Source organism: Castanea sativa, chromosome 2 (assembly GCF_040712315.1).
Source record: "Castanea sativa cultivar Marrone di Chiusa Pesio chromosome 2, ASM4071231v1".
Taxonomy (NCBI): Eukaryota; Viridiplantae; Streptophyta; class Magnoliopsida; order Fagales; family Fagaceae; genus Castanea; species Castanea sativa.
Window position 1 is genome coordinate 13,977,696 of NC_134014.1, and position 60,948 is coordinate 14,038,643.

Consider the following 60,948-nt stretch of genomic DNA (forward strand, 5'->3'; position numbering starts at 1 on the left):
TGCGTGTAACCTGCAAAAGAGAACCAAATTAAGCTCATTTGCTTGTTTCTTTGGTTCTCTTTTGCAGGTTACACGCATGGATGGGGCCCTTGAGCATTTGCGTCAGTTTGGATTTTGTGATCAATTGGTTAGAGAAACTGTCAAAGAGCTCCTGAAAGGGGGTTTTTATTTATCTGTTTTTTGTTTTTGCTAAAGCAAGGACATTCATGGGATTTAGGTCTAAGAACCATATGTATAGTGTAAGATCTATGATCGGCATACCCCTTTTAAATAACATGTTGGCATGCCGATTCCTTCGGTTCCTTCTCGTGAAGATGGGATACGCGGTACTCAATCTCCATAAAAGCAGTCTTAGGCTAAAACCAGCGTGAGTTTGGGAGTACGCGATGCCTCTTAAAAAGAAGCAAAGGAGTCGCCACTTGGTTATTACACTCAGATGAAGTTTGGCTATAAATTTGGTTGTAGTTAATGACTACAACTCACATTAAAAAACTTAACATGAAACCATATTTTGTTTTACTAATCACTGATTGCATGTTCTTGTTATCTTTAACACGCATGATAATTTTCGTGTCAATTGGATGTTATTTAGAATTTGATCCAGTAGTTTATTTTTTATGTATAATTTTTAGACAACGAAAATTTGAAATTTAAACATTTAATTTGAAATTTAAACATTTAAAATTTGCACGTTCCCGCTATTTTTGTATGATTTGTTTTGTTTTCTCACAAATTAAAATAAATAAAATAAAGGGGTATCAAAATTAATATGAACGTTTATTTCGCGTCTACCAAAAAATGTTATGGAAGGAGCCTTCTTATCTCGCTTATTCTGAAGGCCCATAACAAAAGGAAGAAAAAAGAAGAAGAAGTAGAACTCGAGCCTTTGAAACTCAAGTTCTACAAAGCAAGTTTTAAAAACTCGAGATAGTACTCGAGGACTACATCTTGGAGATTGGTCAGGCAGAAAGCATGCTCTGTTTTTAGATCATTCACACTAAGTGGAACTCGAGTGTCTAAAACTCGAGTTCCTTAAAAGCAAGTTTTACAAACTCGAGATCTTTTGTATTCTCAAAATGCTCAGTGGAACTCGAGTCTATGAAACTCAAGTTTCACTAGGAAATTTTTTTTTTCTGGACATTCAGGCTAACTAAAAATTTATGCACCTGCTAAGAAGTTGAGAAACAGAGATAGAGAAGCTGAGAATGTAAACCACAAACACTCATTGAGATGCAGAGAAGCTGAGAATGTAAATGCACTTAAATTACATCAAAAGGCGTTCTCAATAGGCACCAAACTACAGAAACTGTTACGCTCTCTACAAAAACATAGCTTTACAATGTAAATGCACTTAAATTACAGCAAAAGGCATTCTCAATATATCAACATTCTAAGCATGTCCAACCAGGCTTAATTTGCAGATCTAATCGTACTACTCAAATCACAAAGTTCCATCAGGTACATTGGATAGAGAATTACAAGTACATTCAGCAAAAACCAAAAAGTTAATTATACCAATACAACGTAGTCAATTTTCCTAAAATCGGCAGTCAACGCAACAAAAACGTCGTCTAGGAAAGCATGCCTGAAAAACGTCAACTAATCACATTAGGAGACAAGATAGTAAACATTAGGTAAACATAGAATGAACAACAATTATTTAACCGATCCAGAACTTTTTGCCATCTTTCACCTACCTAGTTTGGAACATGACCGCTTGTAGAAGTGCCACGGGATTGGGGACATTTTCTATGGTTATGCCCGGAAGCATGACACAGTCCACATGTCTGCTTGGGTTGACTCTCTATCAAATCTGTGTCTTCCCTCCGCATTCTCGGTTCTCGATCCTTATTCCTCACTCCATCTATCTCATTCCTTATTCTTGACTTCACTGGTCAACCTTTGGCCTACTACAATACTAGATTAGGCAACAATTTTGGCCTTATGGGATCCCTCCACAATGACTCCGACTTAGGAACTGCAAATGCATGTGAGTAAGTGTTAAGGACATAATCCAAACTATAACATAGGTGAATATATGTGGTCGAATCAATCTTTAGCGCATCACATGCTTTAATTGCATGTGAACACAGGATCTGAATGTTTTGCCATTTCCCACAACTGCATGTTCTTTCTAGTAACCGAACTTCATAACTGTGGTTTCCCCCTTCAGTGCTACACATGTTGAGTGAAGTAACTACTTGATATATCATATGTTCATTGCTAAATGCCCTGAGATAGTATTTCTCAGATTTACGTCTATTTTCTGACCACGTGGAGAAGGCATATGTACTCCATTTCTGACTCTCCAACAAATCATGAGTAATTTCTTTGTGCCGATTGTGGAAATATTCAACAAGTTTAGACCAAGTGAACTCAACCATTGCGGCAATAGGAAGGCCTCATGCACCTTTTAGTACACCATTAAAGCACTCTGATATATTGGTTGTCATTGCCCTAAAACGTCTCCCACCATCATGTGATTGGGTCCACATATCCACAAACTCACTCATTAGGTATGTGTATGAAAGAAAATGCTTTTCCTTGCCATCCTTCCTTGTCACCTTCTTCTTATTCCTAATGGCCTCAATTTCCACTTGCTTAATGGACTCCATTATGGTATTAAATTAAACCGTTTGAGTAGCATATCCCGCTTTCAACGCCGCTGACTTTAGAGTCGAGTTTTGAAAATGTGTATTGAAGTTGCTAGCAACATGTCGAAGGCAATATCTATGAAATACCCATGTTCTTCCATCATCCCCTCTAGGCCAATGTGCAATGGCGTTTTTGATACCTCTATGTCGGTCAAAAATTATGCAAATGCCTTCGTCAGGTATCACATCGCCAATCGTATCTCTAAGGCATTGTAAAAACCACCTCCAATTGGACCCTAACTCACAATTCACAACAACTAAGGCAAAAGGGAATACCTTGTTGTTAGCGTCGGTTGCCATTGCGACCAACAACTTTCCTTGATATTTACCATACAGATGGGTTCCATCAATACTGATAACCAACTTGCAATATTTGAATCCATCAATGCATGGACCGAAAGACCAAAACACATAATGCAAAAATACGGTGTCATCTTCACTAGTGGGTGTGGTACGATAGAACACCTGGGTATTCGGATCCTGATCAATATACGTCATCAGCAACTTTTGCAACCTTTGGTAAGACTCTTCCCAATTCCCAAATACCTTCCTAATCACCTTTTGTTTCGCATCTCATACCTTGTAGTAAGAAGGCTTATGGACATTATATTTTGACTCTATCATAGATCTGAGATGCTTAATTGGGGTAGTGTGATCCTCACATAACTTCTTAAGAATGTCGAATGTAATAAAATTACAATTCATCATTTACCATTATTTCGCACCCCAATCGGTATACACGTGTAAGGACCCACATACACGGTGACCATCCATAGTCCATGGAGATTGGGCTTCTTGACTGGGCAAACGTACCACTTGCATGACTCATCCACGCATTTCGTACAAAGTTTGACCCTCGTCGACCTACTGATCATAAAATGTTTGTTTTCCTTGAGGGCACAAATTGTTAATGCGCGCTTCACCTCCACTTTATTGGCAAAAGTCAACCTTTTGCACAAATTCATCCCCTCTCTCCAAGTAGACACAAATGGTATCTCAATATTTAAAGGATCAACCATATTTTCCCAAGTATTTGTAGAAATGACAAGGTAGGAGGTGCGTAGGTAAGGATTGTGTTTGTAATGTTTTGGACATTAATAACATTGTCTGCATCAGGTTCACTACCATCCAATGTCTCATCATCATCAATGTCTCTCTCAAAGTCCCCTCCCCTCGTTCAATCCTCTCTTCATACTCATCTCTATCAACAAAATCTTTACCGTTAATGGCAGTCTCATCAACATAGTCATCATCATCATCATCGTCATCATCATCATCATCGGCATGAACATCATCATCCTCTACATGTGTAGAATACTTATATTAAGCATCCAGAACTGTAACCTGTAAACTTGTGGTTGTTTGTTGAATTTCCTCGATACCAACTTCTACACACAGCTCCAACTGTATGTACAACTCAATGCCATTTACTTCAAGTATTCTCTCCAACTTGTTAAACATGATCTTTACATGTTTGTCTGCTTCTATCACCATATACTTGTAATTAATCTGGTGCTTCAGGACTTCATATGGCATACGATAAGTAATTTGTATATTGTGCACAACAGGATTCACACACAATTCTTCCATAGCTATCATCTTCAATTCATCAAGGGTCTTCAACCTACGATCAATTTGGGTATAATAGCACCTTATACCCGGCCCTTCAAATGGCAATCCCTTGTTCGCATTGACATTCTTAAGTGGACCACCGTGGTATAGGATTATATCAATTATAGTCATTGTGAACTTGTTAGAGTCAAGTTACTATGTTAGTTAAAAAACATTTTATCTAGTCAAACTACACAAAGTACAAATTCCAATTCATTTAAAGGGTATGAATTTCATTACACATTCGTTACACATTTCATACCAAAATCGTTTTTCCGTCATGCTAAGACTACCCATTTCATACCCAATACCAAAACAAAAAAAAAACTCAAAATCCTTGTAAAAGTATACAACATTTTATCTAATTATATACCCATAGCATTTACATACCCAATACAAAAAAAGTCATTTCATTACACATTCAAAGGAAATGAATTACATACCCATTTCATTACAATTCATTCGAAGGGAGTAAGTCACTCATTTCATTACATACCCATTCAAAGAGCGTGAATTACATTCCCATTCATTACAATTCATTCACTACTCATTTCATACTCAAAACAATGAATAAAGTCAAAAACCTTGTAAGATCATGATAAAAATGAGAGCCTAGAAATGATAAATAAAATTTTGATAACAAAAAAAATGCAAATAAATACTCAAAAAATTAACACTAACAAAACAAAGTTCTATAATTCACAATATTGGTATCTTAACTAAGTTATGTTAACTATCTATAAAATAAATAGTCAAACTCTTTAACCCACACCCAACAACTAATAATATCCAACTACAATGACAATCAAATCAAAAAACCCTTACCTGAGATATGAATTTGTTGAAAGGGAGGAGTAGTGAGAGAGGCAATGTGGTGAGTGAGAGTGAGAGGCAATGTGGTGAGAGTTATGGGTGAGTGAGGCAGTGAGTTAGTGAGGAGTGTGGGGCTGAGTGTTATGGGTGAGAGAGTGAGAGCTGAGTTAGTGATTGATGCGTTGTGTTTATAAAATTTTTGCCCAGCAAAACTCGAGTCTATAAGACTTGAGATCTATGTGTTGTAAAACGTTTTTCCCAAAGCAAATTGAGTCTTAAAGACTCGGTTTTTGCTTTATAGAAATTGAGTCTTTAAGACTCGAGATCTATGTGGCACAATAGTGGACAACTCATCAAGTGCAAAGCAAGTCTTTAAGGCTCGAGTTTTATATAGATCTCGAGTTTCTAAAACTCGAGATGCTAGTTTGCTATTATGTTTGAAACGTGGGTTAACTTACTATATAGAACCTGCTTGCTATGCTAGTCCCCAAATTCCCTCATTGACTAATTGCTTATTGCTGCTCTAAATCTTTGTTTGTAATTGGACATGTGGGTCAATGAAAAAAAAATGAAAATGGAAATTAAAAAGCTGTGAATATATATATATATATATATATATGTGTGTGTGTGTGTGTGTGTGTGTGTGTGTGTGTGTGTGTGTGTGTGTGTGTGTGTGAATTATAAGTATGTGTCAAAAATGAGGGACACGAGTGAAGCTCTACGCCAAGTAGTTCTTGTCATGACTATTCCATGATATGCTCGAATACTGCTCTATTTGGTTGACTGAGACTACATATTCTGATCAAGAATTAGGAACACCTTGTGCCTAGAGTAGAACATAGCCAGTACCACATAGGTCCAAAAATAAATAAATAAATAATAAATCTCGTAGTTTTTTTTTTTTGGTAAAATGCAGGTCTAAAACTTTTCAAAATGAACTTACTTTGTATTTTACTCTATTTTTAAGACATATAACTTAATATCCGGTACAAACACAAAAGGATCTAACCTTTGTATGCATAGCGCAATGTGTTAAACCAATTTATTGCTAACTACCCGAGCGATGTGGGACAAACATATTCTTTTTCTTTTTTTTTAGAAGGTTTGTACCACAAGGAAGGTGCGGAAAAGACGCGATGGTTATTAGTTTGTTATAAACAAGGCCTTAAACAAGTCAAACTGAATAAGTTATTTACATTTGTTCATTTAAGTTATTTTGAACATAATTCTTAAAATAAAAGAATAAAAAATAAATTAAAAAAAGGTATTTTGAACACAATCAAGCTCGAACATATCACTAATTTCTATTACATGTTCAAGCTTATTTTATTTTCTTATTAAATAAGTTCAAACTTGTTCACAAGTTACATGATTATATATATATATACACACACACACACACACACACACACACACACATATATATATATATATAAAACAAATCACAACTAAAATTTGTTACTTGTTCACAAATCCATGCTAATAATTAATAACTATATTATAGTTAAAATTATATTATTTGATTTAATCAACTGTAGCGGTTTTTGGTTTATCAACTTATGAAACTTAGATTCATCAACTTTGTATTGTTAAATATTGTACACAAGTTTGACTATGAAATTGATTATTTATATTATCAATAAATTACAAATAATAATTTGAAACCTTATAAGCTTAGTTGCAAATTTACACAATCCAATTTCAAGTTTATATAAGTATATTTTTATTAATTCATACATATAAACACAATGTTATATATATACTCAAAACAAGCTCCATGCCTATAAATTTGTTTACACATACATTATTATGTTTGAGCCTAACTCATTTTCTAAATAAATGAACATAAACAAGTTTTTTTCTTGAGTTGAACTCGAGTTATTAATAAAAAACTTAGTTCATTTATATCCCTAAGTATAAACACAAGTGATGTATGGCCATTTAGAACCTCAATGGTTTTGCCTTCAATATCTCATAAGATCTATAAGATAATAAGTTCAAGTTTCTGATGGTTGAATAAGTCTACATCAAAAATCGATTGGTGTCTTAGTCTGATTATAATACAATCATTAGGAGTAGACGTCATAGATTGAAACTCTATCAAAAAGTCTCCTAATCAATATTTTAGGGTTATCATATGGAGTTTTCTTAACTATTAATTAATGTGCGTAACACAAAGAACAATACCTACCTAGAATAATAGTTAAATAGTCCAAGAGATAGGTAAGAAAAAAAATTCAATTATTTGGAATCTCTTTACAAGGATTATATATCCTATAAGAAACACGCAATTACTCATGAGGTTACTTGAATTTTTTTTATAAGGTTACCTAAGTATTAAATTCATTGGTTTGGGACGTGATGATCTCAAATTCAATCTTTTACATTATTAGTTTATGGAATTTTCAAAATGTCTTAATAAAATTTGGTTAATAACTGTAATTAATTTTCTTTCTCAAAAATAAAAACTGTAATTAATATAAATTTGGACCTAATTCTCGCTATTTATAGTATTTCATAATATTTTTTTTTTAATTTTCACACAAATTTTTTTATCCATGCTAATCCTCTGCCATTCATATGTTGATCAATTATTATAAAATTTTATTTGTCCATAGTGGAAGTGGTGTTCTTGAGTACAACAAAAAAGAAAAACTATCCAATGCCCAAATTTTGACTAAGGGACTCTAAGGGTCCGTTTGGTTAGAGGAGTGAAAAGTGGGAGGATGAAAAATTGTGGGAGAATGGAAAATATTTAGTTTTCCCTCTTGTGTGTTTGGTTAGAGGAGTGGAAAAGTGGGAGGGTAGAAAACTCTTTTGTTTGGTTGGAGAGAAAAAGGAAAGGATGACAAATGTAATTTATATAAATTGACTATTATACCCTTGTTAAATAATATGTAAGAAATAGATTTATTTGTACTCATTACATAATATAAAATTTATCATATCATATATATAAATTTATATTATTATAATGTAAAAATTATAATAGTGTACATATAAATTTAATTGGTCAAAGGATTTTGTAACCAGCAAAAAGGTGGTTACCAAATCAGGTCACGTTGAAAAAAAATAAATCAGGTCACGTTGAAAAAAAAAAAAGAAAAAAAAAGAGAGAAGAGAATGTTGAAAAAAAATAGATCAGGTCATGTTGAAAAAAAAAAAGAGAGAGAGAGAGAAGAGAACGTTGAAAAAAAAAATAGATCAGGTCACGTTGAAAAAAAATGTGAGAAGAGAGTATTTTTGTAAAAGTGTTACTATAGCACTTTTCTCCCCAGATTTTCCTCCCGATTTGGGAGGAAAATAATGTAGACCTGGAGAGAAAACTTTCTCCTAGGTTTTCTTTCCTTCCTATTTTTCTTCTCCAACTGAACAATGGAAAACAACATTTTCCACCCTATTTTCCTCTCTCCATTTTCCATCCTCTCTATTTTCACCCCAAACTAACGGACCCTAAAAGTCTGGACTCTAAAGCACTGAGTACACCTAAAGGTCCCACACTAACCGAAAATGATGTTGACTGACGCCCAAACTAATAGGAACAAGGGGGCTCACCTTTGAAAAAAAAGGCTAACCAAAGTCTAGAGTAGTACTGTAAACTTTTTTTTTTTTTTAAGTTTGGCCCCCAAAGAGGAAGTCTACTGCTTAGAGGTTGAAGTTTGAATAGACTATGCCGGCCCTCAAAACAGGCCGAACTCTATTCATAGTTTTTTATATTGGTTACCTACCCATCATCATGCATGCACAATGGCTTCATTTGGTGGATATATCAAAATCATAAAGATGTCGTTTTGGTCCTCGTTTCAGTAGTTAAATTGATATGAATATTGTCTAAGAGTTCTATAACTCAATTGGTACTTTTGGTTTTTTTTTTTTTTTTTGTTAAAGATGATTCCTTGAAAGAAAACTAAGGAGCTACAGCAATTTAGGACACAACGTGTTAAAGTACATACCATTGAGGTTTTGCTCAAAAACATTAGAAACATCCATAAGCGGACTATCAAAGAAAATAAAATCTAGGTCCTAATCAGATCCCATTTTAGTGAGCACATTTGCACACGGATTCACTCCCTGATAGGAATGGTTAAACTGAATCCGATGAAACTGGGAAACTAGCAGCCTGCAATCATCCCGAATTTACATAGTCTGATCTACATAAGACATCCACAATAGCTTTGGCATCAAGTTCAACAACAAGAGATAGAATATTAAGGTTGCAACAAAGCATTAACCCGTCCCTGAGGCCCCATAGTTCGGCCACAAAACTGTTAGTTGTCTCGATATGCCTGGAAGATCCTGAAATCCACCTGCCATGATTATCTCTCACAATGCCCCCACAACCAGCTAGACTCGGATTGCCAGCAGAAGATCCATCAGCGTTTAGCTTCATCCAACCTTCTTGAGGTTTCACCCAACGAATTCTTTTGACCATCATACTGACTGGGCTTCTTGGGGAGTGCATGCAATGTATGAATCCAAACGTTTGGTTAACTATTTCATCAACCAAGTTTACATTTTGAGCTTTCCTAGAGAACATGGCATGGTTCCTGCTTTTCCAAATAACCCAAATAGCAAAAGGAAAGAGCATTTTCCATAGGGGTTTACCAGGGAGATAACTACTACTAACTCTACCATTCATATCCAGCCACTGCTGAAGGTTGCTCCTTCAAAAGGTTTGATTTGTCTCCTTAATTTCCAGCTGCATCCACACAGGCTTAACCCGAGGGCAGTCTCACAAAGCATGTAGGACTTATTTCGAACCTCCATGGTAGATGGGGCAAGCATCCTCATCCACAACTCCCCTCCTTGCAAGGCAGACCTTCACTCCAATACTGTTAAGCACACACCTCCAAAGAAAAGTTTTCATTCTAGGCAACGTCACCACTTTCCATATCCAGCCAGCAGAGAAATGAGTGGTTGAAATGGTGTCCACAGCAATTTTGTAGGCACTCTTTACATCAAAGCTACCTCTCGAGTTGCCCACCCAAGCTAGCCTGTCACTTCCTCTGCTTGTGATTGAAAGAGGAGTAGCTTGGATTATTGACTTAATTTCAGTGGGAAAGTCAAAGGGAAAACGACCCTAATCCAAACCAGAATCTAGCATTATGTCTTTTACCTTCCAATGGGTTGCTTCTTGGGTTAGGGGGCCATGAATTGGATGACTAATAGGGCCCTTATTTGTCCAATTACCACACCAAAAATTTAAATTACTATCCCTTCCTACCAACCACATGCTGCCCTTGTTGAAGACTTCCCTATCTTTTTTAATTCATGCCCAAATCTAAGAACACGAGCCTATCAGCATTGTTGGCGTTAATTCTTCTGTTGTTGCAGTATTTTAGTCTTAGGACTTTGGCCCATGGCACTTCTTACTCTGTATGGAGCCTCCAGTTAAGCTTAGCAAGAAGAGCCATATTTCTACCCTTTGCTGTTTACAACCCAAGACCACCTTCCTTCTTAGATTTAGTCATCTTTTGCCATCCAACCCAATGGATTCTTTTTTGAGTTTCTGAAGTACCCCATAGGAAATTTCAATTCACTTGATCTATACCATCTAGAATTCTCCCTAGAACATAAGCACATTGCATAACATAAGAAGGGATTGCCGCTGAGGAAGCTTGGATAAGAATAGAGCGACTTGCCAATGAGAGCATATTAGCTTTCCATCCTGCTAATTTTTGTTTCACTCTATCTAGAATAAAGTTATAATCTTGGGACGACACACAGGCTGTTTAATAGGAATACCCAAATATTTACCAAGGAACGAAGTGGAAGCAAACCCAAGGATGTCACAAAAAGATTCCCTAGTATCCCTATCCATATTAGGAGAGAAATACACTCTAGATTTTGCTTCACTACCTGTTTGCCTCGACATTTTGCAAGACTCATCCAGAACATCTTTGATGGTGCCACAATTAACATAGTCTGCTCTAGCAAAAAAGACCAGGTCATCCGCAAAGGGCAAGTGGGAAAAGGCAGGCCCACTTTGAGAGGCCTTAACTGGATTCCAAAGATTAGCATAGCATTTTTCCTCTATGAGCTGGCCAAGGAAATCCATGCAAAGGATGAACAAATATGGGGATAGGGGATCCCCTTGTCTTATCCCTCTAGAAGGATATATCTGGTTCAGGGCTTCTCCATTAAACACAACAGAAGTAGAAACTATAGTCACACAACTCATAATGATATCAATAAAATCCACTGGCAGATTTTCTCTGATTAGCATATCTCTAACAAAACTCCACTCTAGCTTATCATACACCTTCTCCAAATCAATTTTTAATGCCATATACCCCCCCCCCCTCTTCTTACTGGGGTGTGGATGATTTCCTGCATTATTATAGCATTATCAATGCTCTTCCTTCCCAAAACAAAAGCTGTTTGGAGGGGAGAGATAAGCTTATCAAGATTCAACCTCAATCTAGCTACTACAATCTTTGTCAAAATTTTGTAGACTGTGTTACACAAGCTAATGGGTCTATAATTACCTAGCGCCTTAAGGCCTTGGATCTTGGGAATAAGGACAAAAATATCCAAGGAGATATTTTTGGTGTTTTCAATGAAGATATTTGGTATTCAAAACTCCTTTTCCTCATTGTAACTATTAAAATATCCACACACACAAAAAAAGATACGAATATGAGCATATATATCTCTTCGTAAACTCAATTTAATTTCATAAAAATGCATCATTATACAAAAATATATCCACACAAAACTCATTGCAAGCCTGAGGTATACCAAAATAACTTTATTGTTTTGCAAATTCCATTAAACAAAACTAATAGTTGGTACCGACCAAAACTAAAACCCATCAATACATGAAATTCTCCAAAACCACTATAACAAACTGAAACTCTTTGGAATTTTTAATGGAACATTTTCCATCATTCCATGGGGAATTATGGGCCAAAATGTAAAAAATGCCAATTTTGGGAAAACAATTTAGCAAAATGCCCATGTTTTGAAACTATCTAGCAAAATTTCCTAGATTTTGAAACTCGATTTTAACAAAATCAAATTACAGGTGTAACTCTATATTAGCAATGTTAACTTCTACACACTTGAATTTGTTTGAAAATTTAAGTGGAACTCAATAGTGCTAATGTCGAGTTTTACTTAAAAAAACACATAGAACTCGATTTTGAGGATATCGAGTTTTACATAGAACTCAATTTTGTTAAAATCAAGTTCCAAAAGAAGGGCATTTTGCTAAATAGTTTGAAAAGAGAGACAAATTGCTAAATTGTTTTCTAAAAAGCGGGCACTTACCCATTTTGGCCAAGGATTATGTGCACCAGTTTGATAATAGGTATACTATATTTCCGCCAAATTATTGAAATTGTTTTGTATTTACAATGTTGGGATATAGCACTATTTGGTAGAGTTGTTTAACAACTCATTTTCAGTTTTTAAACAACATTACACTTTTTTCCACACACTTTTTCACCCACATCCTTGTTTTTGTACACATTTAACCAAATGATTGAAGGGCAGTGATAAGAGTGCTGAGAGAGGCACATGTGTTTTGAGGATCTTACTAGAATATGTATAAAAAAAAATTGGGTAAATTTCACAAACCTACCTTGAGGTTTGTGATAATACCAACTAGGTCCAAAACATTCTAAAATCTAGGGCTATCCACGGGTCGAGCCGGGTTGGTTTTCGACCCAACCCGGACCCGACCCGCGCGATGTCGGGTGGAGGGCGGAGTAACCCAAAACCGACCACTGGAAAAATCAGTCGGTTCGGTTTCGGGTGATGGTTAGCGTCGGTCGGGTGGGTCGGTTGCCGGAATTAAAAAAGGCATCGAAATCTGGAAACAAAAAAATAGTTGCCGGAAATTGGAAACTATCGCTGGAAACTGGAAAAATCACGCCGAAAACTGGATTATTATTTTGGTGTAAATGCACTTTTTAGTCCCTACATTTTAGGATTTTTTCTATTTTGGTCCCTATATTTTATTTTTACCACTTTTAGTCCCTAAACAAATTAACGCGTGACATTTAAGTCCTTACCGTCACCCAACTAACCAAAAATGCTGACGTGACTAACGGCACAGTAAAATAATAATTAAAAAAATCTATTTTGGCATTAAAAAATTGCCACGTCAATGTTTAAATTAATTTTAATTAAATAAAAAAAATTAAAAACAAAAAATTGAACATGAACATGAACAACAACAAATCCAGAATCAAGAACATGAACATCAAACTCAGAATCAAGAAGATGAACATCAAAGAACAACAAACCCAGAATTAAGAACATGAACATCAAACCCAGAATCAAGAACATGAACATCAACAACAATAAAATAGATCAGACCGAACCACACCAAACCAACAACAACAAACCACACCCAAACCAACAACAACAAACCCACACCGATCAAACCAACAACAACAACAAACCTTGCAATCCCAACCAACGAACCCAATCGAACCCAGCACCCACCAACAAGCTCCCTTCCACCGAGACGGAACCGGACCGAGATTCCTATCGAAAAAGCTACGTTGCTCTCTCTCTTCACTTCGCTTTGCTTTCTCCGATCCCAAACACAAGAGATTTGACCACTTAAGCTGATTCAACCACATTCACAAAAAAAAAATTAAGACCCACATGCAAAAAAAGAAAAGAAAAGAAAAGTACTAATTTTTAGATTTAGACAAACTGAATTATTTTATTTTAAGAAAAAAAAAAAAAGAGGAGAAAGCGGCGTACCTATACTAAACTCAAAGACCACAACAACAGTAAGAATAGCCCAGACAGAGTATCGGCTAAGGTCTTTGATCAGTTCTTTCAAAAAAATCAGCAGCGAAATGAGAGTCAAAGCCAAACCCATTTTTGCTGAGAACACAATCTTTCTTGGGTCGGTCCTACCCATCTTCCAAGCTTTGTAACCCATATCTTTCAACAAATCACAGTTTGTGAAAAGAAACTTGAAAATTATAGACCAATCATGTATAGTTGTAGAGTAAAGTTGGGTTTTTTTTTTGCTTTTTGTTAAAGACGATATTCGAGAACTTTGATTTGGGCACGAAATTCGAGAGCACAAGTTTTTTTTTTTTTTTGAGAAACAAAGCACAAGATTAATTTTGTTTTTAATTTTTTTTATTTAAAATTAATTTAAACGCTGACGTGGCAATTTTTTAATGTCAAAATAGATTTTTTAATTATTATTTTACTGTGCCGTTAGCCACGTCAGCATTTTCTGTTAGTTAAGTGACAGTAAGGACTTAAATGTCACGTGTTAATTGGTTTAGGGACTAAAAGTGGTAAAAATAAAATGTAGGGACCAAAATAGAAAGAGCCCTAAAATGTATGGACTAAAAGTACATTTACGCCTTTTTTTTTTTTTCTTTTTCTGAAATCTGCATTTTTTTGGCTAGAAATTGCTGGAATTTGGCCGGATCTGGCTAAATCCCACCAAATCTAGCCAGATCTAGTTGAGATCTCGCTGGATCTAGCTTGTTTTTGCAGGATTTGGACGAATTTTTTTGTAGCTTCGGTTGGGTTCGGGTTGCTCAGGTTTTGGAGATGCAAACCCGCCACTCGACCTGCCGGTGTTGATCTTTGAGAACGGAAACCCGCCGCCGACCAACTGGACCTTCGGGTCGGCGTCGGGCGGTTTGGCCGGGTTGTCGGGCTCCGGTCGGGTCTAGACAGCCCGACTAAAATCCACCCATTTGGTCCTCAAAAGACAACTTTGTCCCTGACAACTAAACACCATTAATTTCATTTTTCTCATTTTCCTCTTTTTTTTTCTTTTTTTTTTTTGTCTTGTTCCTTTCCCCTTCTTCTCTCTCTGTTATCTGAGTTCTCTTCCACAAAACTCTCTCTAACTGAATCTTAGCCCTGGTGAAACTCATGGCTTGGTCACCGATATCAGCAACACCACCATGCAAGGATCTTCTCGATTCCCACCGCAATCAACGCCGTCAACGAACTCTCATCCCTCTCTCTAAGATCGAAACCTACGTAGTAGTGGTGGTGGTGCTTTGATCTAGATCTTGCCTTCAACTGACTCTCGCAGTGGCGTTGTGGATCGCGGCATGGCCGATCTTCTGATATGGTGCGTTTTTTCTAGTTTCTCTTATGAAGATGGTTGGGATTGTGCTGGTTTTCTATGTTGTTTAGCTGGGATTTTTGTTGGTTTTTTTTGGGATTTTGTTGGGATTTTTAGGAGATTTCATTAGGAATTTACAAAGGTATTTGTGTGTTGTTTGGCTTGGATTTTTGCTAGGTTTTTTTGGGTTTCTATTGGTTTTGAAAGACATTTTTTGTGCTTTTTTTTAGAGATTTTTTATTTTTTTTCGTAGAGATTTTGATGTTGTTTTTTATGGCTTCAGAGATTTTGGTATTGTTACTATGCTGATCTTTCTGGTACTTTGGGATTATTTGTAAAGGGTATTATGAAAGTAACGGTGTTTGGCTGTTAGGGATTATAACCACCCAAATAAAATTGATTTATGGCAAGATTTGCTAAACAATTAGCCTGAGGTTAGAGAGAGCTTTTGAGAAAGAGAACTCAGAGAATAGAGGGAGAATAAGGGGAAAGGAACAAGATAGAAAAGAAGAGGAAGAAGAGAAAATGAAAGTCACGGTGTTTGGCTGATAGGGACAAAGTTGTCTTTTGAGAACCAAAGTGATGGGTTTTAAAATGTTTTAAATCTAGTTGGTATTATCACAAACCTCAGAGTAGGTTTATGAAATTTACCCCCAAAAATTTAAATATAAATAGACTCATTGATAAAGACCTGACTCGTCAATCAAACTCATTTCACTAATAAGCTATGACTAAACTTTTATTAGAAGTTTCATAATAGAGTATTTACCAGCGAGTAATTTATTCAAAAAAATGAAGATTCGGTCATAACTTTTGAATGAGAAAGAGAGAAGTTAATAAACAACTCGGAGAGCAAAAGGCAAAGACTAGGCCTGGTGGCTAGTGACGGTGCACACATACGCAAAAGGCAAAGATCAGATCTAATGGTGCACATATGCATGTTAGCGATGTAAACAAGCTCAACCGAGTATAAAAAATTCAGATTTGGTCATTTAATTTTATTTTGAACATGAATCGATCTCAAACTTACTATCAAACAAAATTGCATGTTTAAGCTTGATTCATTTTCTTGCATAACAGGCTCAAATTTGTTCACGAGCTACTAGATTTTTTTTCCATATATAGAAAAATCATGACTAAAATACTTTAGTCCTTCACAAATCTATGAATTTTTACTACAAATGAATTGTTTATATTATCAATAAACTACAATCAACAATTTGATATCATATAAACCTAAGTATATTTAGACAAGATACCATCCAATTTCAAGAATATATTAATATTCCCTTAGACAAATATACATATAAAAATATAATATTAATATAGTTAAATCAGACGTTATGTCCGTAAGTTTTTCACAAACATATTATTATATTGGGTAAATTACAGTAGCCTACCTTAAGGTTTAGGGTAATCCCAAGCACATCCAAAAGTTTTAAAAAATGACCAACGTGGTCCTTGAATACCAACAGCATGTAATGCCGTTTGTTCATTTTCTTCCAAACAATTTTTTTTAGTTCATTTTGTATTCTTCATTCTCTCCTCTTTGCTTATAACATAAACGCCTCTCTCTCACTCACTCTCAAGCTCAAATCAATATCCAAAGGATCTACAGTCTATAGACAACCATGTATTTAAGCAAAATTCAAAAGAAAATCTCATTAAACCAATATCCACTTTCCAAAATCATACACAGTTTCACTTGGGGAAAAAATTGCAGAACATTCAAAGAAAAAAAAAAACAAAATCCTCACTACATCAATGATCAAACCAAGATCAACCCAATTGGATCCAGCATCACACAAGACAATCAAACATGGATCAACTCAACCATCCAACATCAAACCTCAAACACACCCAAATAAAAAAACATTTCAAAACATAACCTAGACCCATAACAAAGACCATTGTGTGACCCAGAAACTGCCGTCCACCACGGCACCACCTATCACTATCCACTCATTCTCCTCAAACCCAAACAATTCCAACTATCCAACATCATATGATTCACACCCAAACCCAAACAAACCCAAATCAAAATTAAAAATTTAAACTCATACTCATGGCAGCGAGCTCCACCAGACTGTGATCTTGCAACTGCCGACCACCACTCATTGCTACCTAGCAATCGTAGTCCACCATCCTTCTAGATAGTGGTCGAACCACCCAACTTTAAACGAAAGCGTATGGTGTGAGATTTATGGGTAAATCGACTCCGAAACCATTCTGGTGGCAGAGTTTGTTGGTGCTTTGCTGAGTCTAAAACCTTATGGCTTGGCTTGAGAGAGAGAGAGAGAGAGAGAGAGAGATTTTCTGGTGTGGAGAAGAAAGAGCAAAGCGACAGAGCAAAGGAAAGAAAAAACGTAAAAGATGAAATAGAATGAATTAATAGATGGTGCACAAACGGTGTTAGTGTTTAAGGACCAAATTGGTCATTTTTAAAAATTCTTGGGTGCGTTTGGTACTACCCCAAACCTCAAGGTAGGTTATTGTAATTTACCCTATTATATTTTGAACTTGGCTTATTTGCTAAACAAATGAATATAAACAAGCCTTTTTCATGACCGAGCTAGAGCTATTCATAAACAACTTGTTCATTACAGCCTACAATGCAATATGAAGATCAAAGCCTCAAGAAGTGCAAATATTGGAACTTGATGTTCCATGAAAACCTTGAAAAGGAAACACTCCCATCTTGGCCAAATCTTATTTGCTTAAAACTGTACAGTCAAAAAGTGGCTTCAAGCAAATAACCTAACTTTTTCAAGTTAGTCAGCTTATTTACTTAAAATCACTGTTGTCTATGCTAAGTCAAATACATGGATGTTTGTCAAGTGGAAATGAATTGAGTAGGCTTAGAGAAAGATACAAGCAGCATCACCATCCAAAACATGAAAACAAGTCAGAAATATGCACCATGAGTAGTAATAATCAATACCTTTCTTGGCCTTTTGGCTAAGATCAAGAGTAAAAATAATCAAAGCAATAGCATTTCACAAAGAATATCTTCTATTTTTCTTTCCAGGTGAGAATAAAGAAAAGTCAATTTATGAATCCAATAAAAAAACAAGCCTCATTACTTTTCACAACAAGAGGGACAAGAACCCAGCCAGAGGCAACAACTTAAACTGAAAAGTTTATACAACAGAAGTAAAAAAAATCTAATTTTTGACAAATACAACCAGTCAATTGAACAGCATTGCTTGCAATAAGAATTTTATGTACAGTAGCTAGGCAGATGGAATCCACATCTTAATGACAAGATAATATTGTGCTCCTAAATGCATGTGCCGAGAACCACAATGGGAGTGTACTGCCATTCTTCACAGAGTACATTTCTTTCCACACTCGATTCTTTCGCTGATACACCAATACCTGCTTATGAGTTGCTAGAAAAACATATTCACTTGTCTGACTTATTGGGAAAATCCCCGGCACAAGTCCTCTTATACATCTAAGACTCACCCTATCAGCCAAATCCCATTCTTCTCTCACATAATCTTTCAAAACCCATATATTCATCCACGAATCTGATATCTCAATCAAGGACAAGCAACTATCCAATTCCAACATATAAATCCTATTCCCAGAACCATGGCCCAATTTGTCAGGCAATGACATCTTCCTCCATATGTCACAATCCAAATCAAGCACAAGAATACATGAACTACCCGTCAACCAATGCAATGAGCCATTGACAAATACAACCTGATTTCTATTCATATGCGTAAAATGATAATCTTGAATAGACATAAACTTTCTCCATTTATTCGACTCCGAATCAAACACAAAACATATAAAAGTTCCATCCGACCTATGACCAAAAGATCGATGATAACCCGCTAACACAACATTAAACTTCTGAGTCCACAAATTGCATGCCAAACCAACCAGTGAGGCCTCACCATCAGGGTAAAACCTTGTCACAGGCCTCTCTCTACTCTTTGGAAGCAACCTAAACTCCCTAGTCATAGGATTGCATACATAGTACACACCCTTATCAGGGATGCTAGAGCAACACAACAATCCATTACAAGAGGCTCTAATCTTAACCCTATCATTCAAGAAATCTAACGAAATTTCAGACACACCCCTCAAATTATCAACACAGATCAAACTAGATTTCGATTCTGATACCTCAGAAACCTCAACCAGTACCATTGGGTTCCTAACAGACACTTCATTATAGAGCTGAATGAAGTACTTGTCAGAGGACAATCTGAACCAAAGTTTACACACAGTTTTGGTTCTGAATAGAGACTTCACAGGCAGTCTTGCAAGGATTTGAAAAATAACTTCGTCCGGGAAAAACCCATCTTTTACCGAATTCATCACAATTCATCAATTTTTATACAGAAAACAAAGTACAATTTGAGACACCCAGATGGGAAAATCAATAGAAAAAGTCTGAGATTCGCTTACCAGATGAAAATTTCGAGATGGGTATTCCGTGAAATCTCATTTTGAAGCAAGTGAATCCAAAAGTGGGGCATTCACTTTTGGCCTTTTGTTCTTCTTCGACAGTTTTAATGTTTTATTTATATAGTATTTTTTTTCCTTGATCAATGAGTTCTGAGAGAGATTGAGAGGCTCTTTTTTCCTTGATCAATGAGTTCTGAGAGAGACCGAGAGGCTCGGTGTTGTTTAAGAAAATTGGATTTGGGTGTAGAGAGAGAGAGAGACACAGACAGACAGAGAGGATGTGAAGAGAGAATATGCGAGTGTAAAATGAATATATTAGTATTGATTTTATGACCGATTTTTTTTTTTTTTTTTTGAGAAACTATGACCGAATTGATTGACGGTTGTGAATTAATTTGAGAGGACAAATGGGCTTATAGGCCCTCATCACGTTGGCTAATGGGCCACAAACTGTGATGAGGTAAGGCATCAAGAGTTGAATATCAAAGGAATATATGGCCAATGGGCTCAATAGATTTCATCCCATTTGCTCGAATAAAATAAAAGGTCCTGTTATCAGTGGGTTGTAGAATTCCCAATGAAGTCATTCACTCTTTTTTGCTAGGCAGTTGAATTTTGGTATAAAAGTCTATTGAAGGTTCTTTTTATGTTTCTTGTACCTTAGACACGTGTCTTGATATTATTGAACAATACTTAGTCTAAGCTTTTTCTAAGAAGAAAGTTGGGTCTGGCGCTTCGCGGAATGGGATCCAAAGTACTATTCTGTTGCTGTCAGTTTGTGCGCAAACATTGAGTCTAAAGTCTAAGGGAAGACGCTACAAAGTGAGCTTATCCTCTGATTTTGCTGTAGAATGAACTTTTCTCTAGTTTCTGCCACAAGACCGACTTTTCTACTGTGCAGTAAAACTTTCTGCTATGTAGTAAAACTTTCTGCTGTGCAATAAAACATTCTATTGCGCAATAAAACTTTCTGCAGTGCAATAAAGCTTCCTACTGTGCAGTAAAACCTTCTGCTGCGCAGTAAAGTTTTCTACTATGCAGTAAAACCTTCTGTTGTGCAGTAAAACTGTTTGCACTTTTCTGCAACGTGAATGATTACTCTTCATTTTTTACTGCATAAATACTTTTCTATTTCCTGCACATAAACAAATCTAAAATCCAAAAAAAATACCAATTAAGCAAATGTTAGTTTACATGGGTTAGCATATTCTCAAATATATGCATACATATATTCGTAAATACACTTATATGTATTCACATATACATATATAAAATATATTTTTGCAGAACATGAGAAACAATGTATATGCATATATGCTTACGGTAGGATAATGATTAGTGTGTCAAAAGTAAAACACGTAATAACAAAAAAATAAGAAAGCTTCAGCAGAAAAGGTTTAGCTAGTATAATAGCTAACACGGTAAATATAATAAAAATGTGCTACAACATAATAACTAGTACAGCAAGTAAAGCTACCACAACAAGACAATTGATGCAGCAAACATGATAAAAATGTGCTACAGCAAAATGACTAAATACAGAAGATATAAGTTCTAATGAGTGAAATCATATATATTTACAATCAAAATCAAATATTGAATCTTCCCATAGAATAAGTAAACCAAGAAGGAACCCAAACTCCAACTTGAACAACCTTGTCATAGGCTTTTGCCATCAAAATTGTACATTTTGAAGAATAGGCTTAAATGGCTACTGACTACTACTTTTGGGGGACTTTAAAGAGCGGGTTTTCTAAAAGGAAGGGAAAAGATAGTCTATTAATGCATGCCCCTATCCTTGTCGTATTTTCTCTCTTCTTTTTACCACTTTCTTTCTTCTTTTCTCTCCGTTCTTTTTACTCTTAGTTTCTTACTACTCTCTTGTCGTGGGTTGTTCCCCTTTTAGTCCTTTTCTTGGGTCCCTCTCTCTCTCTCTCTCTCTCTCTCTCTCTCTCTAAGTGCCTCCCTTAAGTGCTTATTGCTCTTTTACCATGGGTTCCCCCCTTAGGAGCTTCTCCCCTTTTTATAGTGAGTTGATCTGATGAGATTTTTCCCTTTTACCCCTAGGACTTCATCTACTGTTTTTGGCTTGTTATGAGCATTCCTTCAAGATTGCCCATCAACTCATTGGTTGCCCGGCCATTACCTCTGCTCAGATTACGTTTGCTGCACCACTACTCATTTCGTGACAAAATTCCATTTTGTTTGTTTTTGTTGTATACCTCTACCTCTATGTTCAAATGGATAAGGATTAAGCTATCTCACCACCTACCTCTATGGCATGCATCAAATGGTCCCAACCATCTACTACTTCTTTTGGGTAAGATACCATCTCAGTAGGGTATATTCCCAAAAGAAGTCATGGATAGAAACCAAATATAGACCCATTTTCCCCCCACCACCAAACCACACCCTCTGAATCCCCTTGACTGTGGGCCCACATCTCTTATATTGGTTGGGTACAGATTGGTGGTGCTCCGACCCTTGTGTGCTTACTCCACTATCTTCTGTTTTTGTCTTCTTTCATTCCCATGCCGTTTCTACTGTAGTAGATTAGCTTTGTTTCGTTTTGCTGTGTGTCTCTACCTTATTTCTTCATGCGTTTCCTGCTGTGTTTATCATTTCCTTTAGTTTGGCTTTTCTTTCCTTTACGCAATTCATGCTACTGACACTTCTTGCTACTCCTTGTTTCTTTTCATCGTGCTTCTTCATATTAGTTTTCACACCTATCCTTTTATACAAAAAGATTTGGGCCTTTGTGGGCTAAATAATGTTAATTGGATCAAAAGGGTCTTGGGCCCAATTTGACTTCATCTGTCAAAGTCATTCTGCTGAAGAACTATATTCTACTGCAGATCTGTATTCAGCTGCAGATTTGTAATCTGCTGCAGATCTTCACTTTGCTGTAGATCACTTTCCCTTGCACTTCTTTTTTTGGACCTTTCTTGCTCTTCGGTCTTCTTGGTGGGTCTTTGGGCCTTGCTTTTCATTGGGATTTCTTCCTCATGGGTTTTTGGATACAGATTTGCAAAAATGGGCATCAACAAAGTATAATTTTTTTTTATTAACTTTTTACTATTTTTATTACTTTTCAATGTAGATAAAGATCATAGTTGTCAAAACATGAATCGTATTATGAATTAATTTTTTATTTTTCTATATCGTGCATTGTATTGTATCGTCTACAAACACCTAATAAAATTTATAAAAAAAATTATAAATATACATATAAAATATAAATTCATTATAAATTCAATATATATATTCAACTAATGACTAATTTTATCATTAATTTTTTAATAGTATTTAACAAATATAAATCAATAAATCAAATTAACATGTTTTTATAATATGCACATTCAAATTGATTAAACTCAAAAGTGATAATACATGACATATGAGCCAAACAATAATAATTTCTTTTCACCACATTCATCATTTTGCTTAATCAACACCACCTAAGTCAATGTTATTGTAATATTCATCATCTTACAAAATTATTTCTTCATTAGCATTTCTTTCATTATCATTAGCATTTACTATATCTTCTTATTCTTTTATTTTAATAATTTTTCTTATAATTTTTGTTGGCATTATAGCTTCTTAGACTTATAACAATAATAAAATAAAATAATATTTTATTGTCAATTAATGCCTTATTCATAGTATAGAAAAGAAATTTGCAAATATGAAAGTTAAGTATTAAGTGTGTAGTCCAAATTTGGTAAGAGAAAGAAAGAAGAGAGGGAGAAAATCATGAAAATGCTATTTTATTGGGCTCAATTAAGTAGTCGTTGATGGTCATTTTGGCAGAAAAGCCCAATAGCAGGAAGAAGCCCAACAATATGGGTAGAAAAGAGTTAGTAAATTGGAGAAAAAAAAAACCATTAAGCCCAAATGACAGGAATAATGGATCATAGGCCTAGAAAATAATAAATAGGCCTCAAAAGAAGCAAGTGGGCCTAAAGGAGCCCAGAGAAAGAAGTAGTAAACCCATTGACATAATACAAAATGGAAAGAATGGGCCAAAGAAGGCCCGAAGTAATGAAGTAAGTGAGCAAGAGGTTGATGGAAAAGCCCATGAACCTCAAACGTAAAGGATATAGTAATTAGGTCGGGGAAGCCCAAAAGAATTAGCAAAAGCCCATGGAAATGAGTATTAGAATGGGTCGTGGATGCCCAAGGAGAAAGAAACAGGCTGAGGAAGCCCGTAAGCAATAGAATGGGTTAAGAAGGCCTGAAATAGCATGAATGCAAGCCCAATAACAATACAGGGCCACTGTAATTAAGTAAAAGAAAAGCATACAGCAAGCCCAAAAGAGGCCAAGCAAGCACAGATCAAATAACACCACAACAAAAATAACAGAATGTCATGGCAGGAATGCTAGCAAATCCATAGAAGAAACAAGGAGTGGGTTAAGAAGAGAAAAACCCACAATCAAGCAAGACCCAGCTCTTGAAGGAAGCAAGCCATAAAGAATGAAGACTCAGAAATCAGTTCACACCACAAGAGGTCAAGAATGAGTGGCAGAACACAGACAAGTATCCATGTCATGGCAAACACATGAGCAACATACAAACTTTGGACACACACGGAAGTAGAGCACGCACAAGGCTCAGACACCACCAACCTGTATCCAGTCAATACAGGAGTGGTGAGCCATGGGTCAGAGGTAAGAGAGGGTATAGTCTGGCGGTGGGGAGAAGGGGGAGCACCTATTTTGGGGTTCCCACTCAAACTTTTTTGGGGGAAATATTCTGCTAGGATGACACACCACCAAAAAGAGGGAAGGATAAGTTGGAACTACTAGGTGCATGCCATGAGGGATAGTGAGAGAGAATGCCCACTCTAATGCAGATAGGAATGCCACGATGAACAAGCAAAGAATTTTTTGTCTGGTAATAGGATGTGGCACGGCTAGCACAGGTAAGTGGTGGTGGCTGGACAGCTGACAAACTAGTAAGTGGTCTAGAAGTATACCCATACCCAGACAAAAGTGGTTAAAGAGTAAAACAGTAAAAACTCAGTCACGGCAAGCAGTATATAAGGAGTCTCCACCGTGCACAGTAGATCATCAACACGATCATCACAATCACAACAATATCACAACAACAACAAGAACACGGAAGTAAAAAGAAAGAAGAGAGTGGAAAACAGAGTAGCAAACTTAGAAAAAGAAAGCTAGAAAGAAAAACAGAGAGAGTAGGCAAGAGTAAGATGGCAAGCATGCACCAATAGGCTAATCCATTCTCTTCTTCTAAAAGCCTACCCTATGTTAAGTGTACTGGACGTTATTCCTCTGAAAGCCCAATACACATGAAATCCATCATAATAATGCCACTTGTACATGGCCCAAAACTCGTTGGGCCTCAAGTCCTAAAGTATCATGCGCGAACACATACTCTATCGGGTCCATGGACATGGACCGGGTATCCTCGGCACCCAACTCAACCAAAAAACGCTATGAAACTAGTTGTAATATCAACCGCGAAGATAAGATCCCGCGAAGATAAGATCCCGCTTGTTTGGGGAATGCAATTTCCCGAGGGGATGATTCCCAGTACGCTTGGTGAAACCTAGGGAGTATCGTTGCTGAGTAGTTCATCCAGTGGTGGAACCAGTTCCAATGCCACTCTCACCACCTCCCACTCCCACCTAAACACACACTTAAAGATAATAGTATTGAACCTTTCCTCCCACTCACCATGAGAACAATCATAACTTTTCCACTAACCTAAGGCTATAAATAAGAGATGGGAATATGAGAATGGGGTTGGAAATTTGGGAGAGAAAAGAGGGAGAAAAAGGGTGATCAACCTGGAAAAATAGGGAGAGCAATTCTGAGAGCATAGGGAACAAGGGTATTAGGGCTGCCGAACATAGAACCACCCGTTGTAAGAAATCCAAAAGCCAATACAATAGATAAATTGTGAGCCCAAATAGATGTTAAGTCCAACAACCCTATCTTGGGTACGCCACAATTGGTGCCGTCAGTGGAAATCTCCTACGTAGTTGTGGTGCTATCTAGGCGCGCACGGGAAAATGTCTGGAAGTAGGCTTGGAAGTCATGTTGAAAGTGGCTCTGAAGGGTCATCACGGGGGTCCACATGGAGAGAAAGGAGGCAGAAAAGGCAAAAGGAAAGACAACATGAGGAAGCAGAGGAGTCCGGACTTGGAGAGGGATCATATCAAACTCTCCGGACAGTGTCTGACGCTTCAGGTCGCAGCCGTCTCAACAAAAGGGACCAGGAGCTTAAGCAAAAGGATCAGGAACTCGAACGCCTACGTAGGGCAGTGAGGGATTTGGAGTTACAAGCAAGGGGCAGACGTAGAAGAAGGGACCACGACGAACGAAGAGAAGGGTCGGCAAATGTAAAGAACCACCATGCGGCAGGGTCCCATCAATCCGGGCCTCATCGACACCGCGATCGTTCGCGAGAGTATGCAGACTATGATTCGACTTCCCTAGATGAGGGACAACCTCAAAATGTGGCCATGGACGCAATGAGCTAGGCATTACGCCAAGCTGCCCGATCACCATTCTCGAGATATATTGAAAGCGCACCTATGCCGAGCAGATTCACACGGCCGCCATTCAATTCCTACACTGGAAAGACAGACCCGGTAGACCATGTGAGCCACTACATTCAAAGGATGTCTTTACACGCTCATAATGACGCACTGATGTGTAAGGTCTTCCCTTCGAGCTTCGGCCCCACCGCTTTTGAGGTGGTTCAACGGATTAAGGAAAGACTCCATCCACAGTTTTTCAGAACTGATCTAGGAATTTGGTGTACGATTCATGACTTGCAGCCGAGTTTCGCAGCCCGTGGATGCGTTACTGTCAATGAAAATGGGGGCTGGGGAGACCCTTCACAACTATGCTAACCAGTATTGGGAGCTGTATAACGAGATCGGCAAGGGCAATGAAAAGATTGCGGCGAGCACTTTTCGAACGAGGTTGCCTGATGAATCTGGACTGAGGAAATCATTAACGAGAAGGCCTCCCGAGGATATGAGGTAGTTGATAAGGCGCATCGAGGAGTATAAGCTATTAGAAGATGATCGGTTGCAGACCAAGAGGAAGGCCCCAATCGTAAATCATCCTCAAAATATTGGTTTCCTACACCAACCCCAGAAGGATTTGAGGATTCAAGAGTCCGAGCCAAGAATTGGAGAAGTTAATGCGGCCTTCAAGGAGCCGGTGCACAGGATTATCGATCGAATAAAAAATGAGCCGTATTTTAAGTGGCCGAACAAGATGGGGGGCGACCCATCGAGGAGAAATTAGAATTTATATTGTACCTACCACAAAGATAAAGGGCACACCACCGAGCAGTGAAGAGTGTTAAAAGACCACTTGGAATAGTTGGTGAAGGTGGGGCATCTGAAAGAGTTTCTAGTGGCAATGAGGAATCAGGCACCCAGATCGCCTGCGCGGAAATCCCCTCCCACCCCCTTTAGGAATAATAGAAGTCATCCATGCAGTACCAAAGAGTGCCCAGGCACCCAGAACAAGGGGAATTTTGGCCGTGGTATCAACAGCAAGTGGCACGGGCGAACATGCTCCCGGAAAAAAGTTAAGGTATACTAAACTGCCCATTGCGTTTGATGATGATGATATGGAAGGCACCACTCAACCACACCACGATGCCTTGGTAGTCACAGCCCGTGTAAGGGGTTTCATAGTAAAGAGAATAATGATAGATCAGGGGAGCGGTGCGGATATGATGTACCCCGACTTATACAGGGGGCTCGGACTGAAAAAAGGGGACTTGTCCAAGTATTATACGCCATTGATGGGGTTTGATGGCCATATGGTAATTCCAGAAGGGCAAATTTCACTCCCAGTCAGCATGGGAGGTAAGGAGGTAACCGTAACATTCATAGTGGTCACTTCTTTCTCGCCATACATGGCAATCCTTAGAAGGCCATGGATTCATGACATAGGGGTTGTTCCGTCCACCTTGCATATGAAGGTCAAGTTTCGCACTGAGGATGGAATCACAGTGATAAGCAGCAATTAGTAGGTGGCTAGACAATACTTAGTGGCCGCAGCCAACCAAAGACCGAGCAAAGGGAGCCCACCAAGAAGACCCCCTTATAGCAACTACAACAACCCCAAGAGGAGGTGGGGGCCAGCTGTGCCGAGGATCTGATGAAAGTGAAGATTCTGTTGGATTGTGAAAGGAGTTTTCTGATAGGGGCAAGCTTGAGGGACGAAGAAAAGGTGGAGTTGCTGCTTTTCTTTGTACAAAACATGGACGTGTTTGCTTGGAGTCCGTACAAGGTGCCTGGGGTTGACCCCGAGTTTATAGTACACAAGCTAAATGTGGATCCTTTATGCCCTCCTAAAAAATAGAGACCGAGGAGGTCGGCTAAAGAGCAAGTCGAAGTAGTCAGACAGGAGGTTGGGAAGCTGAAGGAAGTAGGGGCCATAAAGGAAACGTTCTTTCTAGAATGGCTTGCAAACACTGTGGTAGTAAGGAAGAAGAACGGTAAATGGAGGGTCTGTGTTGATTTCACTAATTTAAACCAAGCATGCCCGAAGGATCCATTCCCAATGCCAAAAATTGATCAATTGGTAGATGCTACGTACGGGCACCCGATGATGAGTTTTCTTGATGCTTTCCAGGGTTATCACCTAATTGCCCTATCCGCTAAGGATCAGGAGAAGACTGCATTCATAACACCTGATGCTAACAATCATTATATCGTGATGTCGTTCGGATAGAAAAACGCGGGAGCCACTTATCAACGAATGATGACAAGGATGTTTAGGGATAAGATTGGGTGTACGGTCGAGGTATAAATTGATGACATGGTAATAAAAAGCAAGCAGGAAGGGCGACGTATTGACGATCTTAAAGAAGTGTTTGAGATACTCCGGCGACATTAGCTGCGTCTCAATGCCGATAAGTGCGCTTTTGGGGTAGGGTCCGGCAAGTTCCTAGGTTATCTAATCACCAAATGGGGAATCAAAGTTAACCCCGATCAAATTGAAGCCGTAAAGCGTCTCAAACCACTGAGCAATCCGAAAGAGATTCAAAAATTAACCAGCATGTTGGCTACCCTGAACCAATTTATTTCCAAGTTCGCTGATCAGTGCCGACCGTTTTATCAGCTTTTGAAGAAGTGGAAGGGGTTCCAGTGGGACGAAAAGTGTGATAGGGCCTTCCAAGACCTAAAGGACTATCTTGGGCGGGCACCAACGTTGACAGCACCGAAGCCTAGAGAAGATTTGTATATGTACCTCTCGGTATCTGAGCATGCCGCTAGCACAGTGCTACTGAAGGATAATGGTGTACAACTGCCCATTTACTACATAAGCAAGACATTTGTTGACACCGAGACTAGGTATTTACCACTAGAGAAATTGGTGTTGGCACTCGTGCATTCCACCCGAAAGTTGCCCCATTACTTTCAGGCTCACACCGTCCATGTTTTGACTGAATATCCTCGGCAATCATTGTTGAGGAGATCTGACTTTATGGGGGGATAACTAAGTGGGGGACTCGGCTATGCTCTTTTGACATCAAATACAGGCCAAGGAACTCGGTGAAGGGACAAGTACTCGCAGATTTCATCGCTGAGTTTTCGCCGAAGAGTACGGGGATGGTTTGCCTCATAGGGGTCAAGCTGTGGAAGGTATTTGTGGATGGCGCATCCAATACGGCAGGAGCGGGGGCTGGAATTGTGGTAATCTCCCTGGAAGGAATAAAGCTGGAACACTCGTTCAGATTAGGCTTCAGAGCCTCTAATAATGAGGTCGAGTATAAGGCTCTACTCATCAGACTAAGAGTTGTCTCGGATTTGGGAGCTAAGGAGGTGGAGGTTTACTCGGATTCCCGCTTAGTAGTTAATCAAGTGCAAGGGAGCTTCGAGGCTAAAGATCCTCGGATGATCGATTATTTGCGGTTGGTAAAACGAACCATGGACAATTTTTCAAGTGTCAGAATGGAACAAGTGGCTAGGGGACAGAATCGACACGCCGATTCCTTAGTAACGCTAGCATCATTAATAGCTGACGAGGTACCCCGATTGATCAAAGTGGAGTTAGTGGCTGAACCAAGTATTAATACAATGGCACCGGTCGCATAGGTCACCATAGCCGGGAGGTGCTGGATGGACCCTATCATTGATTTTCTCGCGAAAGATCGAACTCCAAAATATGAAAAAGAGGCGGCCAGAGTACGATGGACCGTTGCTCGGTATTGGTTATCTGCCGATCAAAAACTATATCGAAGGTCATTTGAAGGATCGTACTTGCAATGTCTGCGCCCTAACCAAACGGGGGAGCTCCTGGCTGAGCTACATGAGGGTGTGTGCAGTAGTCACATGGGTGGACGGTCATTGGCTCACCGAGCAATGACTCAAGGGTTTTGGTGGCCTCAAATGCGAAAAGATGTCATCGAATATGCACGGAGGTGCAAGCAATGTCAAATACACGCCCCGATGATCCACCAATCCGCCGGGAATGTAAACCTAGCAAATAGCCTATGGCCATTCATCTAGTGGGGACTAGACATAGTCGGACCATTTCCCTAGGCAACAGGCAACCGAAGATTTGTACTGGTGGCGATAGACTACTTCACGAAGTGGGCAGAAGCGGAGGCGCTGGCGAACATCCGAGATAGTGACGTCAAGAGGTTCGTATGGAGAAACATGATCACGAGATTTAGGGTACCGGAGTTGCTCGTTTTGGATAATGGTCTGCAATTCGACAGCAATGCTTTTTGTGAGTTCTACAGCAACCTCGGCATCAGGAACCAGTATTCTACACTGGCATATCTGTAGAGCAACGGCCAGGCTGAAGCCACCAATAAGGCCATCGTTAATGGATTGAAGAAGAGGATGGAGGGCGCCAAAGGTAAATGGGCCAAGGAATTTCCAAGCGTCCTATGGGCATATCGGACAACTCCGAGGAGATCAACGGGAGAGACACCATTTTCTCTAACTTTCAGAGTAGAGGCTATCATCCCCGCCGAAGTAAACCTATCCAGCGCCTGTGTCGCAAGATTCGCTCCAGCCGAGAATGAAAAGCTGAGGTTCAAACAGGTGAACTTATTAAAGGATCATCGCGAAGCGGCAACCATTCGGCTAGCAGAGTATCAGCAAAAGCTCACCCAGAGGTACAATAGAAGCGTGAGGAAAAGGGAATTTGCCGCGGGAGATCTGGTACTTCGTAAGGTTGTAGGGAATACCCGAGACATCAATACTGGGAAACTAGCCCCATCCTGGGAAGGGCTCTACAGAGTGACTGCCATTGCAGGTGTAGAAGCATACTACTTAGAAGATTTGGAGGAAAAACCGCTTCCCCGGCCTTGGAATGTTCATAACTTGAAGAAGTTTTATCACTGATCAGTTGTACTCCGGGGTGAAAATTGGATGTAATTTTACGATGCACGTATTACGTATTAATATGAAGGTATCTATTCATGCAAGTGTATTTGACTCCATTATTGATAATATATTATTGCCGGTCAACAAATACGGAGAGAATTGTATAGGCCAAGGCAACTCATTCTACGCAAAGGACAGAGATTTTCATCACCAAACAGGTGGAAACCTTAAGGCACGAAGGTATAAGGATAGAAACCTGTCCTCGATTCAATTTTATCACCGCGTAGGCGGAAACCCTAAGCTATCATTTTCTAAGGGCAGAAATCTATCCTCGGTTCGATTTTCATCATCGAGCAGATGGAAATCTTAACTTACAAAGTTCTAAGGACAGAAACCTATCCTCGGTTCGATCTTATCATCGAGCAGGTGGAAACCATAAACTATCATTTTCTAAAGGCATAAATCTGTTCCCAATTCGATTTTCATCATCGAGCAGATGGAAACCTTAACTTACAAAGTTCTAAGGACAGAAACCTGTCCTCACTTCGATCTTATCACCGAGCAGGTGGAAACCTTAAACTATCATTTTCTAAGGGCAGAACTCTGTCTTTGGTTCGATTTTCATCACCAAGCAGATGAGAACCTCAACTTACAAAGTTCTAAAGGCGGAAACCTGTCCTCGGTTCGATCTTATCACCGAGCATCTGGAAACCTTAAACTATCATTTCTAAGGACTGAAACGTGTCCTCAGTTCAACCTTACCACCGAAAACCCTAAGCCAAACTATCCAAAAGGTAGAAAAATATTTACCACAAGTGAGAAAGTAAGGTATGATGAATGTATTAACCATAATAATGTGCAAACTCAGCTGCAAACATCAAGCCTCAATATAGTTAAAAGTAAAGGGCAAAAGAAATAGGGAAAGCACGCAATTTCCATTTAAACAAACTCAGTCAGGGCAAATGTTAAATAATTTTTTTTTTCATCGCCACAGCCCGGCGACCTAAGCTTAACCAAACATACGACGAAAGAACTTAATTGAAAACCAGATTATCATGCAGCAGGATCGGTAGGTTGAGGCAGAGCAGCAGGTTGCCCGGATCCATCCTTAGCTGTTTGACTATTTGCAGGGGCCTGATTCTGAGCGTCTTCAACTCCGGTGCGAGTATGGCTCATAACCTTAGGATCAACCATCTCTACGTGATCATCAATAGCCTGTACTAGATCCCTTATGCTCGGAGTATCTTCTTCGTCTATGGCATCAGCTCGACTCTGAACGGGCGGAGGAGGGGCCGGGTAGGGAATCTGCTTGGGAACCACAGGGGGGAATCCTCGGCCACTCCCATCGCTTGAAGGGCGACCAACCACCCTTCCCTGAACCCATGTTGCCGGGCTTGGAGGATAATAGGCTCCACAGCATTTTCCACCTCCGAGAAACTTGTGTTGTACCATTTATCCTCACAAGCCTCAAGAGCATCCTTCATGCCGGCAATCTGGTCGGCTTGAGCCAAATTTAGACTATCTGCCTTCGCCAGTTTGAGCTCGGTCTCCCCCAGTTTAGTCACCAAGTCTGTCAGTTTCTTTTCTACCACCAGTCGAGCTTTCTCAACGTCTACTGCTTTTCTTTCAGAAGCGACAGCAGCTTCCTCCTTCTTCTTAGCCATGACCACAACAATAGCCTTAAGTGCCTTCTCCCGCTCAATGACCTCAACTGCCTCTTTTAGTCTCCCGTCCATGATGCAAGTCAGCTGCGCAGCCTAAGGACACAAGATAATAAAGCAATAAGGCCAAAAAGACACCTACGTATCGCAACACGTAAAAAAAAGTGGAGACAGGAAGTTACCGCAATGGTGTGCCACTGCAGCCGTCTGGCTAACGACTCATTGTCACCGTCCGAGAAAAAGTGAGCATCCTCGGGCAGAAGAAGGCCTTGGGCTAGACTCTGAGCTATCCGCCCCCTTTCGCCCTTATCCCATAGCCGAACGCTGGCGGTTGTCGGCAAAGGCTTATCACCCAATCGAAAGGCTGCCTGCCAACTGACCTTGGGCTGGGAAGAGGATGCCACGTTGGTCCCAACTGGGCCGCCGGTTGAGTAACACCCTACGCCTCCTGGATCCTAGGCCCACTTTTCGCGCAGGGAGGGGTTTTCAGTGGGGCATCACCCGAGACGGAGTATTTTTCTCGGCAGCTTGCTTCCTCTTTTTGGTTTTACCAACGGGAAAAGTCTGCCCCTTTCCTTTGGGGGATTGAGGTTGAGCCACGGGATGGCCCCGGGCAAGAACCGAGCAAGGGTCATCATTCTCTTATTCACCATTTTCTCCGCTTGGCCGGATTTTGCACCCGAAATACCGATTGGCGCAGCTGCTTCTCCTTCGGCTGCTTGGACTTGGGCTTCGTTCCCCTCGACAGGAACGTGTCCCTGCTCTCTGAGAGCCCAGGAAACTCGTTCAGCTGACTCCTCCCTGATCGGGACAAGGTCTTCAGCAGTTGTGTAGCGAGGACCAAGGTCTCGGGCTTCGCCAATAGTCACTGAGGGGGGGAGAAATTTGGCGTGCCGGACGTCGATATAAGATAGCAACGGGCTGTCAACCAAAAAGGCTTGACTGAAGGACTGCCAAGTCCTGTACACGGAGGTGCAGCCGAGTATGAGGTGCGATGCCCGGAGCTACCCGTCACTGTAGACGAATATCTCAGACCTAAGCACAAAGTTTAGGTCTCTTATGTTCACCGCTCTAAGATCCTAGGTAAATGCTTTACCGTCTGCCACAAAGAAATATGGTGGGTTAGTATCTAGATAAAAACAAAGAAAAGGGAAATAATGAGTTAGTGATCGGTACGAACCAACTTTGCGCCGCGAGAGGGGGCAAGGGATGTCACAGGTAAACCAGTTATTGCGCACCTGGACAAACTCTCCGGCAAAATTCTTGTTAGAATCAGGCAGGCATGAAATCAGCCGTACCCGCGTATCTCTGACCTTCAAATAATAATTGGTCTCTTTACTCCCACACAGATTGTACATGTAATTTATATCATGATGACTCAATCTCAAACCATATATTAGGTTCAACCTATTAACGCAACTAACTACCCGGTAAAAATTGAAAGGGAGTTGGTCCGGACACAAACCATAAAACCTAAGGGTATCGAGTAAGAAAGCATCCACAGGGAACGTAACCCCACCCTCTAAGATTGACATTAAAGGGAAAAAAGCGGTGTTAGAACCCCTATAGAGAGCAAATTCGCTCTCATGGCAGTACGCCACATCCATATTCTCAGGGATGTTGAACGTTTGTTTGAAGGTGGCTAAGGAAGCCTCAGTATTCAGAAGGTGAGCATAACCCATCCTAAACTCCTAGATTAAAGAAAGAAACCGAAGTAAAAGATAGAGGTAGAACACTTATTTTGGGCTCTAAGAGAAGGGTATTCTGGGCTGAAGGATTAAAACCAAATGAATGCTCATCAGAAGGGAAACTCAGAGAATAGAGGCCGTAAAAGTGAAATGAGGATTCTGAGTGACTTATTTATAGGAACCAAGAGGGGAGAGATAAACGTGGCTTAATAAATGAAAAGCGGGAAATCCTGCGGATCCTCATGCCAACTGCTACACGCATGTCACCTCGATTCACGAACTGTCAGGAAATGATGACAGCTGAGCCAGCAGTCACATACCACACGCCTTTTTAGGAACGCATTAATGAATCTTTTGAGCCACCCTGCGCCTGTCCGTTTAGTTTCTCGGGTAGCACTTGACTCTCATCCTTGACTCGTGCCTGGGAGCAGGGCACGAATCAAGGGGGGATATTGTACTGGACGTTATTCTTCTGAAAGCCCAATACCCGTGAAACCCATCATAATAATGCCACTTGTACAAGGCTCAAAACTTGTTGGGCCTCGAGTCCTAAAGTATCATGCGCGAACACATACTCTATCGGGTCCACGGACATGGTCTGGGTGATCCTCGGCACCCAACTCAGCCGGAAAACGCTATAAAACTAGTTGTAATATCAACTGCGAAGATAAGATCCTGCTTGTTCAGGGAATGCAATTTCCCGAGGGGATGATTCCCGATACGCTCTGTGAAACCTAGGGAGTATCACTACCGAGCAGTTCATCCAGCGGTGGAACCAGTTCCAATGCCATTCTCACCACCTCCCACTCCCAACTAAACACCCACTTAAAGATAATAGTATTGGACTTCTCCTCCCACTCGCCATGAGAACAATCATAGCTCTTCCACTAACCTAAGGCTATAAATAAGAGATGGGAATATGAGAATGAGGTTGGCAATTTGGGAGAGAAAAAGGGAGAAAAAGGGTGATCAACCTGGAAAAATAGGGAGAGCAATTTTGAGAGCATAGGGAACAAGGGTATTAGGACTGCCGAACATAAGACCACCTGTTGTAGGAAATCCAAAAGCCCACACAATAAATAAATTGTGAGCCTAAATAGAGGTTAAGTCCAACAACCCTATCTTGGGTACGCCACATTAAGGATTAAGGATTTTCTTTGGGGCATAAGTCATTAGGCCCGTTCTCTCAAAGAGGGTAATTTCTACAGCAGGACCTTTCTGTGAGGTTATCCACATTGAGAAAGTGGTTCCCTTCTTGGTCTTAGTTTCGTAATGCAACTGAGCACGGCAAACTAACCATTTCTTATTTGATTTTATTGTTTAAGCATTAGTTTTATTTCTCTTTTATCTTTGCCATTTCTTTTTTACAATGCGTTTCTTGTTGTTGTGTTGTTCTTTTCTTTATCTCAATTGAGTACCTTTTGCTTATTTTGGCTAACAGCAAGCGCGTCTCCTTTATTGTTTTTATATTATATTTCTTTGCCGTAACTCTTTTGTAACAATTTCATCTGCTATGGGCATGCGACCAAAGTTTTTCAACAAAGGCGTCTTAGTTTGCGCACAAGTCGGTTTGAGGTGAGTTGCAATCGGACCGGTCTCGACTCTCCAACCCAGAACATTTGGGCCTTTGTATGGCAGGAAGAAGCCCGACCCACCATCTCAAAAAGGCCCACCACAGTAGCCCAATAATTTTGAGTTAAAAACAAGTTTAACAACTTGCTAGACTCAATTAAAAGTACAATTTTTAACCCCCAAAAAAAAACAAAAACTCATTTTAAACTTACTTATCCATATATCGTATGATCCATGACCATTGTCAATATGTTATTACTATACACAACTTTTGTACATGATATGATACCTATTGCCAATCATATGATATTGACCGCTATAAGTAGGACTCATTTGATTTTCTGTTAATGATTTCCTTGAGAACACCAGTTAACATACCCTTGTCCACATATATGGTCTTATGAGTTTCCATATAGTGGGTTAGAGCTAGAGGGGACTCTTCCAAACTGGGTTGGAAGAAAACTTAGTCCAAAATATATAATGTATGAATTAGTCATGATAATTCTATCTCGGTGTCATCATAATCATCTTTAGCTAAAAATTTCAATTAATTTTTTTAATAAATATAGTAGAATTTAAATCTATAGCACAATGAATTTCATTTTGGCTAAATTGCAAACTATATCCTTAAAGTTTAGGGGTTCTTAAATTTTACACTCAAAAGTTTTAGAATTTAGATTTTACCCCTTGAAGTTTTATTCTATTTGAATCAACAACCTTCCAAACCATATTTTCCGTTAAGTACCACATAAACTCATGCGTGTTTAGTTTGCTAATAAAATGATGCCACATTATTTTTGTAGACTAAAAAAATTTTAAAAATCAAATAATTAAAAATGACGTGGCATTATTTTATTGGATGAACTAAAAACGAGTGGTAGGCTTGTGAGACATATAACAGAAAATATGAATGGAAAAACTATGGAATGTGGATGCAAATGGAATAGAATTTCAGAGTGTTACGTAGTGTAATTTACAATTTAACATTTCTTTTTTGTATAAATGGAATTTGGTTTGAGATATTTTATTCGACGGATCACGGTTGAGTTTGTTGGAAATTTGGAACCCATATTAAAAAAAAAAAAAAAAAACCTCACTGTTTAAGGAGCGGGACTCAAACGAGATATTTAGACCGACGCTCTCTCAAATAAATCTACCAATCATCAGTACTCACATTTTAAAACCCCAACTAACGGTCAAAAAGAATGGAATTATTTAATATTTATATATCTTGTGTGGATCCAAGTCATATTTTGATGTCCTCCCACCAATACGTGTTCCAAACTCTCTCCTCCAAGAGGTTTTGAAATTTGAATAAGAAAAGAATAGTTACTGTAACTAACAATAGTAGGCCTGGTTTGAAACAGTTCTTTACTAATATATATAATATATATTAATATAAAGTCTCTTTTAGGGTCGTATTAGAGTCGTATGCTCAATTCTACTTTTATCTTTATATTAATACTTATAGGATTATCCCAAAAAAAAATACTTTTAGGATTACATATAGTTTGTATAGCTTATCTAGAAAACTCTAAAACCCAACTATTAGGTCGAAGTAGAAGTCCAGGTTTTATATTTACATGCATGAATCCTAAAAGTCTAGGGGCTAGAAACCTTTAGGACATCTCCATATCAAACAAACTTTGAAAAGGTGATTGTTCTTTGTTCATGTACATATTGTCAATCTCTTAGTGTCTTCATCTTCCCCACCCCACAAAGTGTGAGAACCTCCTCTACCCCAATCCTAAGCCCAACACACACACACACAAATTCAAATACAAAGATGTCTCTTGTGACAGCAGAGATGAAGGCAAAAGCAGAAGTGTATTATGGGGATGAGATTTGTAGAGAGAAGTTCATGTTGTTGCTGTCAGAAATAGGCTTGCCTGATGGTCTACTAATCTTGCAAGACATAGAGGAATGTGGATATGTGAAGGAAATTGGCTTTGTTTGGCTTAAACATAAGCAGAAGAAAGAGTACAGATTTGACAACATACTTGTCTGCTATGACACAGAAGTCACAGCCTATGTTGAGCCCAACAAGATTAAGAACCTGACTGGTGTCAAAGCCAGGGAGTTCTTGATTTGGATTACTTTGAGTGAGATTTTTGTCAGGAATCCTCCTGCAAGATGGATTACCTTTAAAACACCGGCAGGTTTGTCCAAGTCTTTTCCAACATCGATGTTCACTGTGAAAGGGATGATGCATATATCTGCAAAATGCGATAGTTGTGGATTCCTTGGAGAAGAACATTGAAGAAGCAAAGGAGGGGAAAGTAAGGGAGGGCAAGTGTAATACCAAAAAAAAAAAAAAAGAAAGAAAAATATCTTGTATTAAATATTTATTGATCCTTTATTTGATTACTTTGTATATTTAATAATGATTTCTTCATTTCTTGTTCATCTCAAACATGTCATTCTTTTGTTTATGAATAATTTTTAAAGCAAGAAAAGAATATGCTTCAATATTATTCTCAAAGAATATGCTAGTTACAAGTGCCTTGAGAGGTTCAGCCTCTCTTTCCAGGATTCTTCACGCAACCAAAGTGAAAATTGTGGAAGTTGACAATTGCAGTGCTGCAACGCAAGAATCCTGGCTGATGGTCCCAAAAGTGCAAAGATGCTCCTTGCATTGTAGACAGACAGAGAGTTCAATACAGTGATGGGTAAAAATATGCAGTGCAATCAATGAGAGCCACTAGTAATAGAGCCTCCGGAGTGCATTCTTGTGGTCAGCAGGAGAAAACTGTATTTCAGATTTCACCAATCCATTTGGATGTTTTAAATTGAAAGTCACATTCCCCCACTTAATGTCTGTTAATAAGGGTGGTGGTGTTACATCCTTTTCAAATGTGAAACCGGCCAAGTACTTATCTCAAACCCCTGGCCAAGTACTTATCTCAAACCCTTTTTTATTTTAGAATCAAGTTAAGGTATTTCATTCAAACCTCTTTTAGAAGTAGGAAATTACAGCAAGTTCAGTGTCTAACAAATGTTGGTTGTGTTGACAATAGAGTAACTTTAGAAAAACACTATAATTATAAAACAACCTGTAGTTGATCAATCTAAACTATTAGTTTATGCTTCCAGAGAGAATGGCTTAATTGTGGTATTTAAGGTAGATAAAACCGTGATAGTTTGAGGTCTTTCAGGTTAAAACTGGTTATGGCTCAATGCCTTGGTTGCATAATTGCCTAAGGTAACCATGGGCTTCAAACCAGTGAGATCCTCTACCAAGACACAAGAAATATCTGGCATTCATGTGAACTTTTCTTAGGAGAGATCAAAGGCCTCAAATTCAATTTGATATTTGAAATGGGGCTAGCTAGAAAGATGGAATCTTATTCACGTGAAGTGACTACAAAATGTAAGTCCTTCCACTTGTTGTAGACCCTGACTGCATACTGAAATAGAACAGATTTTGTCATTTAATATGGAATAAGCTAAGCTGTTATTCAAAGTGAAATTAATCATGGAGGAGGAAAAAATGCAAGGCACAATCAAAAGCTTAAATGATATATCTATATTGAAAATGCTATGTGGAATTAATAAGATGCTAATATGTTTAATATATACAAGATACCATATCAAATGAATCTCTCACAAAAGAAGTTGGTGGTTCATTGAACCTGGAATCTGGTTGGAGAAGGCAAGAGAATTCTCAGATCTGACAAAAATCATATAGACACAGCAGAGGATAGCAACATTCTTGAACACATAAATGCTTCAACTTTTAGACACAAAATGTTGATCTGATGTAGACGAAGACATTCTGTACAATAAGTTAGCAGATTGGCTTTTAGGACCCAAAGCAATTCATTCTTTGATCAGAATTTCCAATCCTGAAAAGAAATCAGCTGAGCATAAGTCACAGTGCAAAGAAATAAGCAACCAGATCAAGCATTTAGTTGTAGCATAACCGCATAATGAAATACTATTATTTATAACAATTAAAAGGTGTATGATGCACGAATAGCATAAAAGAGTGGAAAGTGCAACAAGGACATAACTTCATCCATATCAGTAAAAGAGAATGTGCAGAGTAAAGGCCATACAACTTTTGAGAAAAACCTAACCAAGCATAAGCTTCTTTAATCCATTTAAAAAAGATATATACGTGTGCATCGAGCTGCTATAGAGCATCTGATGGAGAACTCATTCTTTTGAAATTGTTAGAAGCCAACAGATGATTGATAATCAATCATTCATTAAAAGTTAATTTCATCGATTTGGAAAAACTGGACAGCTAAAGCCATTAGTAGAAACACTTAAAAAGAGACTTACAAAGTGGTTATTGTTTGTACATTTCAGGGCTTCAGACTGTTGAGAGATTTCATAGGTAGAAGAAATCATTTGTAGTTTATAAAAAGGGGCAATATGTTTGCAAAATCAGAAATATTTACACAACAAGCTATATAAAAAGATTGCCTCAATAAAAGTACCATATAAGCATTACAGATGTCCTACCCTAGAAGCAGCTACCCAGTTTCCATCGACCCATTCTTGATGAGGCCTCAGATCAGAATGTTCAAATTCCAGCACCTCATTTGTGGTCTCAAAATACACTCTGTACCTCAAGTCATCTAGAACATTGGATATATAACCTACCCACCACCCCTCATTGTACCAAACATCAACTTTCTCTTGAACTGCAAAACGGTAAGGATGTTCAATATCAGGGGGATAAGACCTTATATCTGACACATCTGCCTCTTCCCTAAGAAGTTCAGTTTCATCCTCTGTTCTTAGTGTCTGATATTCCACCAAGAACTTGTCATTCCCTATCAAATCAACAATGGTTGCAGTGTACCAAGAACCCCGAAAACCTTCCTCATCACTTCTGACCTCTACCATTGCTCCCAAGTTGAACTTTGCCTTCGATTTGTTTCCAGCATCATTCATATTCACTTGTACATCCCTATACGCCATTGCCAGCTCACAGGACTTTCCCTGCATTTCAAAACTCAAGATAATGACACATTTTAACCAACAAATGGAAGACAAGAGGCTTTTAAGAATTATTTGCCTTGGCAATGCAGAAGTAACATACAGCAATTTCCAGAAGAAGTAAAGCTGAATCTAGTTTATAAATATCCATTGAACAAAGTCCACGACCATGGGAATAATACACAAGTCAAGCATGGCTCAGTAGCTTGTTTTATTATTTTCTCCCAAGCACACTGTCCAAATACTTTTGATGTCTGATGGACTGGATGACCAGACAAAGCCACAAAAATTTGTAAAGTATTTTTTGATCATTCAAAATAGCATTACTCAATAACACAAAAGAACATCATTCCTCCAAGCTTCCAGAACCAGAGCAGGGATGGAGAAACTATTACAACAAGAAGATAAGGCAGTCTTGAGGCAAACTTACACAAAGTATGGGTTACACCATTTGCTTCCCTTTTCACCCAACAAAAATTACAAAAAGTGAAAGATTTAGCTACATTAATTTGTTGGCATTATTTTTCTTGACATTGCAACTTGCCTTGAAGTGATTCATTTAAAAAAAAAAAAAAAAACCAAAAATTGATGTTTTCCCTTGCAAAGCAACTAGCATATAAGATGATCATATCCAATTGATCAAAACATTGCAACATTGCTTAATGATCGTGATATGTATTTAATAACTTTTTAATCACTAGAGAAATTTTCAGAAGAAAAGGTACCCTAAGTTTGGATGGAAGGAGTGTAGAGGGAAGGAGGAGAGAGAAAGATGGCTGGAATATACTAAAAATTAACACATTATGGCCACCTTCAACTCTCCTCTCTCTCCATCTCCCTTCATCCCATACATACTAACATCATGTAATAGAAGCTTCTAACCTTGGAAGCAATGAACCATGTTCCGTTAATCCAATGCTGGTGAGGCCTCAACTTAGAATGTTCAAATCCTAATTCCTCGTTGGTAGAGCTGAAATAGACAATATACTCTGAGGAATTTATAACTTTGGAAATCACACCCTCCCACCACCCATCGTTGTACCAAGCATCGACTTCTTGGAGCTCTTTAAAATTCATAATTCCAGAAACTTTAGGGGGGAAAGGCCTAATATGCTGTGCATGTGCTTCTTCTCTGAAAGGCTGGATTCCATCATCCATTGTCAGGTTATGGTATTCCACCAGAAACCTGTCAGGTCCTGTAGACCCAATGACAGTAGCAGTGAACCAAGAACCCTTATAACCTTCCTCATCACTACTGACCTCCACTACTGTTCCCTTTCTGAACTTTTCTGTTAATTTTTTGCTGCTGTATGTTATCTTTATTCTTAAATCTCTTGACTCCATCTCCCATTCGGATGGCTTTTCCTGCACTTCAAGCTTTCAAAATCTTATCACACTCTAAGAAACAGAGCTAGCCATTGAAGAAACAGTTATCCAGAAGCATTTAAAAGAAACAATAAGAAGGCCAGGCAAAAGGACACACTGTTTACATGGAAAAGATAAAATAAAAAGAATGACAGTATCAGGCATAGGTATTGCACTAATCATTTTTATGCCAAATGCCAATGGAATCACACTTTTAATGATGAAGTTCCACTAGCAAATTGTGGAAAGGTACAGTCAACTGCTTGAACAAGAAGATCCTAACTCAATGTGAAACATTTGCAGCATGAATGTACAAGTATTTCATTTAACTTACCTCTATGTTTATAAAAAGTAAAGAAGATAATAAAACTATATGCGCAGTGAAAGAAGATAATAGAACTACATGTGCAGTGAAAGAAGATGTCCGGAAATCAGGCCATTCATCAAAGATGTGAGAACTGGAAACATATAAGATAATCATAACAATCATATTCATTTAGGCTAAACATCGCCAAATGATCTTGATATGTATTTAATAAAATTTGTAATCTATAATGTTTTTTCAGAAGAAAAAGTATTTAATAATACAAAACATCAGACTTCCATACATAATGTAAAAGAAGCTTCTAACCTTGGAAGCAATGACCCATTTTCCATTAATCCAATGTTGATGTGGCCTCAACTTAGAATGTTCAAATCTTAATTCCTCATTGGAATAGCTGAAATAGACGATATACTCTGAGAAATTTAGAACTTTGGAAATCACACCTTCCCACCACCCTTCATTGTACCATGCATCGACTTCTTGGAGCTCCTTAAAAGACACAACTCCAGGAACTTCAGGGGGAAAAGGCCTAATATACCGTGCATGTACTTCTTCTCTCAAAGGCTGGGTTCCATCATCCATGGTCAGGTTATGGTATTCCAACAGAAACTTGTCACTTCCTGTAGACTGAATAACAGTAGCAGTGAACCAAGAACCCTTGTAACCTTCCTCATCGCTGCTGACCTCCACCATGGTTCCCTTTCTAAACTTTTCCTTTGATGTTCTCCTGCTGTATGTTATCATTATTCTAAGATTTCTAGGCTCCACCTCCGTTTCAGATGGCTTTTCCTGCACTTCAAGCTTTCATAATCTTTTCACACACTCACACTTTAAGAAACACAGAAAGTTATTAAAGAGACAATTATCTAGAAGCATTTAAAAGAAATGAGCAGAAGGCCAGGCAATAGAACACACTGATTACCAAAAAAAAAAAAAAAAAAGGACAGCATCAGGAATAGGTATGCTATTAATCATGCCATAGGAATGACACATAATGATGAAGATCCACTAGCAAATGGTGCACATAAGCAGTCAACTGATTGGAAAAGAATATCCTAATTCAACATGAAACATACATATGCAGCACGAAAGTATTCATTCAACTTACCTTTATGTTTACAAAAAGTACAGAATATTATAAAATTTATATATGCAGTGAAAGAAGATGTCCAGAAATTAGGCCATTAATCAAAGATGTGAGAACATCTAACAGAATTGCTTAGTCTTGATGAAAGAAAACACCTCTAATTAATGTGGCACATGTTTGTTTCCCACATTCTCCCTGTTTTATCTACCAGGAGCAAAGGCACACTCCTCCTCCTCCTTATGACAACAGTGTCCAGTCTTCAATAAAGACACATTTAATGACCACCTTAGTCAGTACAAGCCTTATTGACCTCAAAAATCAATGATCTCTCCGTTAAGGCCCGAATTTGTAAATTTGATGTGTGTACACAGTACACTGCACAGTGCTGCCTTGTAATTAACCTGATTATAATAGAAATTAGAGAAGAATCTATTATCAAAAGTTGGATCTGATTCTATACAAATAATCAAATTTTAACCGGGTCCGCTTCATATCCTAACCCGATTAGCCCGAAACACTGATAACCCCTAAATTCCTAACCCCAAAAAAGCACCATCACCCATCTCTTTCCCACAAAGACAAAACAAAGGACCTGAAACCTTTTCCACCAAACACAAACATTCTCTCATTATTTTTATTCCACCACCCAATCATTTCTCAACAGTATTATACTCACGTGCAGAAACAACCCTATACATAGCAAAAGTTACCAACTTTCACAAATGCTCCAAAGAATCAAAACCCAGAAACACAAAATTAACTTAAATAAGTACCAAAACCAAAAACCCATTAATATATATTAAAAAACACAAACATTCTCTCAGAATTGCACCACCCAATCATTTCTCAACAGTGTTACACTGACATACACACGGAGAGAGACCTATACATAGCCAAAGTTACAACTTTCACAAATGCATAAAACAATCAAAACCCAAAAACACAAAATTAAGCACCAAAACCAAAAACCCATTAATAAAAAAAATAAAAAACCTGTTCTAGAAGAGGTGGGTCCCATGAGCCACGAACCCAGTTCCTGTGAAGCCGCAAATTCCACTGCTCAATCTCGAGCTCTTGTTCTTCCTCGTCGAAAAGCACCAAGTACGTGGAGTTTTCATAAATGTCCATAACCGTGCCTTTAACCCACGAGCATCCTCGAAAGGCGTCGACGGAGTCACCGACTTTGAGGCGGTGGTGGAGGTCGTTGGGCGGAATGGGCCTGACCCGGGCCCAATGGACGTACTCGGTGAGGAGTTGCGGGCCGTAAGGCCCACTGTGCAATGACATAAGGGTTTGGTACTGAATCAAGAGGTGGTGGTCTTTGGTGGAATGTGAGCGGAGCACGGTGGCCGGGTAGTAGGGCCCATTGGTGGCGACGCTGGTGGTGGTGGCGTAGGAATGGTGGTGTGGCTTTGTCACTTCAACTTGGTCGCCTTTCCTGAATTGGGTCTCTGAGTCTGACATTGTGAGTGGGCTTTGAGAGAGAGAGTCACAGAGATCACAGGGAAGGGAGAGAGAGAGAGTCTCTGACATTGTGGCGGGAGACAGGTACATTTTAGTAACAAATGGATGGTATGTATTCCATGTAGGCATATGTACATTTCATTCTATTTTATTCTATTCTTTCAAGGTTTTCAAACCAAAAAAAAATTAAAATTTTAAAATTTTTCCATTACAAATTTAATATAATAGAAGGCTATAAGCATATTATTTTAGTACATTTTCACAAGATATTATATATATGGTATGTATTCCATGTAAACATGTACATTCCTTCAAGGTTTTCAAACCAATTTTTTTTTTTTTTCAAATTTCAAATTTTAGCATAACAAATTTAATTTATATATTTGGTGGCACGTGCATATTATGTTCATAAAAAAAAAAAGTAATTACATTTTTTTTTTATAAATTTTATTTTTTTCCACTTTTATTTATATTTTTAAAAAATATTAAGTCCAAGCCCAATTCTACTTAGTATCCAAGCGATAAATTCTTCTTTTTTTTTCTTTTTTTTTGTGAGACTACTATTTTTTTTAGAAGAGTTTTAACCTATGGTATCCATTCCTGGTGTAGGCGAAAATTGAACCCCAGATCTTTTATACAACCATCAAAGACTTTACCAATTGAGTTAACTAGAATCCACTTGAGACTACTATTAGTCTTGTAACAATGGTTAAGTTTATGATTACTCTAGTATTTAACCTTATATATATATATATATATATATATATATATATATATATATATATATCTTATATTGGATTTATTGTAAGTTTGTAATATATAATTCAGCAGAGTGAAGATGTAACTATCAAGAACTTTTCTCTGTGAACATTGGTTGTTAGGCTAAACTACGTAATATAGGCGTTCTCTTTTTTTACTTCTACTTCTCTCTTTATTTTAGATCACTAACAAAAATAACAAGTGAATGAAGAATATGATATTGTTCAGCCAATGTCCTTTTGAGATTAGGATTTCAATCTTTAATTGTAGAATCAATCAACACCTTTAGAAGGCTATTGATTTTATGAGGAAAATCTTTGCAATTTTATTCCTTGATTTTCTCAATCATATTTTAAAAAAAAAAAAAAAAGACTTTTACAAATTGCAATAATGTCCATCAATACATTGCTTGAATGTGTTTGAATGTTCTTCACATGTTCATATGTTCTTTACATGTTCATACATATAACCCTACTAGATCTTATGATGCTATGAAATTTAAGTCAAACATGTGTTGTTACTTGATTCTTATCACTTGGCACACACGATCGCCATGATTTAAACTTTGATCCAAATAGATTAATTATTATGCTAGAATTAGGATTTTTCACTATGCACACAAAATCACATGTTAATTTTCAATTTCAAGCAAGATCACATGTCACATTTACTTTTAAGCTCTAACATGCAATTGATGAATGACATGTTGGTTGTATGGATAATGTGACATGATCATTAGCCACCATAACCTAGAATACTGGTTTCACTAGGTAAGGTGAGTGTCTAACCCCTTCTCACCTTGTAATTTAACCTCCAAAATTAAATCAAAGGCTTCTTAGTTCTTACATTAGTTCTTGTTCATGTACTACTACAATATATAGAATGTAACTATGACCAAAGCCACATAATTCTTAGATTGTATCTAGGACCAAGGCATTGTAATGTTATTTATATTTGATGTAAAATTTAATTATTCAGCGGAATACATTCTAATCATATGGGTTTCTTATTTTCCTTTTAAATGAAATAAGTGACGATTTCATGTAAAATTATCAATCTATGGGAAAAAAAAAACCAATCGAATTGTCATTTTGAGAAGCACCAAAACGATTGTCGGGGGCTTTTTTTGCGCGTAGCCATGTGTCTTCCGCAAGAGGTGTGACTTTGCTAGGCCCAGATTTGTTTTGGAGAGTCTAATCCAGAACTTGACATTGGGCTGCATAGACCAATAGCTTCTGGTGCATTTTAAGCCTACAAAATAGATAAAGCCCAAAGTCTTAGAATCATGATAATGGTTGAAATAAATAAATAATATATTTAATTGAATAACTTTGATTAAATGATTCGTTGAATATCATTATTATGTTTATTAAGTGATGTCCAATATTAGAAAGTAATTAATTAAGTATCATATGTCCGTAATGGAATGAGTCTAATAGTCCATATCCAGCTGTGGTATAATTCATGTTCAAATGGTATATGTCCAGTGGTGATTTTATGTCTAAATAATATATGTCCAGTAGTGAGATGGATTTAATTATTAATATATATGTTTATTAATGAAGCATTAGAGAATCCATGTTTATTAAATAGTGAGATAGTATTAAAGTAATTTGCATCCAGCGGTGCAATAGTAATGCGTTAACATATACTTAATAATGTAATATTGAAGATAGAGAAATATTGACTTATCTTGTATGTTTCAGACTCTAGCCGTATAGCATCATTTTGTTCTTTATATGATTTGTGGCTCCAACCGTACAGCATTAATGAGCTGATAACATTCCAGCAGTATAATAACATTAGTCAAGCGGTGCACTAATAATAAAATAAAATATACTAAATAATGTAATTTGGAGCTAAAGATATAATGACTTATCTTCATAGGTTGCGGCTACAGTCGTATAACATCAGTGGACTTAGAACATTTTAGCAGCATGATAAAATGAGTCCAGCGGTACAATATGATATTATGAGTCCTTTCATGATGACTTTATGATTGAAGGGGAAAAACGGGTGCAACTAGAAGGAGAGAAAATATGTTCAGCCATGTGCATTGGTTGGTTAAGTTTATCCCCTTTATTATGCACTTAAATAATTTTCCCCGTGTAATGCTCTTTTAGTTTTTAGTCAAGTATAAGTGATATTGCATTCCATAAGAAGGGATTTTAATTTCATAAGTAGGGATTTTAATTTCATAAGTTTGTGCCTTTTATAAGAATAGATTTAAGTATTAGAAATGTATGTCTTCAATGAGAATGACTTTAATATGAAGTCTTTGTACCTTTTAGGAGAAGGGCCTTAGTATTGATGTTCATATGTCTTTCATGAGAAAGGCTTTTGTAACATGTTCTTAGACGAGTGTTTGGTATCTTTTAAAATGTATGGAGATAGTAAGAAATATATATGTTTTGTGAGATATGGTGTTTGTAAGATAAATTAAAAATATATGTGAGAAGTATGTATAGATAGTTTGTGAGGAATGTATTTGTAAAATATATGGAAGTATGAGATAGATAATATGGAGGTTAAATATAGTAAATACATGAGATTATAGCTGCTGCTGGAGTGGTTTTTATGTTATGTTATGGGTTATGTTACTTTCTAAGATGGGAGATTTTGTATGAAAAATAAAGAAGGAGATGAAGATGTGTTTTTGGGCACCAAAATGATGAAGTTTTAGAATATTAAAGTGTGGGAGAAATGGGTAGTAGTGTGTGTAATAGGTGTTATCTAAGAAGATAGATTTTGTAAGAGAGATGAAGAAAGATATGAAGATGTTTAGAGATATGGCAGCAAAATAAATGAAGTTCTAAAATATTGAGGATTAGAGAGGGATGGAATAGTGTATAATGGTGTGGTGAGTTGTGTCTTGCTTGATCCTCTTTATATAGAGCCAAGAATGTAATTAAGTTTGAATTAGTTGAAGGGAAAAGTTAGCAAATAAGGAAAGTTTTTTGGCAAAACAAGTGATTTCCTTAGTTGGTTTTTAGTTTTAGCTAAAAGAAGAAATTCTGAGAATTTAATGCTGCTGGAGCTGCTGTTACAGCTGTCAGTCACAGCTATTAGCTCTACAGTAGTAGCTGTTGCAGCAGCTAACACTGCTAGATGATGTCATCTGAATAATATCTTCTACTGGAGGAAAATAGTTAGCATTAAATTCATGGTTTGACTGAAAATGGTAAGATAACATTTATGGGACCTTCCTATTTTTGGTATTATAGCTGGAGGCTAAAATCTTAGCTTAAAATGGTAGGATTTTTTTTATGAGATCCTTACTTCTTCTGGTATAGCAGGTAGTTCTTGGGATTGACCATTAATGGGCAAGTGATGTCATTTTAGGACATGCGTCAACTACCTAAGTTGCTGCTGGAGCTATTGCAATTGCTGCTGGAGGTACTGCAGCTTCTACTGGAACTATTGTTGGTATTTTTGGCTAAGTTTCATTTTTTGGAAATTATATGTTTAATCCATATATAATTTTGGTAAGTAATAAACTAGTTGGTTGATATTTGATGAAGTTTTAGAGATGTAATTATGATTTCTTTGTGTTTTGACCAAATCTTGGAGAGCAAGAAGAGCATTTAATGCTAGATATGAGATATTAATATAGATTTAGCCATGTGCTTGGGATTGATTTAAATAAAAATATAATTTATATGAAATAATATGATTACATTTTTAAACTTATATTATATGATGAACATTAATATTTTATGTAAAGAACATTGGGAGTTTTATCATTTTAAGTGTTATGTGATATGAGAGGCTTACCAAATACTACCTATTGCACACTGACTCGTCAAAGTTCAGGGAATTGGGGAAGACATGCCAAGCAACATGTTTTTCTTTATCAACTGTGAACCACTGGAACTTAAATCATGAGCCAAAAATGAGATATTGTGCCATGAGCTTGAACTATGGGCTTTGATGAGATAGTATCGCCATGGGTTTGAGACCAAGGGCTTCGGAAAAATTTTGTGAATATAGGCTCTTTTGGGTTTTAAAAGATATTTTTCCAAAATCCATAATTTGTTGACGTGGTGCAAGTTGCTAATGAAATAAAGCCATGTGGTGTGACAAATTTGTCCTCAACAATGATTCCACACATTCACCCTAGTTTAGCCTAACTAAGGACCGTTGGTGGGTTGGGGGTGCAATCTCTCACATTTTTCTATTTAAATAATTAAAATAAGTAACGACTTTATTTAAAACCCTCAATCTAAAGAAAAAAGAATCAACATTTTGAGGGAATTTTTTTTAAGTATGAATGATTCAAATTTTGTCATGTCATAATTTTTTAAAAATATATACAAAACTAATGACAGTCGATGTTTATTTTAATGATGGTAATGTGACAAAATTTGAACCATTCATTAAAATATGAATTGATAGAATTTTAAGAACTTTGTAATGAATGTATTTATGGATACAAAAATAGTGTTAGTCAATATTTGTTTAAATATTGATAACATAATAAAATATAAATTATTTATTTATGTACGAATTGTTAGGATTTTAAGAAATTTGCATTAGAAATTATTATTTTTTAAAGAGTTTCAATTTATGATATCCATTCCTGATAATAGTTTTTTTGAGAGATTACCTAAGTAGTCTAGTGGTCAATTCATAGAAATTAAATCATTCAAATCTAGGTTAATTTTATATGTTTGTTTTTTTAATTGATACAATAAGATTTGAAATATTTGATGTATACTCTATTTGGGTCCCTTTTTAATGACAAGAATTGAAAATCACACAATAAAAATTTATTTGAGCACAGAAAATTCGGATAAACCAAGCTGGTCCACATTTAACAGACTTCCTTAACAGCATCTCTTGCAATCCTTTTTCATGAGAAGATCAATTGAACACTTTTATTTCTTTTTTACCCTCATCAATAATGTTGACAATTGAACCAAATCCTAGCCACTTAGTGAAATTATCATTGCCATTTCGCCCTTCAAAAAATAATAAATAAATAAAAAGAGAGAAGAGGAGAGTGGAGGGAGTTTGTGTTGAGCTCAAGAACTAGCAGCACACAATTGCCATGGTAGACATTTTTATGCTTTATTAAGGTACCTCAAATTTTAATGGATGAGTTTTTAGTTTGCCTTGCATATCTGATTAGTTTCAATTTGAGCTCCTTATTTCAAATTTGTGTTTCAATTCGAGGCATCAAAATCATTATGCCAAATTGCCAATGATTGGAACAAGGTGCAGAAAATATCATCTGTGTGCAGGGAGGGGTTCACCAGTCAAGAAAGAGTGAATGAGGGAAAGCGCTTCACTTGGCTTGTTGAGAGGTACCAGATGACCTGCCCCTCTCACTGTTACAAATGTTAGCCCCTCATACTCTACCATTCTCCCTCCAACCTGCATTTTGTTTACCAAAATATCATCAAAATCCAATTTCATTTTTGTCTTATATAGATCAAGAATACACTTTTGGTTTGCAATTGAAACCAAAGTATGCAGATAAATGTCATGACTCATGCTTAAAGAAATCAAGCAAACATTTATTCTAACAGGCAAAAAAAAGAAAAAAAAGAAAAAGGAGAGCGGGGGTGGGGTTGGGGTTGGAGGATTCACACCAATGGTTGTAAGATTTATATATTATTGGATTTTTGAAATTCTATAACTAAAATTATTTTAACTAACTATTTAAAAAATTTATTGATATATTTTATTATCAAAAATAAGAATTTATTATACCCATATGGCCATATTAACCCAATCATTCCTGAAAGTCATTTGTAATTAATAATGTACTAATTTTGTAACAATTTTTCTTTTATGTACAAAATCAAAGATTCCATTAGAATATCATCTTCTATTTTGTTGTGAAATTTATCTTTGATAATATTCATGATTGAAAATGTTTGTTCCATAATTGCAATAGAAATTAGAAGAATATGTACAAGTTCAACCACTCTATAAACAAATTGGTAGATTATTGATTTTTCAATTAATAATGGTGTTCAATTGTAAAGTCATCCTGCTAATTGCAAGAAAGAAATGCCCAAATAATCATTTATGTGGTTTCTTAAAAAAAAGAAAAAATCATTTATGTGGACCTAGATAACATGGTAGCACCCTAATCCCAATATATCAAACTTTTAATTTAATTTATAAACTAACAAGTAACAACCAAAAAAATCATACCAAATACTTAATTATGATGCATAAGTTATTTGTGTTATTTCTTAAGCGAATATTGTTTTCTCTTTTATTTAATTTTTTTATAAGTGATTTGTTTTTGTTTTGTTAGTAAAAAAGATTTTTGTTTTTGTTTTTGTTTTTGAAAAGGACCACCGACCACATACATGAGTTAGGTGACTTTTGGGGACTGATTTTCAATTTGAGGGATATGAATTTTTGGACCACAACTTTCAAATGATATTTATTATTATTTGTTATTTATAAGTGTGGTTGGCCTTTTTGTGTTGTTGGACTTTGGGCTCTTCTGCTTTATTGCGGCCCGCGATTTTGAGGTAAGAGAGTTTATGCCAATTTGTGCACAAGTTGAGCCATCTCGATATAGACTCGTCTTGGTAGAAGTATTGAGTGTATGGTGTGCCCACGGCAGGAACAATTGTTACAGATGTTATTGCAGGAAATACAATATGGCAAAATAACTATAAAATTAGACAAATAACATTAAAGTCTAAATAAAGGGAAAGAGAGACCTAATAAGGTTATGGCAGAATAATACAACCGTGGAAACAATTCTACAGCAAATAGTTCCATAACAAAATAATAGGCTAATCATTCATCAATCATAAAAGGAAAAAAAAAAAAAAAAAACTTGTTTGCCAAAGAAATGGGCTTAGCTTTTCAGCAAACGCATGTCCAATAAGGGAACCGATCTCCAATGTGAGTAACCTCAACGAAGGCTTTTGCCTTAGAAGTTACACACTTGACACACTTTGGAAAAAGGACCTAGATGGCTTAAACTTCAACCCTCAGTTTCTCAGAAAGTGGATCTGTCAAGTGGGAGAGAAATGGGTAGTCTATTGATGCATTCCTCTATTCCTACCACTCATACTTCTCCCTGATTTTTGTGTTTTCTTTTCTTCTCTCTTTTTCTTCCTTGCTCTATCTCTTCTTCTTTCGTTCCCCTCTTTTTTCCACGATGCCCTTTACAGTTCACAGCTACCACCTTTTATACTATCTGTCGTGATGAGATTTGCCATTTTTACCCCTCAACTACTTTGGGTCCTTATGGGTGTCCTTCCAAAACTGCCCACTGGCCTACCGGCCACCCAACCATTACCATTGCACTGAATGTGTTGGTTGTACTACTCCTCATTCCTAGACAAAAATGGCTTGTCTTGTTTCTTACCTCTCTTCCTTTTCACTACTCTTATCTGGATAAGGATTAAGTCTCTCCCTCTCCTACCTCTATGGCATACATCAAGTGGTCCTAACTCATACTTACTTTTTTTGGGTGAGATGCCATCCCAGCAGGATATTTTTCCCCAAAAAAGCTTAAGTAGGAACCCTAAAATAGACCCCCTCTTTCTCCCCACTGCCAAACCACACCCTCTAATACCCTTGACTCGTGGCCCACCTCCCATGTATTGGCTAAATACAAGTAGATGGTGCCTTGTCCCTTTGTGCGTGCTTCACTTCCGTCTGAATTTGTTTCTTTTTGGCCTTCACACCATTTTTGTTGCCTCTGTCTTTGTTTGATTCTGATGTACATTCTGGTTGGTGTTTATCTTTTGCAGCATGAAGGACGTATGGGCTCTTCTTTGGATTGGGCGTTACTTGGGCAAGAGTCATCTTCTTGCCGAGTCCATATTTTTCTTCCTTACGTCCGTGGGCCTCTTAGCTATTGCTCCTGCCATATCATTTCATCATGCCTGCTATAGCTTTACCCTCCTTTCGCTTCGTGTTACATTGCGGGCTTGTGGGCTGTCGTGTTAGCCCACTTCTTTGTCAATTCTCTGCTTAAGGCTTCCCAGACCCACTTTTCACATCTTCACCTCACTTGGGCTTTGTTGACCAACATTCCTATTGTACCAGCCCATTTCATCATTTTATTTCTCAACTCATTTACTACCTCTTTATCTCTTTTACTCCCATGGACTTTTTGTTAGATCCTTTGGGCTTCCTCGGCTCAATTACCACATCTTTACTTCTCATTATTTTTTGGGCTTATTGGCCTTTAAGCCTATCCATTGAGTTTACTAACTCATTTCCTACGCCTCCTCGGCCCATTTACTCTCTCTTTTTCTACCTCTTACTATTCACATAGGCTTACTACTTCATTCATTGGGTTTCCTCAGCCCACTTACTCATTCTTTACCTCTTTTTATTCTTATGGGCCCGCAAGCCATCAATCCTACCATTCCCACCTGCTGGGCTTGCTTTACCATTTCATTTTCTCATTTTCTTCATATTGTTAGGCTTCTTCTACTGTTGGGCATTTTGTCAAAAGTGGGCATCATCAATAAGCTTTCAAAAGTCCAAGAAGGGCCATGGTCCCTTTGATTTCTTCTAAGTTTCATCATTAGGGAGAGGTAGGCATGATAATGGGGTATGACGAGGTCAAATCATGGGTGTCTTGTCTTCTTTTTGGGGTGGAGAAAACTTGCATGAGGTGGGACAGTGGGAGTGGGGCAAGTTAAGTTCAAGGTGAGTTGGAGGTATTTTTCTAACATGAGATTGATGCCATAAAGATGAAATAAAAAGGGGAAAAGGTGATGGTGAAAAATACTAAAAGAGGAGAAGAGTTAGGTATTTTGGAGATAACAACAGAATATTTGAATATGTAGAAAAAAAATTTATGTATAATATATATATATATATAAAATATGCATATACACATTTAAGATAGCGCAATGTAAGACGATGGGGAGCGAGCAAAGCCCATCCCTATCCCGTCACCTCTTCAAGACAGAGTAGAATAGGACTGCTCAGACGATTGACAATTGACATGGTTTTGCCGTCTCTAATAAGATGTCTAGTCATTGGTAAGAGATATGTATAATATGATTGCATAAGGGTGGACGGGTGGATTTTTTTGCCATGTCTACTTGTTGTTTGCTTGTTTTCCATCACCTATACGGTTTGATGGCTATATGTAAAGAATACTCATTCGTTATGAAAGTTCTCTACCTTGGTAAGGACAAGCGGTGGAGGTTATAGGGTCCTTGCCAAACTCAGTCATCCAAAATCTCATCACATATACATGAATAGAATATTACCTATATCTGTTATATAATATTTTTTTCCTTTTAGTTTGAAATCGAGGTTTTGAAAATGGAATAGAATAATACACCTCAAGGAAGATGAAATAGAATAATTTAACTAGAAATTGTCGTTCCAAGTAACAAAGAATGTAAAGCCCCGGACAATAAAATTCATATAATTTGTATCTCAATTTGCTAAATAAACAGTGGGTCAACTAGCTTTAGGAAGGAGGAATCTTAAAAACAAAACTTCCAATTCTCTGGTTTAAAACTATGCGTTTAATTAACTTAATTGATAAAGTCATTTTTTTTTGTTGAATGAAAAATGTGGGTTTCGAATTCGAACTATGCCTACACCAATTTTTTTTAGAATGAACACCAAAAGTAATTTGTGCCTTTTTTTTTTTTTTTAAGAAAAGTATTTAGTGTCTTAACTTGATGATAAAGTATGTAATTGGTTCTCTACCATAATATAAAATTGTGCATTTCAGTTAATTTAATTCGTAAAATTTTTTATTATCGAATAAAAAATTAGGGTTTCAAACCCCACTTACTCTAAAATCAATTAATATCTTAATTTGATGATAAAAAATAATTATTCTGAAACGAACTCTATTAATTAAAATTTTATTTTATATATTTTAAAGGGCTAATTTAATAAAAAAAATAACAACTTGCATTATGTAAAGGTGAAAAAGAAGAGTAGAATAAAAAAAAAATAAAAAAAAGAGGATAATGAACCTGATGGTTGTGGTACCAAGAACGCCAAGGAGATTTGAGAGAGAGTCCAAGAGCCTCAATGCAGTAGCGTGACCCAAGTACTGGTACTCTGCCATCTGCATCCCCACTGTTACCAACCCAAACCAAATGGAATCATTTCTTTTCTTTTTTTACTTTCTAAAAAAATGATTTGATAAACAAAAGCAAAACCAAGATGTATAAAAGGCTATCCATTGATTCACGAGGATGTTGGGGTGTGGACCAAACTGCAAGAGACACGTGACCTCCCCGTCAAAGGTTAAAACCATGCTTCGTCTCTTTGCTTTGCATTATTTTTTTCATGGTCCACCTCGAGAGTCCTTCACGTTGTGTCCAATCGTTCCCAACTATACTACTATTATTGCAGACACTCATGTACACACTTTTTGTTTCACTTATAATTGTGTAACAATAAAACACGATTTTACAATTTTAACTGAAATTTTGTTTTTATGATTTCAAATACCATTTGTAATTATCATCACTCTTATTTATTATTATCATAATGATGTTTATGGGCTTTTCTTACTCACAAAAAAAAAAAGTAAAAGAAAAAGTTTAAAAAATAGAATAAGAATTAAGAAGAAGATAAGTTTATTTATTTATTTTTAGAATCCGCATAATATGTACCTGTAAACCCATATCTTGAGGCCACCCTTGCTGAGTTTGGTGTAGATGGGTAGGATAGAAAAGACTGTGACATTATATTCCCTAAGGATGGAATCACTGAAAAATAATAGTAGTTACAATGTAGAGCTTATTAAGGGAGAATATTATATATAGAGAAAGTTAGGTTTAAATTATACTTGGTGTAATTCTGAGCAATATTACACTATTTAATAAATTATTATTGAAATTATAATTTGAAAATCTCACCATTGTAATACATATTCTATATGCTCTTAACATAACATGTATGCCAATTTATAAACCAATCAAATGTTATTTGACATTTGATTCAATGACTCATCTTTTATGCATTATTTTAAATTACAAAAACTTGAATTTAAACAATTGATTGATAATATGATTATTGATCTTTGATTATCTTGAAATTTTGCAAGTGTGGAAAATATACAAAGATAATGTAATTCAATGGTAAATTTATCAAAATTCGTATCTAATTAAAAAATATTGAGTGGTATGGATACATTTATCTAAAAACCTTAAAGTTTTAACTTTTTAAGACAAGGTAATAATTTTATTGCAAACCAAATTGAAGAAAAACTACTTCGAAAGAAATTAACATGTATGGTTTGAAAAAAACTTCTTCAAAAGATAAAAACATATATGTGGTTCCTTTGTTTATACTTACTTGCAGACCTTCCATTTTACATTGGAAGTTCTTCCTTTAATGCTTGCATGAAGGGATGATTGAACATCTTTCCTGTTGAAATACTCTTCTATGTAATCAGAAAAACATGGGTCATAGCCTCCAAAGAGTCTCATCCTCCTCATCCTATAATTATTCACCTTTCAACCATAATTCTAAGTTAATATTCAGTGCATCCAATGTTCTTATTATTTTGTCTAATATTAAGGAAAAATGCTATAATTATTATCATTTTTATTATGAAAAACTTACAACTGAGATTAATAATTATGACTATTGTCAAATCAACAATGTAATAAATAATTTTTTAAACTACTTTTTATTTTGTACTTTAAAAGTTGAAACGTCAATTTATAAGAGATATATAATAAAATTCATAATACCAATTATCACCTTAGCGAGTGAATTAACAGTGTCACTGCTATGAGCTAGTGAAGATGTGCCGTTGGCAATGCACTTGGGGGCGTAAATATTGTAGATGTCAATCTCATTATATTTCTCAAAGAGTTGGTTCATGACAATGTTACATTCGATAGACCAGTTGGGGCTCTTAAAATCACACACTTGTTTAGCCTTGTCATAGTGCTGGTCTGTTATAACAGTGTGGCTCCATGCATATTCTAGCAATCCCTTGTAATCATAATAATCATCAGTTTCCGGATTTCCTACCTGCAATACATATATAAAATGACAGGTTTATGTTATAAATGTACTACATTTTGAACATAGAATCATGATGAAAGCTTTTATGCAACATATAAAGTTTTCAATTTGGGGGGCTTACGTACTATAAAACCTTTGAGATTGATCTTTGGGTATTTACTTGTATCCTTGTTTCGGTCATATACAAGCTCTGCCAGTTGTGGCACGTAGTGGCCTACAAAATATAGAGTTTATAATTGAGTGATAGTAAAAATACTACAAATTTTAGGTATATAAATTTTACAAATTAAAGCATCAGTAATTACAATGTTTCTTATAAATTTATTGTCACATTAGTTTATAGCTTTTTATTATAAAATTGCTAGTAATTTTGAGAGAGAGAGAGAGAGAGAGTGTTCAAAGTTCATGTAACTCACCTGCATAACTCTCTCCTGCTATGAAGAAATCATGGGTTTTAAACTGTGGAAATCTTTGCAGCCAGTTCACCAAGAAATTGTAGGCATCCTCAGCTAAGTAAAGTGGACAAATTAGAGGTCACAACTAGTAAATATTTAATTTAATCCATTAGAAAAAATAGTATATAATTAATTGATTCAAAAATGAGGTAGAAAATGGTGAACTATGTACCCACAAACCCATCATCCAATTTGGTGAAATCAGAAGATGTATTAGTGTAGGAGAACCCTACTCCAACTGGGGACTCCACAAAGAGCAAATTTGCTTCTGCAAGGGTAATAATATTAATTTTCAAGCTTAAAATTAGTACAATTTTTTTTTATTTTTTGGCTCTAAACATACTATCCAGCAGTGAATAGATATCGAATAATCAAAATAGGATCAAAGTATTATATGAAAGGACCTTTATTCCAAGCATATTTATTGAAGTGAAGTCCAACTCCATTTTTATTAACTCTAAGAGGTCCCAATTCCGCAGCTGCACCATACCCAACTGAGGAACATCCAGGTCCTTCAAAGTTGCAATTCCACAAAATAATTAAATATACTGCACCTTTAAATGATTAAATAATGCACAAAAGATTTGTTAAAAAAGAAAAAAAGCAAAACTTTATACTTTATAGTATATGATTTGTAAATAAATTGGAAATATTGGGAGAGAGAGAGAGAGAGAAAGCAAATTAAGCTTTATAATATATGATTGAGAAGAGAACAGCAAGCTTAGTTATTAGTAGGACTAAAATGTTTGTACACCTCCATTAAGCCAGAGAAGGAGAGGCTTGTTGGACCATTGAGATTGAGCTTGAAAGAACCAGTAGAAAAGGGCCCTCCCATGGTGTTGATTGACATTGATGTAACCTGAGAACTGGGAGATAGATGGGCTTGTGGGTTGGCCTGGTAGATTTATTACCCTATCAGATTCCTGGGATTTGGGGTATTCTTCTTGTGATGCTTTAATGACCTGAAGAAAGAGAAACATGGACAAGAGAGAGAGAAAGAGACATTTATTTGAACTAGGATTGGCCATTTTGTTCCGAGCTTTGCATTCACTCCACTTGTAAATACTAAATAGGTCCTTCAGTATGTGTATGTGTATGTGTGTTTTTGTTAGAGATAAAGAGGGAGAAAGAGAGAGAGAGAGAGAGCCAACGGTACTTACAAGATAAAGGGAAGATAACAAATGATGATGTCAAACCTAACTGATAAATTATTCAACCGATAATCTTATGTTATCAATTTTATCACAGAAACTTTATAAAGTAAGGTGATAATAATATTTTTCTAAAAAAGAAGAGTAAAGTGATAATAAAATGAATGGTGTTATTTCAACAATATAATTATAAAAAATATATATTTTCTTACTTTTAAAAAAAATTAAAAATACTTTTTTTTTTCTTTTTATAATTTTAAATACACTTTTTTTATAGATAAATTGATAGTAGAGTAGGGGAAGTCTTATTTTTAATTTTTGTCTTCTTATAGGGGAGAAGAGGTAAGATTCATATTGTAGACATTGGGACATTTGGTGCCACAAATGATGCTTTCTCATTAGGACATCACTTGAACCCCAATTATTAATATATGAAAAATGTTAAAATTATTATAAATTTTGTTACAAAAGATTATAAATTAATGCAAAGTGAATGTAATTGGTGAATTTTCAACAAAATAAATGAATGTTGGAATTGCCTTTATGTGATTGGTGTCAAAATATAACTATATATTAAAATTTATAATATCTTTAATGTTACTCCTTTTTTTTTTTCCTTTTTTTTCTTTTTTATGAGAAACTTGTAACTTTATTATGAAGAAGATAAATTGAGTACATCATGAGCAATAGCCAACTCAATTACTAGTGTAGGGACACGATTTTCAGACCAAGCCCAAAATGTAAGGGATCTTGGCCCAGTGAACCCAATACAATAAATTTGTAGAAAGTAAGTCAAAGAGCTAAGTTTTAGTGCATGGATAACAGTTAATATGGTTTTGGATGATGAGCCAACAAGAATTGAACCCGGTTTGTGCAAGAAAGTTTGTCCTCGGCACAGTCCGAGGAGCTCTGTTCTAGTATATATTAGATGACAATAGTTACAGGAGTTGTTGAGATTGCTATAGTGCTTTCTCTTCTCCTTTTTTCATCATTCCCCTTCTCTGGGATCTTTACCCTTATTTATATTACATCTCTCCCTTCATCCTTACCCTACACGTGGATTATATGTGGACAGTTGATGGTTTATGCTGATACTTGTCCCATCAGCCCCCTCTAAAAGTCTTCTAGGGTGGCTGTAAGGCTGCCATAATATTGTTCAGAGGTCACTTCCTCATTAATGCGGTGGTAGCAACTTTCCCTTAGATATTTTTGAGTCCTTATCCCTCTTGTACGTTCATGATGCTCCTTGCTATCATTAGAACTTCCTGAAAGGTCATCCTTGATTATTATGATCTATACCAGATTTGCGTTTAGCTTTATCCGAGGAGATAGTACTCCTCGGACTCGGACCACCCATGCTTCTTGGCCAAAACCACATGCTCTCGGCCAAATCCCAAAATTCATGACCCCACAACTAGCATTCAAACAAAAAAAAGGAATATTTCTTATCATAACTCTCAATTTGATGGAGTGCACATATATATGACATATTTTAACTGATACCTACAATAATTCACATGTATTGGTTAAGAGATGTATGGTCCAACAGAATGATTGAATAATATGTTGAGCTTAATTAAAGCAGTATTATATTCAAAGCCAC

The 60,948-nt window shown here is 37.0% G+C and overlaps 6 protein-coding genes across 8 annotated transcripts in view; 3 read left to right on the forward strand and 3 right to left on the reverse strand.

The window, feature by feature from the left end:
- The window catches only part of LOC142624925 (aldehyde dehydrogenase family 3 member F1-like), an 868-nt gene extending 675 nt beyond the window's left edge, over positions 1-193 (forward strand). Inside the window, exon 3 of the mRNA XM_075798647.1 lies at positions 68-193. Coding sequence (XP_075654762.1) covers positions 68-193 — 126 coding nt within the window. The remainder of the gene's footprint in view (positions 1-67) is intronic.
- A 17,945-nt stretch (positions 194-18,138) lies between these two features.
- Positions 18,139-19,851, reverse strand: LOC142623658 (F-box protein At5g49610). Its single transcript, XM_075797096.1, has one exon. The coding sequence runs from the start codon at positions 19,477-19,479 to the stop codon at positions 18,400-18,402; it is 1,080 nt and encodes a 359-aa protein (XP_075653211.1). The 5' UTR covers positions 19,480-19,851; the 3' UTR covers positions 18,139-18,399.
- An 8,780-nt stretch (positions 19,852-28,631) lies between these two features.
- Positions 28,632-30,931, forward strand: LOC142624926 (uncharacterized). Its single transcript, XM_075798648.1, has 3 exons — positions 28,632-28,927; positions 29,116-29,602; positions 30,368-30,931. The coding sequence occupies exons 1-3, from the start codon at positions 28,632-28,634 to the stop codon at positions 30,929-30,931; spliced, it is 1,347 nt and encodes a 448-aa protein (XP_075654763.1).
- A 6,397-nt stretch (positions 30,932-37,328) lies between these two features.
- LOC142624057 (uncharacterized) lies at positions 37,329-38,227 on the forward strand. Its single transcript, XM_075797561.1, has one exon. The coding sequence runs from the start codon at positions 37,621-37,623 to the stop codon at positions 38,092-38,094; it is 474 nt and encodes a 157-aa protein (XP_075653676.1). The 5' UTR covers positions 37,329-37,620; the 3' UTR covers positions 38,095-38,227.
- Positions 38,228-39,363: 1,136 nt separating this feature from the next.
- Positions 39,364-45,160, reverse strand: LOC142623895 (protein AGENET DOMAIN (AGD)-CONTAINING P1-like). Of its 2 annotated transcripts, none has more exons than XM_075797375.1 (5): positions 44,555-45,160; positions 42,781-43,263; positions 41,667-42,161; positions 40,305-40,787; positions 39,364-39,679 (listed from the first exon to the last, which is right to left on the reverse strand). In XM_075797375.1, the coding sequence occupies exons 1-5, from the start codon at positions 45,152-45,154 to the stop codon at positions 39,665-39,667; spliced, it is 2,076 nt and encodes a 691-aa protein (XP_075653490.1). In that variant the 5' UTR covers positions 45,155-45,160; the 3' UTR covers positions 39,364-39,664. The 2 variants fall into 2 exon arrangements, with proteins under 2 accessions (XP_075653490.1, XP_075653492.1); XM_075797377.1 differs by having other exon boundaries at positions 41,667-42,149; positions 44,555-45,159.
- Positions 45,161-50,820: 5,660 nt separating this feature from the next.
- LOC142623242 (serine carboxypeptidase-like 33) lies at positions 50,821-59,408 on the reverse strand. Of its 2 annotated transcripts, XM_075796634.1 has the most exons (10): positions 58,949-59,408; positions 58,599-58,706; positions 58,367-58,462; positions 58,156-58,248; positions 57,865-57,953; positions 57,470-57,745; positions 57,059-57,216; positions 56,374-56,469; positions 55,726-55,831; positions 50,821-51,160 (listed from the first exon to the last, which is right to left on the reverse strand). In XM_075796634.1, the coding sequence occupies exons 1-10, from the start codon at positions 59,220-59,222 to the stop codon at positions 51,014-51,016; spliced, it is 1,443 nt and encodes a 480-aa protein (XP_075652749.1). In that variant the 5' UTR covers positions 59,223-59,408; the 3' UTR covers positions 50,821-51,013. The 2 variants fall into 2 exon arrangements, with proteins under 2 accessions (XP_075652749.1, XP_075652750.1); XM_075796635.1 differs by lacking the exon at positions 56,374-56,469.
- Between the last annotated feature and the right edge of the window lie 1,540 nt (positions 59,409-60,948).

Coding starts and splice junctions, on each gene's coding strand:
- LOC142623658 (XM_075797096.1), bottom strand. CDS start 19,479: ATGAATTCGGTAAAAGATGGGTTTTTCCCGGACGAAGTTATTTTTCAA.
- LOC142624926 (XM_075798648.1), top strand. CDS start 28,632: ATGTTGGCTACCCTGAACCAATTTATTTCCAAGTTCGCTGATCAGTGC. Junction 28,928..29,115: donor TTTGTTGACACCGAGACTAG/GTATTTACCACT, acceptor CATCAAATACAG/GCCAAGGAACTCGGTGAAGG. Junction 29,603..30,367: donor CATCATTAATAGCTGACGAG/GTACCCCGATTG, acceptor GCATATCTGTAG/AGCAACGGCCAGGCTGAAGC.
- LOC142624057 (XM_075797561.1), top strand. CDS start 37,621: ATGTCTCTTGTGACAGCAGAGATGAAGGCAAAAGCAGAAGTGTATTAT.
- LOC142623895 (XM_075797375.1), bottom strand. CDS start 45,154: ATGCCTACATGGAATACATACCATCCATTTGTTACTAAAATGTACCTG. Junction 43,264..44,554: donor ACCCACCTCTTCTAGAACAG/GTTTTTTATTTT, acceptor CTTGAAGTGCAG/GAAAAGCCATCTGAAACGGA. Junction 42,162..42,780: donor AATGGGTCATTGCTTCCAAG/GTTAGAAGCTTC, acceptor AGATTTTGAAAG/CTTGAAGTGCAGGAAAAGCC.
- LOC142623242 (XM_075796634.1), bottom strand. CDS start 59,222: ATGGCCAATCCTAGTTCAAATAAATGTCTCTTTCTCTCTCTCTTGTCC. Junction 57,217..57,469: donor CTGTTAATTCACTCGCTAAG/GTGATAATTGGT, acceptor TATGGTTGAAAG/GTGAATAATTATAGGATGAG. Junction 51,161..55,725: donor CTTGGTACCACAACCATCAG/GTTCATTATCCT, acceptor AACAAAATGCAG/GTTGGAGGGAGAATGGTAGA.